This window comes from Cornus florida, unplaced genomic scaffold, assembly GCF_030987335.1.
Source record: "Cornus florida cultivar Cherokee Brave unplaced genomic scaffold, ASM3098733v1 CherokeeBrave_3.0.0_Hap2_Chr11, whole genome shotgun sequence".
NCBI classification, from domain to species: domain Eukaryota; kingdom Viridiplantae; phylum Streptophyta; class Magnoliopsida; order Cornales; family Cornaceae; genus Cornus; species Cornus florida.
The window spans coordinates 336,626-408,372 of NW_026775581.1; the positions used below are offsets into that span (position 1 = coordinate 336,626).

Genomic DNA, 71,747 nt, shown 5'->3' on the forward strand with positions numbered 1-71,747 from the left:
AGTAACCAAGTTATCAGAATGCCGTATCTATCACTTTGCAGAAACAATTTAAGAGATGATAAATAAAAAAAGAAAGCATACTTCAGAAAACATAAGGATACCAAGCTCGAGCTTGATTATGACGAAAACTTAGGTAAGTGAAAACTGCAACAAAAATTTTCATTTAAAAGAAAATAAAAAATCAAACGCTATCAATTAAGTTAAAAATTCCACTGCATGTTTTGGTACTCTATATCAAAAGGAAATATTAGTCAAAGTTTCACAGTTCTATTTCAATAACATAGAGTCTCCATGCTCACCCCTTTGGAATAAATCGCAGTATCTAGTTACACTTTATGAATTTCTCACGTGCTTCGGTCAATCGATTGTAAATTTTGACCAAACACCCAATTCTAGCCGTAATTTTTTTCATTTTTCTCAAAGTAAAGCTTCACCATTTACTCTATGTAGGGCTGCAAGTTGGGCTGGCCCAACCCAACCCAATCTCAACCCGAATCGGATTGGGATGGACTAACCCGAATTGTACTTAACATGGGTTGAGATCATAACCTGGATCGAATATTTTCGGGCGGGTTGGGTCGGGTAGGGTTGACGAGTTGAATTTTTATTTTTATTTTTTTAAAAATTTAATTTTATATATATATAATTTTTTTTAAAATTTATATATATATTTGATTATATTATTATTAAAAATATATTTTTTTTTAGGGCAATCATTTCTGCCTCCCCAATCGCCTCAATCTCTCCTCATTCTCTACTCTGAAATTGCCCCCCCCCCCTTCTCTCTCTCTCTCTCTCTGCAACTGCAAGCTACAAAATCAACCAAGAATCACAAGTTCAAAACCCATATATTTCTGTTTATCCATCTTTCTGCAAGAATCAAAAGTTCAAAACCTACGGACTTTCTCTCTCTCTGCAACTGCTAACTTGTATGTATGGGTTTTGTTTTAATTTATTTTTGGAAGTCACGGCGGCGGAGGGACGGCAGCTGTGGATCAGTGGCTGAGGCGAGGGACGCCGGCGGTGGACGTCCATAGACGGCGGCAGCGACAGAGAGAGAAAGAAAAGAGAGGAGAGAGAAGGAGAAAAAAAAAAAAAAAAAAAATTGGGTTTTGGGTTGGGTTCGGGTTGAGCCCGAGCCCAACCTGAATATGTCTGGGTTTTGATAAAACCCAACCCGAACATGAACCCGATTTGTGAATATAAGCCCCAATTTCAAATTTTCTAGGTTGGGCTTGGGTTAGGCTGGGTTAACCCGCCCAAGTTGCAGCCCTAACTCCATGTATAAAAGATACTCAAAACAAATGGAGATTTTTAGTGATTTCAGCCAAAGCAAGCAATACAGTTTCATTGAGTAGAATCAAGTCATACACAATTTTGCACAAATTATAGAAATACTAAAGAGTTCCAAAAAATATAGGAACTTTGGATCAAACTGTAGAAAATTCGATAGCATCTCAAATTGACACATTCATGATCTATTATATATTTTAAAAGAGTTATTGATGCAAAGTAAGTGGAAGTAGACTATTTTCAAATAGTTGAACACTCAAAGAAGACGCGACCGAGTTTCCATAAATAGGGGCAGTTGATGATCAGTCCGATTATGTGATTATTTTTTTAGTCTTGAGTCATTTATAAGTCTTTAATCTGTTTTCATGCTTAGGATTTTATTGTCAGTTGGTTTTATTTTATAAGAAATGTGCCTTTTAAGTGAGTCATGTGACTTCTTAAGGTATGTTTTGTAATTTTTAGATCTTTATTCTGCTAGAGAGAATACTAGCCATTAGATTACATTTATTTAAAGGGTTAGGATTATATCTTTGCTAGGGCACCCATTGTGTCTTATAAAAGGGTTGTTCCAAGTTGTATTCACCAGCTTTTGATGTATTATTAACGTTTTAGTCTGCTGTAGCAGCCTTTTACCTCTCCCTTTCTTTGGGATTGAGTTGCGGTTGTTTAAGCTAATTTTCTAGCTTGAATTAGCTCTTTGTTTTCCCTTAGGCTCCGTTTGGTTAGTTGGAATCAACTAGAAAAGAAAGGAAAGAGAATTTTATTTTTATTTTTTAGAGTTTGGATAAATGGAAAAAGAATCGTAATAGAAAATATAGTTTCCCGCATTAGACAATTTTCCCCCAAAACTTTTCTCACACAAAGCATACAAAAATTATATTTTCTCATGATTCTTTTTATTTGACGTTCCTATTTTATCCAACAACTTAAAACAACCAACTTCTTTCTTTTCTAACTAAGTTTCTTTTTTACTGAGTTTCAAATAGGCAAGTTCTCTAACAATTTATATTTTAGTGGAATTCTAAAAGACAGTTCTATCTAAACACGTTCTCTATATGGATGATTTTTTTTTTCCCCAAATATATACATTGCATCTTATATATATATATATATATACACACACACACACACACAGAGAATAATATACATTTTGCTCTTTTTGTGTTTTCTGGTTGAAAGCCAATGAGTCCATGAGCCTAATTTTATTTTATTTTTTTTTATTTTTATTTTTATTTTTTTTTTGTGTGTGTGTATTTTTAAGCTTCCTTGTTTCTATTAAATTAATAGTTAACTTCTACCTAAGAAGTCTTGACGTATTATTTTAATTTAAACAATATAAATGAATATAAATAATTATATTATTAAATTTAATAATTCATCATTTTACTAAAACTTTGCTAAAAATAGACATCATCAAGTACAAATTCATTTATTTTTTTAGTATTTGAAATTGGTATGCACAATCACTTTTTTTTCATTTTCATGCTATCCAAACTAACAAACTAATATTTTCGTACAATTCTCCTGAATAAATTTTCATGCTAACCGACTGCTTGCTAGAAAATAACTTTTCTTTTCATTCACTTCACTTTTCTTTCATTTGCCATTTCTTTTCTTTTCTTGCTTATTTCCATCCTATTGAAGATTTAATGGATAAATCAGTGGAGGAAAATCTTTCAATAATTGATGTTGTTTCCTATTATTGAAAATTTGGTGTTATAGAGGAATCAGTGGAGAAAAATCCTCCTTGTTTCCTATTTTCTAATTCTTTCCATTCTCGTAATTTCTTCTCCTATATAAAGGAGTCTCCACCATTGTATTGTATATGAATTAAGAAATAATGGAATAAAAGAGATGCAGCCGTTTAGGTTTTGTATGTCGTGGATGTAGGCCCTAGTGGCTGAACCACGTAATATCTATGTGTGTTCTACTGGTTTTATTTATCTCTTTACTTCCTTTTTTATGCTTTACAACATGGTATTAGAGCCTAATTTCTCTTCCTAGGTTCGGACCCCTGTTATGGGGTATTCCCTTAGCATCTGAAATGTTGCTAAGGGTTTCTCAGTGCTATTTGTGACTTGTTTGGGCTACCGATTTGTTCGGCAGTAATATTCTTCACCTTTGCCGTGTCTCCGACAGTTTTTATTGGCTTGTTTGGACTGCTGGTGTATTCGATAGCATTGTCTTCGTCTTTGCCGTGTCTCCGGCAGTTTTTGTTGACTTGTTTGGGCTGCCAGTGTGTTCAATAGCATCGTTCTTCGTCTTCTCTCTTCATCATTCACACTTGTTACTACTCGTCATCTCAATGGCAAGTTGGGCATTCATGCTCCAACTTGAGGGGGAGTATTGAAGATTTAATGGAGAAATCAGTGGAGGAAATCAGTGAAGATGTTGTTTCCTATTATTATGTTATAGAGGAATCAATGGAGAAAAATACTCTCTATTTTCTATTTTCTATTTTCTAATTCTTTCCATTAGCATAATTTATTCTCCTATATAAAGGAGTCTCCACCATTGTATTGTAAATGAATTGAGAGAGTATTATAAAAGTGATGTAGCCCCTTAGGCTCTTTGTGCCGTAGATGTAGGCTTTAGTGGCTGAACCACATAATATCTTTAATTTATCTTTGCTTTCGTTTTATGCTTTACAACACATCTAACCAAACGGAGCCTTATAGATTTTATTTTTCCTTTCATAGCTGATTGCATTAGTTGGTATCAGGTCCATTGGTTTTGTGTAGGTCTATCAGATTTCTCTCTTAGGTTTTGCAACATGCCACCAAGAAGAAGAAACCCACCTCGCAGACCAGCTGTTCGGTCTAATCAGGACGCAGCAGTTGATCAACAACAAGTGCTTGCAGTGATAAAAGATATAAAAAGGCAGATTAAAGCTTTAGCCCGGCGGGTTGCACAAACCCCAGCTCCTTCTCAAGATGGCGTCGAATCTGAGAACGACAATTTCGAAGAGGAATTTGTTAATCCTTTTCGCAGAAACGCAGCACCAAGACCATCACCTTTTCCATATGAAGAAAGGCGTTGGGATGGTGGTTTTAAGGTGTCAATTCCAGAATTTGCAGGAGATTTGAATGGAGAAGGTTTCATTGATTGGTTAACCACTGTGGAAAGAATCTCTGACCTAAGGGTGTACCTGAGGACAAAAAGGTAAAATTGGTTGCTGTGAAACTAAGAGGAAGAGCATCATCAACTTGGTGGGATCAATTCATTATGGCGCGACAAAGGCAAGGAAAGCCCAAGATTGTTGATTGGGAAAAGATGTGAAAGAAGCTAAAGGAGACTTTTCTTCCTTACAACTATACCCAGTCAATGTTTGAAAGGCTACACAATTGTCGTCAAGGAAGCAGGACTGTTGACGATTACGCTGAGAAATTCTTTAGACTTGTTCTCAAGAATGAGTTAAATGAAAGTGAGGAGCAAAAGGTTGCACGGTATATAGTGGGCTTACGAGTTAATCTGCAGGATATACTGATTCAACAAGATATTTGGAATGTTTCTTAAGCGTATCAACATGCCAAGGCCGCAGAAATTCCGCAAGCAAGACGGACACATAGAGCACCAAATAATCAGTTTAATTCTAATCGAGCTACAACTTCTAGGGGGCAATCTCAAAGTGGCAGCAATGCAGCCCCTCAATCAAGGTCAGGTGGTGGAGCAACTGGTGCTAAATTGCAGCCTAATGGAGCAGGAATTAAGTGCTTTAAATGTGGAGCACCTGGACACAAGTCGGCTGAATGTCGAAAAGCAAATAGTCGTGATAGAAAGCAACTTCTTATGGAAGAATGTGGTGAAGAAGAACCTATTTATGATGATGATGATGATGATGATGAGGATGCTGTTGTTAGAGGAGACACGGGGCTTTCTCTTGTGATGCGAAAGGCCTTTATAGCACCACAACACAAAGGTCCTGAGGATTGGTTGCGACATAATATTTTCCAAACTACTTGTACCATTGGTGGTAGTGTTTGCAAGCTGATCATAGATTGTGGAAGCTGTGAAAACATCATCTCTCAAGAGGCAGTAACGAAGTTAAAGCTATTGGTGGAAGCACATCCTCAATCTTACAAACTTTCCTCGTTTAAGAAAGGCAATGAGGTATCCGTCACTAAACGATACTTAGTTAATTTATCTATTGGTAGTAGGTACTTTGATAAAGTATGTGCGATGTTGTGGCAATGGAAGCATGCCATGTCTTGTTCGGTCGACCTTGGCAATTTGATATAAAGTACAACATAATGGCTGCAAAAACACTTATACTTTTAATAAAGATAAGAAAAAAATAATTTTGGTTCCATCTAAAGAGGAAGAAGTTACACCTAAATCTAAACTAGGGGAGGGTGTTAATTTACTCTCTATGGCCAATTTTGAGGAGGAATTGGAGGAGAGTGGCGTGGTATATGTTGTAATTGGTAAAGAGAAGTTTGCAGGAACAAATTGTCCAGCTGCGAGAGTAGAAGCAACGTCTTGGTGCCGCATAGGAGTAGCTAGAGTGGTGCTGAAACTCTAAGCCCCTGACATTATGCTCACCTCTTAAATGTTCTTGCACCAGAGCACAGTAATCCATCTACATTGGCTGTAAAAGATCCTTTAGAAAGAGTGAGGTTAATTCTTGAACATGCAGATAGGATGGGTTGCAAGAGATACCTAACTGCAAAAGATATTGTTGAAGGTTCTCCAAATCTTAACCTTGCTTTTGTGGCACATATCTTCCAGCATAGGTAAGAGTGGAGCCCACTGACCTTCTCTTTTCATGGGAAACAAAATCTATTTTGAAATGATTCTTTTTGGGTTTTGTTGTTATGTACTTTTGCTCAATCTTTTAATATAAAAACAAATAGTGGTTTTGGTGGATACAACCATCATGCATTTAGGCATTACTTCTTGGAATGTTGCAAGCCTCATCACATTCATGCGCATACAGAATAACTTTGTACCATTTACATAGCTATCCTAAATTATTTCATGGAATTAAGAGTTGTATATGTTCAAAATCCTTTCACCCACTCCCTCGAATAACTTTTTTCATTTGTTTGTTAAATGTTTAGCCTGTTCTTAGTATTTATGATTCATTTGTTATTTTCCAGTTATTTTACTTTAATTATCTAATAAGTGTTAAATGATAGACAAAGCTAACTTAGTTTTTACCTGCAGGAATGGCCTCTCAACCCAGACGAAACAAATATCTTTTCTAGAAACTTTACCAGATGACACCCAAATTTCTAGAGAAGAGATGTCATTTCGCTTTTGGATAAATAGTCTTGGAAATTCAACATACATCAACAATGTCTTTGAAGACCTTAGAAATGGGTGAATACAATCCTTATTTGACCCAAATTTACTCCTATTCTCATATATAATTAGTGTCAATGTATTTTTAGAATTCCTTAAAGAAATTTACAAAAATGATCACATTGTTTATTTTAATTTAAGTTTCATTATCAAATACCCTGTTTGAAAGGTTGAAATTCATCTAAGCTCTGAAATATTGGAAATTTTCTTATGATTAAAATTAAATGAAGGTCTTCCAAGTATAACAGTTGCTCCAGGTTGTATTTGCTTGATTATTATCTGTTGTATTCATTTTATTTATTGAAGCAAAATTTCTATTTGTCTGCAGGTGGATACTTTTACAGACCCTTGATAAGTTGTCTCCAGGAATAGATTGCAAGTAAGCCTCCAATTAAAATGCCATTCAGAGAAGTAGAAAACTGCAACCAAGTTGTCAAGATTGAGAAACAATTGAAGTTTTCCCTGGTTAACATTGCTGGGAATGACATTGTTCAGGGAAATAAGAAACTAATATTGGGTACGTTCTTTACTGTGGCTGTCACAAGTATAGTAGATATTATTGTGAAAGCTTTTGATGTATTGTAAATTTGTAATAAATGCTTTTGGTGGAATGCTTGGACTTCCTTTTTCAGCTTACTTGTGGCAATTGATGCGATACAACGTTCTGCAGCTTCTAAAGAACTTGAGATTTCATTCTCATGGGAAGGAAATCACTGATGCCAACATTTTACTAGTGTTGTAGTGGCCTTGCACACTCACACACACTAAGGCACTTAAGTTGGCAAGGAAAGAACACTTTTATTACTTCAAAGAATGCTTTGTACAAGACTAGCTCTCAAACTCTCTACAAAGCTCTCAAACTCACTTCTAGGACTTGTTGTCTACAAAATGAAATCCCACTCCTATTTATAGGCATCCCTATCCCTAATGGATGGCTAGGATGCACTTTAACCCATGGTGGGGATCGATTCTCTAGAATTTTCTCCCACCTTCTTCACACTTCCATACTTATCCACAAGTATCTATAACATTCTAGAACTCTCCATACTACTCCACACAATTCTGGAGAACTCCAGAACCTTCCACACACTTCTACACATTTCTACGCATATCTAGAATCTTCCACACAACTCTAGACTACTCTAGAAACTCCCATGCCATGCAGCGTCCAACTCAGCATCTGCGTGTCGCCTGCGTGGCGTAACCTCCATAGGCGGGGCGTGACAATAAGCTTCTCCATCCTGCAGGGTAAGCATTTTTATATGTTCAAATATTAGCATTATTTGAATAACACATTTAAACTTAACATAACTTGAAAAATATTGCACATACCATTACACCAATCCTTGTTTTTCATTGTAGGCATATATAATAAATAAGAAAAATTATATAGTTATTCAACTCCCATAAGCAAATGAAACTATATGGAAAATGTAAAACCAAACTCCTTCATACCAAGGGTGTTGAAGATGCAAGAAATTCATTTTATCTTTCTCTCTCTAGAACTCTTACACTTCAACAGAATTCCCCCTTTCTCTATCCATTACTTCTCATATTTATAGATACTTACAAACACTAATGGACTGCTAGATCTGGGCCCGTTCCTCTGTGAGTTTTGGTCATCTTTGATGGGCTATTCGCGTTCGGCCCATATAGCAGTATTTCTCTATGGGCTTGACCCATCTGCTCGGACCGGATGCCATGTTCGCGGGTCATATCCGGCCCATGTCACTCCTGGCCTCCTCAACTGCCCCCATAATTACTCCTTGTTTAATAAGGGGGTAATTATTAAAGGCGTCTCATCATGATGTTGACGGCTCGAGAAACCCTTATGGGGGAACGGACGGTCGGATCCGGAATCAATGTTCCGGGGTTCGATAAACTTCTTGCCTCCCTGACGCTTCGGCCCTCGGGTCCACTTCGCCTTTATAAGGCTCTAGAATGCCACTTCATGCCTTTTTACCGTCTCCATTTCTCTCCATCATCAGTCAAATCTCTCGCTCATCTTTTTAGAACAGTGCTAAATTTCATCCGGTGAAATTCTTCAAGAGTCATTCTTCCAGCGATTTTGCAATGCTCTTTGTTGCTTTCTACCCCAGAGGTTAGTCTTGTTCCTTTTTACTTTCGGCAGACTTCTTTTTACTCTTTTAGATCCTTCAATCGCTTCCACCATGGTTGTAGATCTAAATGTTCTTCGTATGAGACTTAGACTTCCTGACAACATCCAAGTTAGGGTTTGCCCTAAGGATGTTAATATTATGACCGGTGCCGGCCTTCTTCCTGGCGAGGTTTTATTTACTAACCTTCAACTGAATGTCGTTAGGTTCCCTCTGCATCCCTTCTTTAACTATGTTTTCAATAGACTGGGGATATCCCCCCTGCAGGTAAACCCCAATTTCTTTAGAATCATATCCGTTATGTTACTGTTGATTCGTGACAGAGGTCTGGATCTTGACCTCATAGATCTTCTTCTTTGCTATAAGGTCAGTAAGATCCGAACTGACGAGCCATTCTACCACCTCTACCCGATCGACAAGATGTCCATATGTACGGATACAATCAAATCTGAAAAGGGTTGGAGGGATAACATTGTGGGTGTTAGTAGGGCCTGGTCTTCGCCGGCTGCAGAGGATTACCCAATCTCGAGCGCCTTTGGCGTCTGTTCTGTCTCCTCGTATAAGAAATTCAAATCTCATAAAAACGATTGTCCCTGCGAAACATGTGTTCCTCGCTTTTGTACTTTCTTATGTCGCTCCTTAGGCATATCTTGTGATGACTTGAGCTACAGTGTTTGCAGGGATAGGAGTAATTACTTAAAGAAATACGTTCTGAACGATATTCCTTCTTGCTCAGACCTCCTCACTTCAGACAACCTTCTAGCGCTCTCATCCCTCGGCTATACAATGAGCAGGCTTCAGATTCCTTCCTTTGGTAGGAGGAAAAATCCTCCCACAGCCACTTCTGCTACTGGAGCAACCTCCTCTCCTGCATCAGCCTTTTCTTCAGCCACCATCTCTGACACCATCCCAAGTACGGTGGCTATTGATCCTGTTGTCAGCACCCCTGCTACCAACCTGAGCACATCTCCACAGATCACTACTACCCCTACTGCCGTTGGGGGTGCTCGGGACAAAGAACGAGGCAAAAGACCTCATCCTGACGGTGGAGTCAACCTTGAGGAAGAATCTCTTACAAGAAGGACCCGAGTCTCTGGGCCGAGCGCTCTCTTGCATCGCCCAGTTAGAGCTCCTGCCCCCTCCGGGCCTGTTGCAGCTGGTGCCTCTGCTTCTGCTTCAGCTTCTGCCTCTATTCCTGTTTTACCACCATGGGCTCCTCGATACACCCGAACGGATGGGACATTCGTGAAGCCGAACGAGACCATGTTGAAGGATGGCCAGACCGCCATGGCGTATTATAGGAGCATGTGGACTCCAAAAGACCTTGAGGCGGCGAAGGGTCTGTCACAAAAGGATGTGTTCAGCCGCTTTCCCCAATCTACCATGGAGGTGACTTTTATTTTCTAACTCATGAATCCTCTCATACTATTTGCTCTTGCCTTCTTCCGACCAGGCGATCGGTTTAACCAATATCCATGCATATCTATGCAGACTTTGTTCGGTATGATGGCTATGCAGAAACAGGTGGAAATGGGGAACGCCAGGGCCCGTAAGTTCTCTGATAGCCTGGATGTGGCTAATAAGGAAAACGACCTTCTTGCCAGCAAGAACACCGAGATATTGGCTCGGCTTGAAGAAACCGAAAAAGAAAGAGATGCTCTGAAGAAGGAAACCGACTCTCTTCAGGATGAAAAGGATGCCCTCCAGCTTGAGAAGAGTGTCTGGCAGACTGAACGTGATTCAATTAGAGATGAAAATGCAGAGCTCCAGCGCCTTCTGGCTGACGAGCAGTCTGCTGGGATGGCTTTTGAGAAAAGAGCTCTGGACGAGCGCAACACTCTGATTGATACCATTAGCAGAGTGAATGGTGGAATGCTGGCTCTTCATGCTCGGTTCTCAAGAGTTGGAGCTCTTAGATATGCTCAGGGATTCCGAGATGGTTTCTCCGACCGAGTTCCGACTGAGGGCCAGACCAGCTTAACTCCGGATGAAATTGATAAGGATCTAGGGATTGACCCTCTGGGGGTCTATGTTGACCCAGAACCCACCAAAGCCGAGCACATATTTGATGAATGTCAGGAGATTGCTTCCTCCAGGATCACTACATCTCCTCTTACTGTTCAGCCTCTAATCGCTCTTCCTTCGTCAACTGTGGTATCTCCCATAGTCACTGCTGACGTTGGGCCCCAGCAGAATGACTCTGTTATTCATCTCAATTCCCCACCTCATGAGGGTGAGATGGCTGACGGGAACGAGGAGGTGGATCAGCACAACCAGGAGGCTGTCGGTACTGAGGCAGCTAGCTAGGGCTCTTCCAGATTCTTCGATTCCATACTCTTTTGTAGTTATGTGACTTGAATACTTCACTTTTTGTAACCTCAATGCTTATTATGAATGAGATGATAAAACTCTTTTTTCTTTTTTTTCTTCTTCTTCTCTTTTTTTTTTTTTTTTGTGCTACGCTCTGTTCAAACCCACTTTCAATATTTTTTCATATTAACTTTGTCGTGTGCGTGTTTTTTAGCAAGTGTCCGGCGTTCGGCTTATGGTGCCAGCTGCCACTTATCTTGCTTAAGTGCATGGCGCTCGGCTAGAATGCCACTTGCCACTTGGCTTTTCATTTTTTAGCAAGTGTCTGGCGTTCGGCTTATGGTGCCAGCTGCCACTTATCTTGCTTAAGTGCCTGGCGCTCGGCTAGAATGCCACTTGCCACTTGGCTTTTTATTTTTTAGCAAGTGTCTGGCGTTCGGCTTATGGTGCTAGCTGCCACTTATCTTGCTTAAGTGCCTGGCGCTCGGCTAAAATGCCACTTGCCACTTGGCTTTTCATTTTTTAAAACCCTTTGAAAAAGAAAGCTATTTTTATAAATCTCAGGAATTTGCACATTCATACGTACTTGATTGAAAACAAACAACATCAAATAAAACTGAAACTTAGCTTTTATTGATAGTACCTCTTCAGAGACGAGCATTCCAGGGCTTGCTGACCAACCTTCCCGCCATGGTCTCTAATATATATGCCCCCTTCCCTATGGCTTCTGCAATTCTGTATGGGCCTTCCCAGGGTGGCATCATTTTTTTGACTATCCCCACCTTTCTTTTCAGAACCAGATCGCCAGGGGTAAAATCTCTGTGTTTCACTCTTTTGTTGTGACTATTCGCCAATACTTGCTGGTATGATGCTAACCTTATTGCTGCAGCGTCCCTCTTTTCGTTTATCATATCGAGGTTCAATCTTAACATTCTGTCGTTCTGATTTCGACTCCATGCTAAGCTTCTGATAGTTGGGACCAAGTGTTCAACCGGTATAACCGCCTCGGTACCATACGCCATTGCAAACGGGCTCTCCCCAGTCGGCCGCCTTGGGGTGGTTCTGTAAGCCCATAGGACGTTCGGGAGCTCATCCAACCACTTCCCTTTATGGTCCTCCAGCTTCTTCTTAATGCATGCGTAAATTGTTCTGTTTGTAATTTCTGCTTGTCCATTGGCCTGGGGATGACTTACTGCAGCCAACTTCTGATTAATTCCATACTCCTCCAGCAGTTCTCTTACTTGCTTGTTGTCGAGGTTCGTGCCATTATCCATGACTATTGACCTTGGAACGCCGAAATGGCAGATAATATGGCTCCAGATAAATCGTCTCACATGAGTCTGAGTCACGCTTGGATATGGTTCTGCTTCCACCCACTTAGTGAAGTAATCCGTGGCCAGTAGCACATACTTGTTCTGAGCTCTTGCAGTTGGCAGAGGACCGACCACATCCATCCCCCATTGCGCGAAAGGCCATGGCAAGGCCATTACGTGCAATTCCTCAGGTGGTTGGTGGATCAATGGTCCATACCGTTGGCATTTATCGCACCTTCGAGAGAACTCCTCCTCATCTCTTGACATGTTCGGCCAGAAATACCCTTGTGTCATTGCTTTGTGCGCTAACGATCTTCCCCCAGAATGGTTGCCACATACGCCTTCATGAATAGCTCGCAACACCTGCTGAGCCTCTGTGGGGGTGACACACTTTAAGTATGGGCCAGAGTAGGACCTTCTGTACAGCTGGTTATGCACGATGGCGTATTTTGCAGCATTCTTTTTGATTTTCCTAGCTTCATCCCTTTGCATAGGCAAAACGCCATCTCGAATATAAGTGATGATGGGGTCAATCCAACTCGGTTCATACGGTATGACATTGACTTGCCAAGGGTCAGAGTCCAAAGGTTCTTCAAAAATAGATGGCTGGGTCAGTATTCCTATTGGAATCACCCTCGCCAATGTCTCGCCAGAACTCGAAGCACTACATGCTAACCGGTCCGCATCTGCGTTCTGTTCCCTCGGTAACTGTATGAATTCAATCTTTGCAAAGTCCTTGGCTTTATGCTGAACGGCAGAACGATATGCCTCCATCGTGTCATCCTTGGTCGCGTACTCACCATTTACCTGCCGAACAATCAACTGTGAGTCACTATAAACAGTCAAACTTCTGACCTGTAGCTCTCTGGCCAACTTTAACCCATTCAGCAACGCCTCGTATTCCGCTTCATTATTGGTGGCTCGGAACTCAAGTCTGAGTGTTTGACTCAAAGAAGTACCCTCTGGGGTTTGCAGTTTGACCCCAATTCCTGCCCCCATCTGGTTAGAGGAGCCATCCACATAAAGTTTCCAAGAGCCGCATCTAAGGTCTTCTTCCGTATCCTCAGAGTCACATTCTAGCAGGAAATCGGCTACCGCTTGTCCTTTGACAGCTGTTTTCGGCTCATACGTTATGTCAAATGAGCTTAACTCTATGGCCCACTTTGTTATTCTGCCCGAGAGTTCTGGCTTGTGCATAAGCACTCTGATTGGAAAAGTTGTTAGAACAGCTATAGGGTGGGATTCGAAATAATGCCTCAACTTTCTTTTTGCATTTACGAGTGAAAGTATCACCCGTTCGGCCTTCGAGTACCTTCATTCTGCCTCGGTCATTGTCTTACTGACATAAAATACCGGGTGTTGCACCCCTTCCTTGCAACGAATCAGAACAGCACTTGTCGCAACACTAGATACTCCAAGATATAGATATAATTTTTCTTCTGAATCCGGGGCTGACAGGACTGGTGGATTTTGCATATATTCCTTCAAATGGGTCAATGCTTGTCGTTGTTCATCCCCCCAGACCTGTCTTCCATGACTCCGGATCGTGTCAAAGAACGGCTTGCAGCGGTCTGACAACTTAGAAATGAATCGACTTAATGCAACTATTCGTCCTGTGAGGGCTTGCACCTCTCTGATCGTCTTTGGCTCGGCATTCTTAATCAAAGCCTCTGCTTGAGCGGGGCTAACTTCGATACCTCTGCAGTTGACCACGTGTCCCAAAAACTGACCGGAACTCACACCGAACGAGCACTTGGTTGGATTGAGCCTCATCCCATATCGCCTCAGCATATCAAATATATCTTGTAGATGTTTCAGATGATCATCTTTTTTCCTACTATTTACCACCATATCATCAATATAGGCTTCCACAATCTTTCCTATTTGATCCTTGAAAATTTTGCTAACAAATCCTTGATAAGTTGCTCCCACGTTCTTCAGTCCGAAAGGCATAACTTTGTAGCAGTATGTCCCTCGCTCGGTTACAAAAGAAGTTTTTTCTTCATCTGCCGGGTCCATAGGGATCTGATTATAACCTGAATAAGCGTCCAGAAAGGTTAAACGCTCATACCCGGTGGTGGCATCCACCATTTGATCAATCTTTGGCAGCGGGAAGCTATCCTTCGGACAGGCTTTGTTTAAATTGGTGAAATCAATGCATACTCGCCATTTCCCATTCTTCTTCTGCACGACAACGACGTTGGACAACCAATCAGGATAGTGCACTTCTTTGATGAATCCCGCATCGAGCAGCCTATCAACTTCCTCGGCTATGATTTGGTTACATTCTGGAGCAAATCTTCGTTGTTTCTGCTTTACTGGTTTGAAATTGGGATTGACATTCAAGGAATGACAGGATACGGAGGGATTAATTCCAGGCATGTCTAGGTGACTCCATGCAAATACATCGGCATTGTGAGACAAGAAGTCAATTAGCTCCTGCTGCTCTTCCCTGGTCAGTCTTACTCCTACTCTGGTAGTTTGCTCTGGCTTGGACTGATCGATCTGCACATCCAGAAGGGGCTCTTCGGTCAAGTCAACTGACTCATCCACCCTATTCTACTTGGGCCGAGGTTCCTGTAATTGCTATCTGGGGCTCGCCGAACGGACGGGCGCCTTCCCTTTCCCAGCATATTTTAGTGTGACGGAATAACACTCTTTGGCTGCAACCTGATCCCCACGAATGTCTATCACTTTATTTCCATCGGGTCCGAGGCACCTCATGACCTGATGCAGAGTTGAGGATACACCTTGGACTCTGTGAATCCATCCTCTTCCCATCAGGAGATTGTACGAGGGGTGAATCTCCACAACCACAAAAGTTTCCATAATAGCTCGTTCTGCAGCTTGAACTTCTACTTCCACCATTCCGATGGGCTCCACCCTCTTGCCATCAAATCCTAACAGGGGATTTCCAGTGGGCTTGAGCCTCTTTGGTTTAATCTCGAGCCGATCAAATGTGTCCCTCGGTATGACATTCGCACTACTTCCGGGATCGATCAGAACTCTGCACACCAGGCAGTCCGCCACTGTCAAGCTGACTACCAACGGGTCTTCATGGGGGACTTGAACACGCTGCAGGTCTGTCCTGTCGAACTTTATCTGTATCGATGTGATCTGTTGGTGCAGAGTATTCACACTGCTGACCCTTTTCTTCATCTGCGCCTGTAGTAGGCGCGTTCGGAGTAGCTCATTTGAATCTTCGCTGGGCTCGGGTCGACCGTGAATAGCATTGATTATACGAACTGGCTGTGAATTGTGGGAGCTTTGTTTCTGACTCATTTTTACTTGCTCCATCGGTAGATTCTGCTCTATCGCCGGGCCTTGAACATAACTCGCGAACTCCCCTCTAGCTATCAACATCTCCACTTGCCTTCTCAAATTCCTGCATTCGTTAGTCTGATGACTGAAATCGGAATAGAAAGCACAATGTTTAGTCTGATCCCTCTGTTCGAGGGGTTGCCTAATTGGCAGTGGTGGATGAAACTTATCTTTGTTCTCCTGATATAGTCTCGCCAGAGTAACCTTCAGCGGAGTGATCAGCTCTTCCTCTCTAGACCTCTTTTCTGCCTTCCAGGAGGTCTGACGTTGCGGCTGAGCCTGCTTCTGCCTGATCTTTGCCTTAGACTTTTTCTCGGTCGACACGATCGACGCTGTCCGAGCATTGGCTGCCTCCTCTTCTTCTAGGCGCACAAAGCCATCGGCTCTTTCATTGAGTTCATCCATAGTCGTCGGTGTGTTCACTACCAGACTGGTATGGAACGGAGTGCCACGTGTCATGGCTAACTTGAAGGCTTGAACCACTGTAGAAGGGTGGCATTCGATCACCATACTCTTAGTGAGATTAAACCTGGTGAGAAAAGCCTGGAGACGTTCATCTTTGTGCTGTTTCATTGTGAATAGGCTCGAGATGTCCTTCGGCGGACGCTTGTTCCCATAGTACTGGCTTATGAACCAATCGCACAGGTTTCGGAAGCTATCAATGGAGCTCCTAGGCAAGTTCTTGAACCAGCTGAGCGCCGGTTCGGCTAGACTTGTAGGGAAACATTTGCACATTAAAGAGTCGTTCTCCGTATTCAGGGCCATCTTCAACTGGATATGGTACACATGATCGATCGGATCGGTTTTTCCGTCAAACAGAATAAAGACTGGCATAGCAAACTTCCTTGGATGCGGAGCATTCAGGATCTCGTCAGTGAATGGTGAATCAACTGTCCGAGCCGCGGATCGGAGTGCTTCATTCTCTCTCTGGAGCCCAGCGGTAGCTCTATGAGCTACAAATCTGCTCTCCGAACCGCGATGAGTGATTGTAGCTATGGAGGGTCGGTAAGACGGATCGAACGACCGTTCCTCAATGAGCTCTCTTTGCCAAGGCGATACAACTCGACGGCGATCAACCTCTATCACTTCCTCTCGGTTGAACCTTTCCCGATGCGGATCGAAGGTCATGGCTTCGTTCTGTCTGATCTGCTCATGTTGTGGATCAACGTGAGTCGATCCTTCGTGATCCTCAACTCGACGAACATTTGGCGGCAAATCGTCCATCCTCCTTTCATCACGGTGGAGAGCTGACTGATTGTTCTGGTCCTGCTCGCCTTGATGTGCGATATTAGATTAAATACCTCCTTCACCGGCCGGAAGTGGACGCGGAACCGCGGGTATTTGCTGATGTTGCATTCCAGCTTTCAATTCTGCATTCTCTTTTTTGAGAGCTTCGATCAAGTTCATCAACTCCTCAAGCTTCGTTTGCTGGACAGCCTCCATCGGATTGGAGCTTTCACCTATCATTATTCCTGAACGGAGTAAAGGCATTAATCTCAAGTTCGTGAGTAGATCTGAGCTTCGTGAGTGCGAATTTTTCAGATCTGGTTTCGAATATTCCGAATTATGCTTACGGTTGACGAGATCTGAATTGTCCGAATTCTAAATCTGTCAGATCCGGCCACAATCGAACAACTCGTTGTTGCGTAGATCTGAAGCTACTTCCGCCAAAGCAACAGGAACTAAAATTCCTCCAGAATAGGTCACAATCGCTCAGATCTGGATCCAACTCCCAAAGATCGAGTTTCGTCTCCACAAATTGGTCTGAATCCACGCAATATTGATCAATGATCAATCAATCTTCAACGATTCCCACAGACGGCGCCAATTGAAGATGCAAGAAATTCATTTTTTCTTTCTCTCTCTAGAACTCTTACACTTCAACAGAATTCCCCCTTTTTCTATCTATTACTTCTCATATTTATAGATACTTACAAACACTAATGGACTGCTAGATCTGGGCCCGTTCCTCTGTGAGTTTTGGTCATCTTTGATGGGCTATTCGCGTTCGGCCCATATGGCAGTATTTCTCTATGGGCTTGACCCATCTGCTTGGAACCGGATGCCATGTTCGCAGGTCATATCCGGCCCATGTCACTTCTGGCCTCCTTAGGTGCATAATGAATAAACAGATACTAACAGGGAAAATTAAAAAAGAACTTGATAGATAAAGACGTTAACACTAAAAGAAATAGTTTTTGGATTATCTAATGTTGTCAAAAGAAATAGTTATTGGAAATCTACCAAGAAAACAAAAATAACAAAAAGTTAACAAATTTACTTTCAACTAAACTAAAAGAACGGATAGACATTACATTAGCTAGTTCAATAACAGTTATAGGAAGAGAAAAAAAAGCAAATATAGATAGTCACCACTCACCAGCAGATCATGAAATATAGCATGCAAGAAACCCAGATGACAATAAGACTGGGAAGAGAGTAGGGAGGAGGGGGGCCTACAGTCGACCCACTTAACTACACCTATGTGAATTTAATTGAGAATTCATGTAAAACCATCCGCCAGGAGATGAAAAGCAAAAGTAACTAGCAATGTTTGTTTTCATTGAGTAAATTACCAAGCTATGTAAGTTGTTAATACACTAAGCACTAAAGTTAAGTTGTGGGTTCAGCGAGTCTATTAATAATTCCTGTAAATGCTAAAACACTTGGTAACTAAATTCTTGGGTAAACTCGTTTCCCCTCCAAATGCTTAGCTCTTTACAAGATAATAAACAAAATATACAAAAAGATGAGGATGTTGAAAATGATTGTATCTTTGTCACGGTATGGGAGATATCCATGCATCTCGAGGAATGGAATCACTGTGTTAATAGCACGAGGACCCAATACCCAGATGATATGGGGTGCAACACTAGTGAAAAGTAGTCTGGTGATAAATGTTTATCCCATAAGGAGAATATAAAGAAATAACATTGAAATCCGCTTTTCAAATTTCATGAACAATAAAATTAGAAAAAAGAATGAAGCCGAATAGCAAATCTTAACTGGTTTCCCTTGGATTATTGCATCTAGAACAGAGACAGTTAGCTTTTCACCAATGTTAGTAAAATGTTCACTTGACAATCAATCATCTTGAACAGCATAATTTTCTACTATTTGTTTTTTGTCTTTTTTCGGTTTTTGAAGTTTTTAGAAGATTTTATCCAATTACAGCATGCATGATAATAGATATTCTAAACTTATCGGTAGTTTGATTATACTCAAGGCTTGACTTGCCGTATTTTAAAATCCTTTTGATTGTTTTCCTTATTTTTTGAACTTTCTTAACCTGATTATTTTTAAGAATCTTTTCAGTTACACTCAAATGATAAACACATTATTACTTCTATCTCTAAGAATGTATTCAAGTACTGAAATGATATGATATATTGATATATAATATATTCTTAATCTTTTCTTCAGTCTAATATATACACAAGCCTACAGAGCCCTGCAAGTCATCAGACAAAAAAAAATTGTCATCAAACAAAAGGAACTATTCCAAAAGAATAAGAGAAACTGACAAATTTTAAGAAACATAAATTCACAATTCAACACTCAATAGTATACTGGTTCTGCCGTTCTGGAAAGAAGAATTGAGGTAAATAAGAATGAAAATGACATAACTATAAGAGAAAAAATCAATCAAAATCAATATACCTTTACATCAGAAGAAAAGTTTGAGACGGTTTTCTTGAATCCTGCTTTTTTCAGCTGAAAATTCATCCACCGAAGCAAGATCTTCTCTGGTGGTAGACTCATCAACTCCTCCACATCCTGATAGATTCATATATAATACAATATTTGTCGAATAAATTGTGAGACTAATATCGTTATACTATTACTAATCAATTCTGACAAAAGGGCACAATGACAATGCTGAAAAAAGGGCATAGCATCACCTTACTATATCATCAACCAACTCCACCAACTGAGGTGTTTTCTTTAAATTGAGGTCCGCCAATAGTTGTATCAGAAATAGCATACATTTTATAGGTCAAACTATTTGAAACACATGGTATAATGCTACATAGCAGTCTATATCAGCTCCAAGGATCTGAAATCTGATAGTGCTTTCATTCTATACTTGGATCTCTTATAGCATTTGTATAAAATTTACAAACCACAATTGCGAACCCAATGCAAGTGAGAAATTCAGTTAAGTGGATAAGTAAAGAATCTTACCTTAATGATTTGAGAAATCACCCCAAGCATGAGATGACGCTGAAATGCATACAAAATTGAAAAACATTACTATTGATAACAGAATTGCAAAAACTAATTGATTGAGAATAAATAACGTAGACAATCAAACTTGATATAATCCAGTGTGAGGTAGAAAAGGACAAAAATTAGAAGAATTAAAGACTGAAAAGGCTTTGGCTCAACACCTTTAGTAAAAACAGGTTGCAAATGAACGGATTATAATAATATAATGTAACTCACCCATATTTTTATATATTTGTTTTCTTAAAAATAGTTCTAGCAGTAATCAGGTTAGACAAATTGGTCAGGTTAATGACTAATAAAAGGGGCGAATCTTTTTGACCTGTTAATACAGGTTCTCTTCAGATTGGATAGCACACAGAGACACAGCTACCCAGTGAACAACCTGCACTAAACTAATGACTTTTACTAACTGATTAAATGTGTAACTAGTGAATAATTTATAACAAAATATAGAATCTGCAATCTATTACATCAAAAAAAACCTATATTGGAATTGAAAGAGTTGCAGCAATATTCGCCTTCTGGTTGACTAAAAACAACACTGAACCTTGCAGGCCTTCCCCTTTGGACCACATGCCATAGGATATCAGACAAATTGGTTTAATGCTCCAGAAGGAGGTTCTTGAGTATGAAAGTGAATTGAAAGTTGGCAGGTTCCCAAACAGAATATCAAGTAAACTAGTCCAAATATGAGCAAGATATAATGATTTTCTATCAATAGCAGAGCATTTATACTATACATACCCTTCCTTCAATGAAGTCTTGGGTGCCTATATCGACCACTGTACAGCCAATAGCCTTGGCAGAGTTGAGACATAAGGTATGGTTTTCATTTCTTTCCCAAGGATTGAGTACACTGTTAGTATTGATTGCCCGTTCGTCAATTGTCCCAGGAACTGCCACGTTGATAAGCTTAATGTATCCGATAAAAATTATTCTAAGAACTTAACCCAATAATATGAAAGAAATGTATATAAATATATACATACACACAAAGAGACAGCATTTATATTATATATATATATTTATAATAGGAAGAAAAAAAAATGCTTCTTTTAATAATTAAGCCACGTACCCTTGTTCTAACATTTCACTGGGAAAAACAAACAATAATTAGATATACACCCACTTGGGATACCTATGTAACACCATGCAATATGGGATCTGGTTATGCTTTAAATCTTGCAAGAGTTTCATTTGGAGTGGGCTCATTTTGTTGTGCCGTGCGTAATTATATCATGTCATATCGTATTGGACACTTGTAAAATTTGTAAGATGTTTACTAGATTGGAGATTTCCTCTAAGAAACTAAGAGTAGGATTAGAATTTATTTAATGAAGAATATGTAGAAGGGATCTTGGATGAAAAAAATAAAATAAAATAAAAAATAAAAATAAAAATTGAGCAGAATGATATGTTGCTGAGTATTGATATTCAACTATATTACTAGTGTAAAACTATAGCGGAACTTGAGATTTTTTCCTCAATGCAACATTTTATAATAAATCTTACCCAGATATTTACTGGGGTGCTGCTTGCAGGATGAGAAGGATCAAAGAATCCGAGAGCTGACACTTGAACTTAATAATGAGACACAACAATGAGTTGCGCACGGTATTGAAATATGTCGAGGAACACACCAATCACTTGTCAAAAAGTGTTCAAGACATAGTTCAGAGAATAAAAGAGCTTGAAAATGAACTTTCAGATTAGGGTTGTGTTAAAAAAATTTTATAAATTTTGTTTCTTTGGGTTTTTGTTTAATGCAAACTTTAGGACAGTGAGGTATGTTTGTTGAATGCCCTATATAGCCTGGAAATCATTTGTACAGGTGATTGTCTTTCGTTTCCTTTGGGCATGTGAATTTGTTAATGGTGTTTGCTAGTAAGATTGATTTGATTTGGTGTTATTACGTGAGAGTGGGTTGTGAAAGAGATACTGGGTAATCTAGATTAGTGTTGCTGCAGTTGTTCAGTTGAATTAAAGAAGAAATTAAGAGAACCAAGAGAATGTCTTTTTACAGCTTACTGCCTTTTAGGCTTTTAGCTTGTCTCAAACTCAAAACCAAAGTACTTGATTGGGAAGGTAAAAGATTTTCCATCAATTTTTACTTAATTTTTTTCAATTCACATAGTTCAGATCAATTTTTACTTTTCACTACTGTCATAATCAATGCCTTTAGTGAACGCTATTCAAGGGTGTCTTAAAGGGAAAATAGGTATTGCTTGGATTCTATTTTGGAGGGTCCTCTGAGAATAGAAGACTTGTTCACAGACCTTCCTTTCCACAGGGTTAAACCCTTGTCACTAATCACTATGGACAACTGGACGTGGCATGGTCATAAAAAAAATTTTGGGAGGAGGGAACTTGAAAATGCAAATCAATTGTGATGAAGAAGCTCCCATACTTGTCGAAGAACTTGCAACCTGGATAAAAAAACCAAAAAGCTACATGTAACATGCAGGTGCAACTGCAGTTGAAATCAATAAGCTTATCTCACTCGGGGCAATAGGGAGAACTACTTTTTTCACACTGAATCATGAATTTTGATCTTGGCTACCACATGAATCACAAAGAAGAAGAAAATCTATCAAGAAAATATGTGTTGATCCTACGTTTATGGGATACTGTTACTAAAGACGGTATTTGGTTAGGGGGTAGGGGGCATCCAATAGACAGACTGTGTTTATCATTCATGCACAAGGTAGACACGACCTCTTCAGTGATGAGTGCGCCAAGTTCTCAAGGAAGACAACACTGGAGACCGATCAGTTTTACACGAGTCAGATACAACCTGTCTGATAATCAGTTCCTTCGGAAATCTTGACAAACACTTGAAGAAAGAGGGAAAACAAGAAGGTGCTGGTTTTGTTTGAGAGCATATTTGATAACTGGTTCCGACTTAATCGCAACTTATGGGAATTATCAAAACTTTGACGTCAAACTGGAAGTTCCTCAACCTCATTAAGCCAGACAAAGACTGCCACAGATTTAATTGTTCTGAAATGACGAATGTTATTGATAATATGCACAAGAAGATGTTAGCAATTGTTGCCAAACATGACCTTAAAAAGGAAGATCGATCAATTCTATTAGTTTATGAATCTTCTATTTCCTCTTTTTCTTTAGAAGTGAAGCAGCTTGCAGAAACATCCGATCAACCTCATCAACGTCGGGTAACTCTGCATCCTTTTCCAATGATTTGGCCTTTTTCGAGTCTGCAGATATTTGACGCAGGTGCTCCTCAAAATCATGTGGTTTTGCATTGGTTTGTAGTGGAAACTTTTCGAACTCATTTAAGTAAAGGGGACGTTCTACCTTTTCAGTATCTGTCTCAGAATCTGTTTCAAAAATATCTGAAAGAGCTTTAGAATCTGAACCCATATCAGAATCCATCAAAGAATCGTCCTCCTCGGGGCATTCATCATTTCTATCCATTATCTCTCTCAACTTATCTGAATCCTCCAACTGTGGATTTATATTGCCTCCACAGTTAGCCCTGTCAATGTCAGTCAAGGGGGTTTCTTCAACAGCCTTGCTTTTGTTTTCAACTTTGCTTGCGGCCTTTGCCTGAAGCAGTTCAAGTTCCAGCCCAAGTCTCGGAATATATTTCCTAACAGCTCGGAGACCATCCCTGTATTTGGACTTATCCAAAGCCTGTATAAGAGGGAAATAAAGTGAACATAGGGAAAGTTCCACCCAAGTAGACACAATACAATCTAAAAGGTTTGTTTTCTTAACGTCCATAGACTAACAACACTCCACAGAAGAGGAATTTTGCTCTGTTGGCTGGGGATATCCCTTAGGATCCACCAAACAGAATGCCCAAAACCTAGGCCACTATATGCTCGACTGTGATAACATCTCTACACAATTCGTATGGAAGGGTGTTTACATCTAGAGTTTTCCATCACAGCAAGAAAAAAGAAAAAAGAAAAAAATTAATCCACTAAAATACTACGGTAACTCATATCAAACCCAATTAAGGCTTATGTCCCACCTACACGAGATCAGGAACGCATTGTTTTTCTCAATGTAGATGTAAATTGCATATGCGTCTACATGCCATAAAAACTAATAAGAATCATCATAGATTCAGTGCAAGAGAACATGAGCAAATTTTAAGAAATTGGAAGCAATTCCCGTCTTCAGTTTATAAGTATTGTAATGTACATATATTTATAGATATGTTCATGCATGCATAAAAGATGAAGAGATATATAGACATGAAGAGCAATAGAAAGACAACTTCGTCCTGGGAAGAATGATTCTAGGTGACATTATCTCTGTTGGTGGCTGAGAGTAATTCTTCCCCCTGTACATAATTATTGTGTTGTCTTCTTGAATGTCAAGCACAATCCCTCCACTCAATCTCACCAGTTCTGTAGCAATCTCCTTGACCTCCTCTGGTGAGAATGTCTTCACCACCACCTTCAAGGTCTGGTGTTTCTTCCAATGCAAGTGCATGTTAAGGATTACACCCTGGTATATTCCTCGTCTGCCAACTGGCACATAGTTCTTAGTCTGGATGCCCATTTTCAAAAAGTAGAAGTGCTCTTCAGGGGTCAAAATCTCCGGATCATGGGTTGTTTCTGAGGAATATTTAGGTTCGATCTTTTTTAGAGAATCAACAAGCCTTTCCTCTTTCTTTCGAGCCTGGAAAAAGATTACATGATCCATCATAAGACCTCCGACTATAGGTGCGGTCCACAAGGAAATGCATTTAGGAAAAAGAAAAGGAACTGGACTGTATAAATATACTAACTATTGAAAACATCAATAAATTTTTTTGTTCTGTCAAACATATCACAGCATGGTATAAATTTCAAAATTTTAAGCCAAAAGTCGGTCCTAATCTGAACTAAGAGCCGTTATAAGTGTAAGAAACACCGTTACCATTGTTCTCCACACTTCATTGAATAAAGCAGACAATTTACTAGTCAAGATTGCAAGTACCATCCTACCCTATCTAAGCTTTTAGATAGGATATAGAGATTTTCGGATCCAATCAATAGTATCCTAGCCTTTCATATCATACTGATTGTTTGTGAGCATAGCATATCATTTAAAACATTTTATTAATTTGATTATTGCAATAATTTCCAAGAAAGCCAAAGTCAATCTAATTTTAGCAAGAAACATTCTCTGCACAACCATCCATACTTATGTTTAAGTATGGACTCGATGGTTGAAAATTTATGAACAAAAGTGTAAATGCGATAAAATAGCTCATACTAATACAGTATAAATATGACTATCTAGTTCAAAGCAAATGGTAGCAGCGTACAAGTATATCAACCATTGCATGAGGCTTGTCTATAGAGCTCCTGGCAACTAAATTTGCATGCACTATGAGATCGGAATCTAAATCATGCTGGACGGTGATTGGGTAGACAGTTAGACACGCTTGATGGGCTATAAACAGAACTATCACGCTACACCAGGCATCAAAATGATTTGTAGCTCCCATATAAGAGAATGGCAATATTCAAAAGGGATGCAAGCAGTTGATTTCCAAGGTAGAAAATAAATAGTAGAAGCATTTGAAGTCCAACTGTCCTAAAAGCAAGTACCCATTGTGTATCTTAGATCCCATAGAAGAAAATATACAATAATCACAAAATAATAATAATAATAATAAATAAAGTAAAATAAAATAATAAAAAAAATTGGAAACTTACCTTTCTCAATTTGTACAAATATTTCTCTTCTAGGGTCATTCTTTCATACTCTTTCTTCTTCTTCCACCTAAAGAACTTTATCCACCTTACAACTGCTCGTTTTCCCTTCAATTTCTTCCTCTTGGGTTTAACATCACAAGCACCATTGGCGTCTGTGCTGCTTCCAGTGTGGCCTGCTTGCTCCACAACTTTGTCAACCTCATTCAGAAGCCGACCCGAATGAATCCATTTACCCGAAATAGAAAACCTTTGTAACCCATAAAGTGGCCCACTGGCACTTGGATCCTGACTGAAAACCTTGCATATAACATCAACGACACTACTGCAGAATCAGTTTTATCCTAATACATCATTTTTTCTAATTTAAAATTTTTAAAATATTATTTTAAACTACATTTATATTAACAGATGTACTACATGAAATTCCTCACTTTCAATTATACAAACATATTGGTTATTATCACAGTATAAGTCAAAAAAATTAATAATAATAAACTATAGTCTTAGAGAGAGTTCAAATTGAATCTTAAAAATGATTTCTAAAATTTCATCTAAATTTCTAAATGTCCATATGAATAAACTGTTCCTCAATAAGGATTCAATGTGCTGATCAGTTCCAAACAATGCAATTAAAGTGTACCTTATTATTTTCAAAGAAAACACTACTTAAGTCAATCAGAACTTATTGATGGTCAAAATATACATGTATTTGGGATATTCATATCATCATCTGACCTTAAAAGTACAAAACAAAACCACTTTAAAATTAAAATGAGTGCTTTGAGTGCACTTTTTGCGCGCCCCCCCTCCCCCTCTTCCTTCCTTCCCCCCTCTTCCTTGAGGTGGGTAAGTCTCACTTGTATTTTGTTATAGACAGAAAATAGGCATGACAAAAATAAACAAATAGAAAAACCACTGGAAGGAAGATAAACACAATAGCAGGCCCCAAACAAAAGGAGCCATCAAAAGCCAAAAAGCAAATAAGGCTTGCTATTTTATATGGAACGCCTAACTAATCTTAAGCATTCCCAACTTCACGATCCAGGTGCCAGTCATTTCCAGATAATGCAATTAAAGTGTCCTATTTTTAAAGAGAACACAACTTTAAATATATCTAAACTCATTGATGGTCTAACTAAATATATCTGTTATACACACACACACACGCGCGCGCGGCTCATCAAAATCGAGATAAGAAAATCAAAGAGAATGATTTTGGAAAGAAAAAAAGATCATTACTTTCATAAACAAATGCATCAGTGCAACTTGGATGACTACTTGGGAAAACATCAAATCCTTAAAGAGTAAATGTAAGATTTTTTTTTCTTGTTCCCCAGTAATTAAGAGTAAATGTAAGATCTTGATAGTATGATACCAATCCATACCTTCATTCAAATATATGGGGCACTGTCATCAAAAAGAATTTTATAGAACCGTCTCCTTTCTTCTGGATCAAAAATGCCACTTTGATCACCTCCCCGATCATCTTGTTCAGAAATTTCATTGTTTTGGATTTTATTCTTCTCTGGTCTTACAGCAATCATGCCTGCCTTCTTCTTTTCTAAATTCATTAAATAATGTCTTCGATTATATTCATGAAGCCCCTCTTGCATCAATTCCCCAAATTTGTCCTTTACAACAACGAGTGGATCCTTGTCAACAAGTTCTGACCCGTTATAACCTTCTCTAAGAAGAACTGTGTAAATTTGGTACTTATTTGAAACATAGAATATGCCAGGATGCTTAAGCAGCAAAACGTTCAACTTTTCTGGTAAACAAAACTCTCTTCTAAAATGACATAACTTCATAATTGACACTTTCTTCCATACGGTCAGTGACAGTACTTCATGCACCAAACCCACTATTCTCTTCTTCATTTCTTGCGATCCCTCTACTAAACTTCTTGGATCCAAGTACGGTGAAATATATGGATTTGAATTAAAGTCACGAAATCGCTCCCACGATTTTACCCAAGTTGAAGGCAATGAACAGGAAAAACAAGGCTCGGCATCTTGGTCTCGTGCAATCTTTCCAATTGCACAAATTGCCAAATCAGGGTCCCAGGAGATGAGCTCAATCTCCATCGAACTCCGTCTGCCACTGTAATTAACAATTCGAAACATTTCTGGGTACTTAGGTACAATTCTAATCAAATAATCATCTGGAAATCCAAAATTTCTCTTCAACTCATTAAGCTTCACAACATTGAGCCTCTGATTCAAGCTCATCATTAACAACTTAGCTAACCGCTCCACAAATAGCGGTTCCTGCATATCTTTCACAGATTCTTCCTCTTCTACTAGATACATCATTCGTTTCGTTAATCAACAGTAGTGCTCATCATTCTCGAAATAGACTTCGAAGCAACCGGGATACTTTTTAAGCCAATTGAGAGCTTTCCCTTGGAGATCAAGAGTCTTGAACTTTTTCTGGAGGAACTTTACAGGTGCCACCTGGTCGGGGTATCGAAGAATTATGTTTTTGATCTGATTGTTGACTATCCATCTACGGTTTTGAGATAGAGCTGATTCAAGATCAGGGTCTTTCTTCATTGACCAGAGAGAGAAGTTTCGAAAAAGATCAAGACATGGCAGCGAAGAAAAGATACCATGGTTCCAATAACTTCGGTTTAGTAGACACAGGTTTAACAGCATTTTATGATTATCTCCGTGTATCCTTTCAGTATTCTATTGAAATCATGGCCCTGTATAAGGGCAAACGAAATAATGAATAACTGAAGATAACGTAACAACTGAAAATATGATTTGAAAAAAATAAACAAATAAATAAAAATACAGGAAAGAGCTATATGTTGCTGAGTAATCATTAATTTGCAATTGTTTGCTGCAGAATTACTGAAAATAGTTTTTCAAATGATGGGATTACTAAAGTGAAAAAAAAAATACACATATATCTGCAATGATATTCATAATCACAACGGGTTAACTTAGCAACATTCAAGAACCTAATACATAAATGTTTCAAAAGCCATATGCATAACATAAAGCAAATGAGTGCAGATAAAAAAAAACAACGAATTTTCCCCAGAATTAAGGACTAAGAATTATGAAATGCCCAGCTGAGCCAATAGAATCGAAGCTATACCTAACCAAAAGTAAGAACAAAAAAACCATAACATGGTCTCTTAGTTCCAGTCCGGCCTATCGAACCAGAAAAGCGGGTAATAGTGGTAACTTTATAATTATCCCCTGTCGTTGTTGACTCAGGGTCTTCTACGACGGTTCCAACCCATTGTAGAAAGGGGACTTTCTAGAACAGGCAGCACCCCTTGTAGAAAGATTGCTTTCTACGACGGTTTGCGCCCCTTGTAGAAAGCAATTTTAAAAAATAAAAAAAAAAAAATTCAATGGAATTTCCCGGTAGTTCACTCCAAATTCTTTCAGGGAACTAGCACATGAGTCTTTGATACCAATAACTTCCTCTTGTATCATAAGGAGCACCAGCAACAACCAACATCTGAAAAGCAAATCAGTCCTAAACTATAGTAACAATTTAAGAAAGAGCATAACAGGATATAGATTCTCAAATCTCATCATTTGTATATGATTTTTTAACATCTATCTTTTCGAGAGGTAAAATATAATCCATTAAGAATGCCAAGAAGGATACACATATTTTAACAATGTATAGCACTATAGTATTTTAATAAATTTTACTAATATCTTCATCATCATATTTATGCTAGACAGAAACACACATTGAACATGTGAGCCTATCACAGAAAGGAGACTACGTGAACCTAGCAACTGTGGAAGCGATTTCAAAATGAAGCCTAATGTCACTTTAGAAAATTCTACAAGCAAAAGACAAGACTAAAGCAAAGATTGGCTTCATATAGCAGTAAAGATTTTCAGATGGAAAAAGAAAAAAAAATTATGACCTCTTCAAACAGGTTTCACTGCCTTACCATCAATATGTGCAATTTAACTTCCTTAAACACCCTAATCAATTTTCTAACTCAAATCACATCAAAGCCCTTTTGTTTCATGGAGCAAACAACATTTTCACAGTGGAAGTAAATGATGCTAACATGCTATATCCAGATGAGCTTTATGTAAAAAGAAGTATGAAGAAGCATGCCTCATGCTGCAATCTCATTGCTTACAGTGTAGGACAAGATGTTCATGCAGAAAATAAGGAAATAAATAAAGAGGAATAGAAAGAGAGAAAACAAAACCTAATATTTAAAATAACAAAAGCAACGAAAGGAAAAAATAAAAAAAAGGTGTTGATTGTTGAAAAAAAAAAAAAAAAAAAAAAAAAGAGAGAGAAAACACCATTCTCAGTTTTGTTATAACACCGTACCGGGTTGTAAGATTCAGAGCTCTGAATAGTGCAACAGATAATGCAGCCACCTGCACCCCAAAATAAAAAATAAAAAGAAAAGAAAAAGGAATGTAAGTTTTCCTCGGAATCCAAAACATCATGTACATTACAACAGACTAAATCGCTTTGTGCAGCAAGCAGCAACTAGACTCTTTTCCAAAAAGGCAAATACATAATCAAATAACCACAGGAAGGAAAGCTGTTCGCAAGCGCTGCGAAAAGAACGAATGATTTTGCACAATTTCTACAAGTAGGGAGACATTAAGGAAAATATTGTTTCTACAAGTTGAGGAACACTTAAAAACAAATGGTAGAGCAGACATAACAAGCTGAAAGCCCAACAAAAAAATAAAAAAATAAATAAAAAAGAATTTGTAAAGCTGACATAACAAGCTGAAAGTCCAACACCAGCCAGATGATTTATAGTTTACATCCCTTACAGTTTGTATGCATCCTTCAATGTTTAATTTACATTCTACAGCAAGGAAATGCAAAAAATAAATTACATTTTAGGAATTATACCTCATTTGGAGTCCCTTCATGAGTCTCAAGAGCAAATGCCAGGGCTGAATGAAATGATCTCTTTGTACTTCTTGGAGTTCTAATATGAAAATTATTATGAAACTGCAAGTGATGCAAAAAAGCACAGCAAATAATAAATAGAGAAAAACAGTGAAAGACATGGTCTCTACATGGAAAACAAAAAATAGCAAAAGGAGAAGAGAAAAGGTAAAATTTATAACAAAATAGAACAAAAGAATATAAAATATTAACAAAAACACCATACACAATTGACAAGCGGAGCCAAAGCATTTGCAGTCAGTTTTGTGACATCTGATATTTTCAGCAGGTGCATTGGTAGAAGTGAAAGTAAGGACGTCTGCCATGACAATTAAATTTTATAAGGATTATCAAACTATGCTTGTCTTCTTCTATTTAAATAAGTTGAAAGAATAAAGAACAACAAAAAATGAACCAGTAATTCTCTCATCAATTGAAGATAACATTTTGAAACTGTACGGCGTGCGTTCACACAAGATAGAATCATAAGACACTAAAATAAATATCGAGAAAAGGCACCAAAATTAAATCCAGAATTAGTTGGGGCAGAAACAGAATACTACAACGAAGATCCCCCTCAAGTTGTGATAAAAAGAAGGAAGAAGAAAAAGAAAAAGAAAACAAGAAGTATGCTAACTCATATCTTTACTTATCACACTCTCTAAAGGAATGGATTATGGTTATGGTTATCCTGGCCTATGGCCACCCATTCTTGGCCAGTCTTGTTCCTAAAGAGCATTTGAAATCCCTGGCCAAGGGATATTTTATGGAAAGCACCCAAATATACATCAGAGGAATGCAACTTCATAGATAGGAACTTCAAACTACATAACCATCTTTAAAACCCATTTCCATAACCTTACCATTCACCTTCCTACTGGCCTTTAGCCTATAGCCTAAAAAATGAGATAGTGTATATATGATTAGAAGCCTAAAGCTAATGCAATGCCAATCATGGGGTGGTGGTGGTGGTGGTGATGGTGGTGGTAATAATAATAACAGAGAGTAATACAATCATACAATGTATTTCATCAAATTTCAAGAAAAAAAAAAAAGAGAGAGAGTAAATGGCAATAGAGTAAGACTACAATCATACCAATCGGATCAGTTATAAACTGTTATAGTACTTCCTTGGATGGGTTGTTCTCTTCTATGCGTTGTTTTGTTATATGCCGACAACAATGCTCTTGAGGAGGCACCTAAAAGTGTAATTTAGATGGATCAATGGAAATTCAAACCTGAATAAAAGATGCCTTTATCATAATTAAGTACTCACTGATATAACGATAATAATTTTAGAAATAATATTACTTGTCTGTGGCAGTATACACAATAATTTCAGCTTTCAATTGCAGTTTCATACAACCCATTAACAGAGTACTTAGAACACAATGAGAACCCTAAAATTTTCTGATGCTATATGTGGAAAAACAACAGTAATATAATTAGTAAAAAGGAACAATCACCGATGGAGAGCTCACAGTTTTAAAATAAAAACTCCATTATATAAATGTGCAAATATATAATAATATTTGGGTTCACAAAATGTATTCAAATGGAAAGAATCAGACAACTTGTTTCATATAGAATGTAAATATACCATATAATCTCTCTCACACACACACTCACACAAGATACATATATAAATATATTCTTGGATTATAGATGTAGATTTACAACAATTTGAAGGCGGCGAAACAACTGAACTCACCTGGCCGCCAACTTGCTGGCTTTCTAAATTCTCTGAACACAAACAGAATAGGTACGAAGAAGACAAAGAACGATTCGAACTCTATTGAAGGTTATGAGGATCAAAATTAGATGAGGAAATTGAAGTAAAAACAGAAGAGGATGAAGGCTTTCAAAATCCTCTGTTCATCAGCTTCTTCATTTTCTAGGTCATATTTAAGCAAAAATTCACAAATTTCGAACATAGTGTAGTGAAGAGGATGAAGATTGTGCGTGTTACGGCAGATTGTAGATGCCTATTCAATTTTTGATTGCTAGGTTTGCAGAGAAATCTATTATTTAGGATTATTTAGATTATCCCCAACATAATGTAGTGAAGAGGATGAAGATTGTGAATCTGAACAATTTAATTTAAGCAAAAAAATATATGTTTCAGTATAAAATAAATAATTTTTAAGCAACAATATATCTATTTCAATCTAAATTAAATAATTCTTGAATAATCCTCAAAGGTTTTGGATGCTAATGGGAGGTAATTTATATTGGATGTTCATTTAAACTTCTCATAGACTCTGGTCTAGGCAGAGGGTGCTGGAAATGGCCTAGTATCAATACTGTGGACCTTATGGAAATTAGAGAGAATATGTCCTATACTGTTCCACCTGACTAATAACACGGGTCAACTTATATGGCGTATTTAAAACATATAAATGGCGAATCACCATTTTCAATACACTTAATCTCTAACTCTTCATATTGCATTAACCTCCTTCAAGAAAAAAAGAATAATAATAGTAACTAAATAAATAAAACTTAACTACACATGATCATCTTATAGGAGTAATTTCAAGCCATGACAAGATATCCCGTTTCTCCTATTTCAAGTAATTGCCATTCAAAATTCAATTACATATATTACCCACCACACTACCACTAAACAACACAAGAATTATATACAACTATAAAAATATTAAAATCAAATAAGCATGATTTGTTGAAGCACAAATTATAGTCGTACCAGTTTATTCAATAACAAAATAATGTTCAACAAATGTTTCACATCCCAATTTCATTGAAGGGCCGATAAAAAATTTAACAAACACAATTTGACGATAACTAATCTCCCAAAATAAATGAATTAACAAACAGTTCAATACTAATCCATTGCTTTAGCAATAATAAAAAAATAAAATAAAATAAAAAATTTGTGGCTTATCTATCGATAAACATAACATGAAGGTAATCCAAGTTCACACTATAGCTGAAATTTAAAATTATCTAGAACAATATTATAGTCATTTTTTTTTCCCCTCCCACGGGTCCTAAAGATGACATTTTCCCTTATATTTCAGTTTTAACTTTCACCCGTCTAACAGAATGCTAAAAATTACTAAGATTCCCTGTTTTTTCTTTAAATTGTGCCAAGTAATTATTAAGGGTGCCATCTAAACTGGTCAAAAAGTATAATCAGCACATACATATTCAAATAATATCATAATCTATCATCGTATATATCATCTACGCACTTGAATGTAATATACTTTGAGACAATAAAAAAAAAATTAAATGAGTATCCATAACAAAACATATTTTCATGAAATATTCCTCAGTAAAATCTCAAGCTCAGACACTCTCAAAATAAAATTTTATATATGATCGTCCACTCTAAAGAAACAAGAACAAATCAGTCAACATCAAGTTTCTTGCCAATATATTATATCTGAAGAAACTTTCACTAAGAATATAAGGAATTCGATGATGTTATATCTGCTCTACAAAATAATAATTCTCTAGTTCAATGAAAACATTTACATTTCAAAGGTTATAATAAAATAACTAACTTGTAAATTTATATCCATTTTAAGAGAGATACATGGAAAGAAAGAAAAAAATATATATGTATATAGTTTATACTTTGTCTAGCTAGAGGTCCATAATCACACAATCTTTGAGCAATAGTATGTTAATAAGTGTACATAAGTCCAAAAGACGATGAATCTGATTTCCTCAATAATGTCATTTCTAACCCTTATAAAATTAAAAATACTATTAAAACTTAATTATAATAACTAAAAAATTCACCATAGAAATTCTAATATATATTCTTAATTTAAAAGAAGATCTAAGATATCTTAGATGGCTTATAAATACACATCTAGTCAGACTTTTACACAGACATCTACAAAATGGACCACCTCTGTTATATATCCCTTTTATCGAATCAAGTAGGACTTGGATAAGGATATGCACAAAAAAGGGAGCAAAAGAAAGTATCTATTATCAAAGTTATGCCCAGGGAAAAAAAAATTCGCAGAAGAAAAAAAAAAAAAAATTACACATAATCATCTTATATAAGGACAAGGCACAATATTATAATTCCATTTCTTCTTTCCTATGCTCTACACTCTACTTGCCAGCATAGAAAAGTTCAATATACAATAAATTTGAGGATCCAAGGTCTGCAAACTGTTCTGAAGACAGTTAATGGCACTCTCGAACAGATATATTTGGAGGAAGAAGGAATTGGTTAGTTTTAGGTTTGGTTGGCCTAAGGGGCGACACAAAGGCCCCCAAAAGAGAGGTTGGGGTCGCTAAAACCCCAACAAGTCGAGTCGTGCAAAGAGAGCACCCTGAAAACACCATATTCACAGAGGGCAAATTGAAAGACTAACCCCAATTTCATGATACACTGTCAAAGACTATCCCAATTTCATAATACACGTCAAAGATTGTTTATTATTCAATCTTGATTTATGGAAGTTCTGAAGGGTTTCATCAATCCGACTATACTATAGGTAAAGAGAAGAGGGGACAGACAGAAATCAGATTAAAATCACATACATAGGCGACTTTCACTGGTAGAACTGGTCGCTGGTCTTCGTCGCTGATCGCCAGTCGCTGGTCTTCGTCAGACGCCGGTCTTCGTCGGATTAAAATTCTCAATTCTGGTCAGCCTACAGATGATGGTATCTTCTTCGGGTGATAGATGAGAGTTCAGAGAAGGAAGAGATCGATCGAGGAGAAGAATAGAGAGAGTTCAGAGATGAATAGAGACGAGAGTTCAGAGATCAACAGAGACGCACCTGGGCAATTTTCCTCTGAAGGTGAAACTCGCCAAAACGAAGCTCCCGAAAAATTCTTGCTTGGACTTAGAGAGGATTAGGGTTTCATATGGATTCAAGAGAGAGGGGTGTTTTGGTTCATTGATGTGTACGGGAGGAGAAATGAATTTTTTCGGCGCCTGATGGAAACAATTGCCGGGAAAATGAAAATTTCACAAAAAGACACTCAACCCATTCTTAAAAGGGGCCATGCGGGCCTGTTGTATAAAGTCCATTCAACAATGGGCTATGCGGGCCTGTTGTAGATGAAACACCTTTCTACAATGGGCCATGCGGGCCTGTTGTAAAAAACTCTGTCTACAATGGATCTGTGGGCCTGTTGTTGAAAATGTGTATTTTCTTGTAGTGCGGACACAAATAAAAGTAGCAGTATGGGTGTAGTGAAGGGCAATATCGGATTTTTATGCTCTAAACAAACACTATAGAACAAGGGTAGTTCCTCACGTAAGGGATTCGGAGGGAGAACCCTTGCGCGCTCTGTCTACTGGTGAGTTTTCGCTTTACATTCCACATGCAACTTAATGAATCCTTGAGCATTTTTTTTTTTCCTTTCCTGAATTGTCTTCTTCATTTTTCATTCACTATTTATTGGCATGCATGGCCTCATACGCATATAAAAGAAAATGCTACTATTTGGTCACCTAAGTTGATTTGGCTCCTTTTGCCAAGGAAAGAAAATTGTTTTGAATTCTATCTCATTTTCATAAACCTACCATTTTCTTTCCAGACTGATATGTTTGAACTTAAAAGCCAAAGTTCATGCTTGAAATTGGGGGCTTTTACCATGACATTAAATAATCAAGTAAATTGCTTCCCTTGCCAATGCAGCTCTTGATCTTTTGGAGAATAACAAGGTGCAAGCAATCATAGGTCCAGGAACATCACCTGAAATGAAGTTCTTGGCTGCACTGGGGGACAAGGCCAACGTTCCTATCCTTTCTTTTACTGGGAGTCCTACGTCGTCAACGGAATATCCATACCTCGTTCAAATTACACAAGACCAAACCCTTGAATTTGATGGTGTTGCTTCCATTGTAGAATCATTTCAATGGACAAATGTCATCCTTATTTATGAGCAGGGAGAAATCATATCAAATTTGGCCGATTCATTCCAAGAGAAAAACATACGTATCGCTTATAAGAGTGCCATTTCTCCCTCAGCTACTGATGAATAAATCTTTGTAGAGCTCCATAATCTCACGAGTAGTACTTTACAAACAACAATATTTGTTGTGCATGTTTCACCTTCTCTAGTGTCTTGTCTTTTCTTAAACGTCAAAAGGTTAGGAATGATGAGTGAGGGATATGCTTGGATTATAACTGACAAGACAATGGACCTCTTACATCCAATGGATTCTTCTGTACTCATTGAGTCAATACAAGACGCACTAGGTTTCAAGTCTTATATTCCCCATCAAGCAAGCTCCACAACTTCCCTGTAAGATGGAGAAGGAAAATGCGTATGAAAACCCCAATATGGAAATGATGGAGTTAAATGTGTTTGGCATTTGGGCATATGATTCAATTTGGGCCCTAGCAAGGGCAGTGGAGAAGGTAGTGGATAAGATTTTTAAAACTAAGGAACAAAATGCAGCATTGAACATGATAGACTTAGCTAACATTGGAGCTTCTCAAAGTGGCTCAATAATTCTAAACGAGTTATTGCAAATTAGATTTAGGGGTTTAAGTGGTGAGTTCCAATTTATGCACGGGAAACTAATCTCTAGAGCATTTGAAATAGTGAATGTATTAGGCAAATGGGAGAGAAAAGTTGGATTTTGGACAGTGACTGATGGAATCACTAATGAAATGAATCCATCTGTTAGTGAAAAATATCCGAGGTATTCAAGTACCAATACAGGTCTTGAAACCATTATCTGGCCGGGAGGATCTACAACTACTCCAAAAGGTTGGTTGATGCGAATGAATGGTAAAAAGCTAAGAATTGGTGTACCAATGAATCAAGGGTTCGAAGAGTTGATAAAGGTGCAGCGTAATCCTCAAACAAATGCAACAACTGCCACTGGTTTCTGCATTGATGTATTCAATGCTGCCATTGATGGCTTACTAAATACTGAATCATACAAGTTTATTCCATTTGAGGATTCCAATGGGGAGCCGGCAGGAAACTATAATGATCTTGTATATCAGGTATATCTTCAGGTACGTCAATTCAAATTGTAGAACAATGTCACAACTGAGAGATTCACAAATATTTAGTACGAGAAACATTTTTCACATTGCCCACACGCATTCACACGACACAAAACATGCAGCTAGACATGAATGCTAGCTTATTTATATATATCTGCATAGTGGTCTTTTTTATGTATGTTGCATTTTTGAATGGCTCAGCATTATGATGTTGTTGTAGGGGATACTACAATAACGGCCAATAGATCTCTATATGTTGACTTTACAGTGCCATATACCGACTTGGCTCTTGGAACAATAGCAAAGGTTGACAATAAGAACATGTGGATCTTCTTGAAGCCACTTGATTCAAATCTATGGCTGAGAAGTGCTGCTTTCTTTATCCTAACCGGCTTTGTTGTTTGGGTTATTGAGCATCCGGTAAATGAAAAATTCCAAGGTTCGGCAGCTTAGCGAATGGGAATGATCTTCTGGTGTTTGACATTGCAGGAGAAAAGTTATTAAGTAATTTGTCAAGGTTTACAGTAATTGTTTGGGTGTTCGTTGTGCTTATATTGACTTCAATCTACACTGTAACTTTATCTTCAATGCTGACGGTCTAACAGATATAACTAACATCAAAAGAGAATTATATAGGATACCAAAGTGGGTCTCTCGTAAAAGGAGATATTGTCAGCAACCTGAATTTTGAAGACACTAAGCTTATGCAATATTCATCGCCTAAGGAATATGCAGATGCTTTATCAAGGGGAACTAAAAATGGTGGTGTTGTCGCTATTATTGATGAGATCCCATACATCAAGATCTTCCTTGCAAAATATTCCCAAGACTATACCATGATCGCATATGAATCTAAGACCAATGCCCTGGCATAGCAAATTCCTATCTGGATTAAAGTGACAGATGTTCCTGACGTTTCTGAAATATTTATGCTTCATATAATTGGTGAATTCAATGTATTATATTTCGATTCATTATAGAATTGATAATGTCCACTTGATTACAAGAGATATTTATATATGTATGTGATGGCGATCAATACATGAATGTAAATAGTAATCATAAATTGTTCATAGTCGGTAATTATGGATGGACTCATAATTAATTAAGACTTGAACTGGATCCGCGTTAGGTTGAGATATATTGCGAGAGCCATTGTATGCAATTACTCCTTATCACTGTCATGACATTTGACTCTTAAGCATGAGAAAAATATAAACTCTTTTATTAATTAATAATTACTTTGATTTGTTCGGCGGATACTTCGGGATCCTTAGACCGACACTTTGGGTGGTTATGTAATTAATAGTTAGAAGGTTATATTTTCAATATTTGCATCATTGCTACTTGTATTTATTTTGTATTGATTATGTTTGATCACAAAGTAAATTCGAAGGCCTTCGTGTACTTTTAGACAAAATGATTTATTATATATTTATTTATTTAAATTGTTATTTTTGTCAAACAAATATTTTATTGTGATCGAGCCAGAAATAGTTAATGGTACCAAAATAAATATATTAATTAAGTAGTCGGATTGATGGCTTTATTTATCCGATAACTAATTATGCATAGAGGGGTCAAAGTGCAATATTGACTTAGAGGTTATTTATTATTTAATTGGAGTTCAATTAATTTATTTTAGTGGAGTAGAAATTAATTTATGAATTAATTGAATTGGGTCCATGGACCGGGCCAATTATTAATTCATTATAGCAAATAAAATAATAAGCCTAAAGGATTCTCACTCATAGCCCAACTTGATATTGGAATCCTATTAGATTTGAGACTTGTGAATTAAAGATTGAGAAGGAGTTATTGTTTCATTTTCTTTGTCTTTATATTGCCTATAAATATACATGGTCTATATATATTTTAGGTATGATTTTTAGAAGAAGGAAAAAGGAATTTATTTTCTCTCTCTAGAAAATTAGGGTTTATGTTCTCATCTAATGGAGGCTCCCACAAACCTAGTTTTCCAAAGTCATTCATGGAGGCTTATGAGTGATTCCTAAAGGCAAAACAATTACCAAGAAGATGGAGATCCAAGGAGAAGGCATCTTGTTAAGGGATTTACAATAAGTGAGAACATTCACTTTAGAGGAAAGGTTTAAAGGTTTACTCAGACCTTTGATATAAGTATTCAATCTTTAATTGAATGATACATCATATTTTATTTTTGCATAAAACTTGTCTCTATGTGATGAATCAAGATCTATGAATCAAAATCCCTCAAAAAGTTTTAAAACTTGCACGTTTCCTAACAGTGGTATCAGAGTATGGTTTGATTCATCACTAGAGATCATGATTTTATGAAAATCATCATTCATGGATCCAAATATATATATGCATATATATATATATATATATATATATATATATATATATATATTTTTATATGATCATGATGTATGTATATTTGTGATTGGATGAATGTTGATTTATGATTGGGCCATTGATGAAGCTTATAGGTTAATTGAATGTAATTTTATCTTTGGATGAATGTAATTAAGGCTTTAATTTAGCCGTTTGAAAATTCAATGATGTAATTTTATTTTTTTTTCATTGTATTTCAAATTGTAAATTTATTTAAAGTCATGTAATCTTCATTAAAGGATCCTATGAAGCTTCAAGAAGGTCCAAAAGGGTTAAATTAGGCTTCAGGGATTTTCTGGAATTATTCTGGAATTTTTCTTGAATTTTTTGGACTTAATTAATATTTTCTGGAATTTTTTAAATATTTTTCTGGAATTATCGGCGATTTTCCGACCACCGAAGCATCATTGGCAGCGAAAAGAAGTACTGGAGGAGGATGGGATCTGGTGCAGCGCACCAATAATACATCTGGCCCGTGAGGAACACGGGCCAGAATTGGCAGTAGGAAATTTCTTGTCACGCGCCAGACAAGTAATCAATTCAGGCGCGTGTTCCTCACGCGCCGAACAAGGGCCACTACTACCAGAAGCGCGTGCAGGCGCGTGGCACACGCGCCTGCTGACCTCCCCAGTGCGTGCGAGCGTGTGGAGTCTCCTTGCTCACTCTCCAAGCACGTGGGACGCGCGTAGGGGTGCGTGGGACATGCTACTTTGTTTTGGCTTCTCCAGGCGCGTAACTGCTCCTTTCAGGTGTTATTAAGCCGTTGGTAGACGCCCGTACAGCAAGAATAGTATTTAAATGTTAAAAGCTGAATCCATTGGCCATTTAAATTACTCTTGTCTATTATTTATTTATTTATGTGATGCATGGAATAGATAATTGTTGATTAATTATTATTTATGCATTGGATCCATGATATTTAATTAAATGACTTGATTTATATTAATTAAATTATGAAAATTAATTAGATTTGATTACTAATTAATTTGAGGGCACTTATTGGGAAATGAAAATTTATTTTTGTAAATTATTTTTAAAGAGTGCTTCAAATTAAACATTAGTGAATCATTTAAGTGTCCAAATATTTTCTAAATTTAATGGATTAAAATCAAGACGTTTTGCATGCATTATATCATGTAAATGAATAAATTCAAAACCCTAATTATTAATGATTAAAAATTGAGTGGGAACGGAGATTTTTATACATTGCCCCATGGCCTTCGTTATTATAACCATTGTAATTAGATCTTCAAAAATAAGGCCCCACGCATGATTTGAAGAGTCTTAATATTACAAGAATGGTTGTCTCATGAAAATAATAATATTAAATGTTTATTATAATTAGATCTTTAAAAATAAGGCCCTACGCATGATTTAAAGAGTCTAAATTATAATGACAAGATATTTAATGTTTTTTTTTTTTCATTAGAGCTTTAACAACGTTATACACTCAATCTAAAATCAATAGTGTTAGCTCCCCAACAGAGTGGTTTATACTAGGTGATTTTAGAAAGGCTAAACATAATCGGGAATCATTTCATATAAATAGACAAGGCATTGTCTTAAGAGATATGGAGATGATGTGATTTGTCCGCCAATAGCAATAATGAACTTCGCCAACCGAATAAGTTATTGGCGTATTGATTATCCGATTTTTCATACAATGGTTAAAGGACCCACATACTATTTTAATGGAAGTGTTCGCCTAATAGCAAATGAATCTCAACAATAGTAATAATGAACTCCTCTAACAGGATAAGTTATTGACATATTGATTGGTTGATTTATTATGCTACAGGGTTGAGGAACCCGCATTAATTAAAAGGGATTGTTTACCAATAATGATAATGATCTCTTATTCAATTGAGATTTATTATATTATGTAGTTAACAAACTCATTTTAATTTTAAATATGCATGATAGTATTAATAATTTACATTGCATATTGTATGAATGCATTTATATTCAGATTAATTATGTCTAATCCATGTTATCTGCTTGCTAACATATTCAATGTATGTGGACCTCTTTTATAATGACTGGAAAAGGAACTTAGATATTTTATTCACAACGTAAGGGTACAAAATGTATATAATACTCCTATACCTAATTCCTTTACTTTAAGATATTTAATGAGATGTTTTAGTGAGATTAGATAGGGTGTATGCCTACATACTATGTCAGACTTGAACACCATCAAGATAGCCTAAGGAACTCCAGTATGAAATTGTATTTTGAAAATGATTGTTTATTATTTAAAAATTAGCTGGAGATCAATAGGGCTGACTTGGGTGGTAAGTTTCAAGTTGACATGATTATTGCCTTGTTACCATATGTTACTGTGAATTAATGCTAGATATATTAATTACAATGGGCTCAAATTAATATTTGCTTCCACATCTCTTGTATTATGAATTGAGTTATTCATGTTTAGGTTCATGTTAAGTCAGTCATATTAACATGTCATAACCTTTCATGTGTCACACATCACATAACTCAATCATTTAAGCAAATAATTATCTTATTATTTAAGCTTTGGATACAATCTCCACAGAGTGAGCACTCACTTCTCAGCTATCATTACTAATTAAAAGTGAGTTCTTAGCTATCATTACTAACTTAGATTAAGTACACTCTTCTCATATCTCACTACTAGGTTATGATGAGCACCCATTTTTTAGCTATTGCCGCTAGCTTGAAGTTAAGTTTGTTTAGCTATCAATTCTAATAGTTCATAGCTTTAGTACACACTTATCTAAATAGCCTACCTTGGTAGTTGAGTAATTTGTTTTGAAGAATATTTTTCAAAAACTACTACTTTATAAGTAATATTATTCCCTTCTACTTGAGCAGATATGATGTATAGCTCAAATAACTAATGGCTAAAATGGCTACTCATCACCCTCATGTTTTTTACTATCAAGTTGAGAGCTAGAATCAACTAACAGTGTTTCATCTTCCTCTTAGGTTCTATGCACCTCATTAATCATTTTAACTTATAGCTAAGCTAACTAGTTTGCAACTCAATAACATTTTAGCTTTTAGCTAAATTGTACATTAGAGCTAACTAATTTGATTTAGCTTGTCTCGGTGTATTTACTTAGTGCATCCATAACATTTTCCAATAAAATTTTTAGAGTTATTGGAAAATCTTCTCTTAGTCAGCCCATTCACAACTATACGTGTCTTAAACACTAGTATAGATCTTTTTCCTTTGACTATCGAGAGAATTGACATAGTTGAACTAGTCAATTTTAGTTTGTTGTATTAATACACAAACTAATCATGAACTCATATATAAAGTTAATAATATCACACATTAACTATATTATAAAATTAAATTATTATATACACTAAGTAATTCAACTACATAGTTCAATATTATAATATCAAATAAAAGTAAACATTTATAAAAATAATATTGAACTTGCATAACAATATAGTTTCATATTATATTACATGATTAATTATATCACATAATTAATATAAGAAATAATAATAATTAAGAGAAGAATTTGCTTCCTAAAAGTTTTGTGGCTTATTCTCCAATAAACATGCTAGAAAATCAGGAATAAAAGATTTAGACGTTCTAGCCTTTTTACTACCTCTAAACTCATCTTTATTTTCATTGTATGATTTATACACAAGAAAATGATATGCAATACTGTTATGAGCATAACCTATCAAAGGTTTTATGTGTGGGACTGTGCACTTGTAGCTCACCTAGTGTGGTTACCTATTAGTGCCTCTTGCACCCGTCCATGACACACTCACCTATAAGGTTATCACATTTTAGGTCCACTCTAACTTTTTTAGGAGTAGGAACTGCAACCTTAGCTAGACACCCCCACATATTTAAAAATTTATAGGAAGGTTTTCGACCTTTCTATAATTCACATGGTGTCACATTAGTTTTCTTTTGAAGTATTTTATTGAGAATATAATTTGCGGAAAACAAAACTTACCCCCCACAAATTCTGATTTAAATCAGAACTTATCAACATAGCATTCATCATTTCTTCGTGAAAGATACCATGTTCTAAACAATTATAAGAGTATGGTGTTTTGTATTCACCACTTCTATCATTTCTTAACACCTTGATCTTTTTGCCAAGTTGATTCTCAACCTCATTTTTTGTAATGTTTAAACATTTCTAAAGTTTCATCTTTGCTTTGTAGCAAATATACATAACAGTATCTTATGCAACCATTGATAAAAGTAGCAAAGTACCTTTTTCACCTCTAGTTGGTACATGTTTAAGGTAATGTCATATATTTCATAATATCATATTACAAAATTAAAATAATTTAACCAATATTGAATTATATAAATAATTCAATAGTCTACTTATATAACATGCTTTAATCTCATATAATACTGAACACATCAATATTTAGCATATTATCATATAATAATATATAAAACATTATTTTATTATATCTCAACTATTAGTATAATATCTACTTTTTTATATCTTAAATAGAAGCATATAATAAAATCTACGTAAGGAATGAATCTGTCTTAAGATTGTTGGTAAATATATATGCTTCATGTGACATTTAAGATATAACAAACATTATACTAATATGTCATGAGATAATTAACAATATACTAAGAAATCATTAATTAAATATGCAAAATAAAGTAATAAAATAATAATAATAAATAAAGAACCTAGACCGAGGCTAGTATTGGATACTATGTCCTTAAGACAGATTCGCCACGCTATGGTGCTTACGGATTCAGTGGCGTCTATCTCCCAGGATATAACGGTCTACATCCATCAGTAGCAGTTTTATAAACTCGTGGATACGGCGAACCTTCTCCGTGTAATACTCTCTTTGACTCAAAATTGCATCTATACTATATAAATGCTGATTTGGGTGCAATCCGAACCAAATGGCTCGGACCAATCTTAATATGGCTCGATGAAATTGGATTAAGGTCTAAGTGGTTCGGACCACTTAACCTATGGTTTGAACCCACTTAGGTTGGGTTCAAGCCTAGAGAGAGAGATAGAAGAAAATGAAATGAACGATTTGCAAATGATCCAAAGGGGGGTATTTATAGGCAACAAGGTACCTTTTTAGGTGGGTGCAACCCTTTGGAAAAAACTAAAAAGTAGTTTTTAAGTAAGGTGCCTTTTCGGATTGGGTGTAACTCTTTGGAAAAAACTAAAAAGTAGTTTTTAAGTAAGGTGCCTTTTCGGATTGGGTGTGCCTCTTCATCATTGGACATAACCATTTATATGTGTTTCTTCATCATTGGACACAACCATTTATATGTGTCTCTTCACATTGAACACACCCACTCCAATTGGTTGCACTAGTTCACATGGGGTCTGTTCATCAATAGACACATTCATTCCAATAGGTTGCAATGGTTCACATAGTGTCTGTTCACCAATAGACACATACATTCCAATATGTTGCAACCCTTTAGAAACAGATACAACTCTTTGGAAAACAAATGCAACCCTTTGGAAATAGATACAACCTTTTTTAAAAATAATTAAAAAAAACTTTTAATTTAAATTCAAAAACCAACCATCCATTTAAATAAGCCCAACCCATAATTAAAAGCCCGATCCAAGATTCCATTTAGTAAAAAGAATAATTGGACTTTACAATTAGGCCCAAGCCCAAGCCCAAGCCCAAGCCCAAATCTGGCTTATTTAAATTTCAATTGGTTTCAACATTTTTTTCCATGTGAGACAAACACTTCCCACATTTTGCATACTCATTTAGGCTTATCAAAACACCACACTTTGGAGTTAATTTCTCATTCACCCGAAAACTGATTTGAGAAAGTAAATATACCACGTTCATTTTCTTGCGGAGAAAAACGCGCTCGTCTAGAAATCCGCAAAAAATTATTTGCGGAATCTATTCCAAATCTCATCCAAAGTTTATATTTTTAATGCCCCCATTTCCAACACTATATTGGCGACGCCCCTGAACTAAAGATCTCACCCACCGCCATCCTCATCACGAGTTCATCGGGCTTTGTCACCGCCCTCCCCGTCGTCGATCGGCAAGCTCTGCGGCTACCTATCCAGTGCCGTAGCTTAGTTTTCCGAATCACCTGAATTAGGAACTCTCTGTTGGAGTCTCCATGATCAGATCTTTGGATTATATGGGTCTTATTTCCAAGGTTTTTTTTTTTTTTTTCTCTAGCAGCGACGATGTGAGAGGAAGACAATGATATATATATATATATATATATATATATATATATATATATATATAAGGGAATGATTCAAGGGAAGGGTATTATTGTCCTTTTGATTTTATAAGTGAATGATAGGTTTGTAAATTTGTGTTGGTCAATGAGGTTAAAGATGTCATTTTAGACATTAAAAGGGCAAAATTAACCTTGCATCAATTTTTTTTTATGACATTACCACACACATCGTGAGTTTCTTAACGGCAGGGGGGGATTTGTTTACCCAGATCAAAACCTTAAGGGGGCAGCTGGAATTATGAAACGTAGAGAGGGTGTAAGTGGGATATTGACAAATGTAAAGGAGTGTAGATGAAATTAACCCCAATATATATATATATATCATATTTGTGTGTGAAAAAAAAACAAAAAAAACAAAAACAAAGACTCACAACAAATGTGGTAAGTTCAAAAAGAGATATTCGGGACATAAATGTGATTTTAAAAAAGAAAGGGGTCATAATAGTAAAAGGGAAGGGTTTAAGGCGGAAGCAAGCAAGTGCCGCTTTTCTATTTCTAGGGTTTTTTGTGCTTTTTGGTAGGCGTCGAGGAGAACCAGAGAAGACACAGGAAGAAAATATATATATCGATAACCTATAGAGAGAGAGATATGGATTCGTTTTCAGCGCCATCCACCGGATCGTCCCCGAAGCTCTCAGCGGAGGATTTCATGGACCAGCTCAAGACTCAGCTTGCCCAGGCTTACGCCGAGGAGTTCCTCGAGGTACTGTTTCTCTACAAAGAAGATTGGAATTTCATAAATTTGTTTTTAGTATTTAAAGTGACTTTATTTTTTTTGTTTTCTTTTTTCTTTTTTCCTTGTGTAATTATATATATATATATATATATATATATATATATCCGTGTCAAAACACAGTAGCATCTAATAAAAAATTTGAAATCGACTTAGGTTCCACGTTCATTGTTCTAATGTAATTGCCAGTGATGGACGATTTGGTTTCTTGATTCTATGCATTAATATGTTTGTTCTCATGAGAAAGCTTAATTTTTCGCTCTCCTTGTGAGTGTTGGCAAAGGAGGAATGAATGGTTTTCGTTTTCGGTGAATCCACTGGTTGTTACAGATGGTTCGTGAGTTTATTTCATTGGTGCCAAGGTTTGCCAATGAGTTATTCAATGAAACCTGAATAAACAGATACTCCCAATTATATGATGATGATACCATTAGTATAGTGGCCTTATTTATAATTCTTTCCTCCTCCTTCTAAGAGGAACATTACTATCAGTGTTTTCAAGATGACAAAACCCAACAAAACTTTTGTAAACTAATGTGACCAACAAATCTTCTAAGAGGGTCAAGATGATGAAACCCAACAAAGCTTTTGTAAACTAATGAGACCAACAAATCTTTCCAGACCATTCACTGTTAATATTTTTTCCCTAGGTGAGCTGTGGTGACTAAATGCCTCTAAGCAATGAAGTATTAGTTGCCCTGCATCAACTTTACTATTTATGTTTTAAATTCACGAACTAGACACAAGTTAAGCATGTAGAAGTGTGACACTGCAGAAGTCTATTCAAGTAGCAAACATTTAGTAACAGTTAATATGGTACTTTGATTACTGCTATTAATCTGTCTTATTCATATAGTTCATTAATTATTGGGAATGCCTAGCAAGTTGTCTACAGACAGCTTCTAAGCATGAATGTACTTTAGAATAAATGGGAACTAGAATCAGAAATTGAAGATTGAAGAGGAGAGATGTGTAGATGAGGTAGAGAATCAAAAACAAAGAGAAGAGTGGGAGCATCTATTGTATCCCACCTACCCCCTTAAAGATTCACGTACAGGGATATAAAGAAAAAGTATCTTTAGATTCTGGCTGTTGGTTTTATGTTCTAGCTGTCAAAATCTTATACAATCCTATATCCCAGTCTTTAGTTGTCTGTGTTGCATGTGACTGCAAAAGTAAGCATTGTCATCTCTGCGTCATAATGTTATAGATACACTGAATTAAAATAACTAAAAAATTAACGTATTCAAGAAACAGAAACTTCAACCAATTTACAAGTTTCAATTTTTTTTAGACGTGTTGCTTCGGTACAGAATTTATAATTGTTGGCTGTGTTTGAAGCATGAAATGTAAACCATATGAAAGCTGCAACCTTCTAACTTTCTAAGACACATGGTTATTAAAGGCTCAAGACACACTAAGTAGGGATGGCAACGGGGCGGAGTTGGGGTGGGTTTGGGAATAGTATACAACTCAAACTTGTCAAAATCAAAATCAAGAAAACTTTAAGCATATTAATCAAGTGGCTTTACTAAATCTGTGTACATATCACCTTTCAATTTGCATATAAACTCAGTTAAATCAATACCACAATTTTAACAAAAGTAATTAAAAATTTTAAAGTTTGTATTTGTTGACATATCAGCTTAGACTTAGAGGGTACCGCGTATGGATGAAGTAAATCAAATTCATTATAAATGTGTGACAATAAAAAACTATAATAATGTTTGGATATGTATATTATTATAAATATTTAGAATCTAATAGTAGACACAATTAATGACTGTAATCAACCATGAACTCATGAGTTCACACCAAATTTTTTGATAAGATTAAACAATACAATTCATCAATATTTATTAATGTGATATGGAGTATGTCAATCGTGTTATTGAATGATTAAGTAAAAAAGTTGTGTGTGCGCGTGTGTTTTTATTTATTTATTATATATATTTATTTATATGGCTTGGAGACTACATAAAACTGTGAAGGTGAGGATTTTATGTGAGCCTGACCGAAGGGGCCTGACACTCCTATTGAGACTTGACAAGCCTAAGGTTCTTTTTGGAGCATAGTCGCACCTTTGATAGCTGTGTGAATTTATGTATATATATATATATATTCAATATTTGGAATTTGTAGTATAAAACTCCTAGGGAAAGCAGATTTGTTCACTTTGACTAACATGGTTGGAGGCATGCCAAAGTCCTTAACTTTTGCTTGTATAAATATAAATAGTGTACTCCTATTAGATTGGCAGCACATGCAAATAGTTGTTATTTTTATTTGATTTACTCAATTATTATTTACATATATATGTGTGTTTTTTGGATTGTCAGACGGTAAGGGGGAAGTGCTTCGAGAAGTGTATTACCAAACCTGGAAGTAGCCTGAGTGGGAGCGAGAGCAGTTGCATATCCAGGTGTGTTGATCGCTACATCGAGGCCAGTGGTATAATTAGCAGAGCTCTTTTTAGCTCATCACGCTAAAATCTTAAGCCTAGCAGCATATCATGCAGAACATCAAGCTGTGGAATTTCAGAAAGAACGTAAATGGGAGAGGCTATTGATTATGTAGTTGGTATTGCTTTCCCATTCTTTTGTTATTTATGAGGATAATAGTCTGTTTCACTTATTACTTGAAAGCCAGCCATATAAACTTTTGCACCTTTAAGATTTGGACATGTTATTGGGTTATTCTTGTGTTCTTGGACAATTATTGTTAGTATTATTTTGATCTTACTAGGCATTATGCTCAACTTGGAAGTGGGAACATATCGATTTTTCAATTAGAAGCTTTGGTATACAAATGATTTAAGAAATTGTAGTACAAGGACAGTTCAAAAATCAGATCTTAATAATGATTCACTATGTTCTAGTTAAGAATGTAGTAGATGTTTTGATCTATGCCTTGCTCAAAAAACAAAATTTGATAAATAGCTTTGCTGTAAGAATGCTAAAAAGTTAATAGTGCAAAGTAATAGATGGGTAGAAGTACTGCAATTTGGATTGATGAACAAAACTCATGGGTCAATGATTCTGTGTCTCCCTCCCCTTCATTTATTATTTATTTGTTGTATATTATTATTTATTATTTGTTTTCCATCCCAAAATGTTTTGTACTTCACATGCAGTACACAGCAAGATGCAAAACCACGTGTGCTAAATACTAGTGTGGACATCTTCGTTTTCTCAATCAACTTGGATCTTGGTAATGTTGAGCCATACGATCGATCACAATTACGGAGGTTGGTTGTTGTGCATCAGCAAATCTTTTGCAAGCTTACCTAACAAATCTCCTGGCTATTACTGATGTGATATGCTGTTATCATTTTTGACCATGATCGGTTCATACCAATTTCAATTGCTTATGTAGAGTTGTCATCTTCCATGAAATGTTTTATTTCCTTTCTTTCTCTTCTTTCTTTTTGATCCCTTCGACGAATTTCGGCTATGACCAATGCAATGCCCCACTAGCTGAATAGGCGTAAGAAAGCTACATGAGAAAAGGCAAGGTGCACCTTGGATTTCCATCGAGGAATTGCGTTTTGCCAGAGAGATTTATTTGAGAAAGATTCTCCATTGGTAATTCCAAAATAGAAAGAATCTAAATAAAGGAGCATACGCGAGAAGGGGGGCAACACTACTTCTACATTCAGGGGGGAGACTAGCCTCATTACTTCCCACTTGATCAGTTGGGCCTTCAATGGAAACAATAATATTGGATCTTCCAGCTCCATCTTAAAAATTTTAATTATTGCCAAACTTTTTTCTTTTTTCTATCCCACTGGAGGCAGAGGCAGAGGCAGAGGCAGAGGTACCATCCTCTCTCTAAAATTAGTGATAGGATAAAGAGAGGGAGCCACATCTGTCTGTGAAAGTGATCCTAGATTATATGATAATATGTTTATTTTCTTTTTTCCTAGTAAGGTAAGTAATTTTGATAGATCGAACTCTGAAATCAAGCACTAGAGGATTTGATTGAGGAAGACGAAGAGTTAATAATGCTCAGCTATTGGATCATGTTGTGTGGAGGCTTCCTAATGAAGGGTTCCATGTAGCAGCAAAATATGTGGAGCACCCTAACCGTCCTTGAGGGACCATTAACTGAGACTTGACCTTATGGCCGGTTTCAGTGATAGATTTGATCAGAGCCTGAGGAGAGAAGGAAATTGTGCTTGGACTTCTAAACCATACAATGTAGAGGCTGGTTGAAATTGGGGAGGAGAGATGGAAAACGAGGAGAAGAGTCGAAGGAAGGAGTCAGAGTTGAGTGGATTGATGGATGGAAGGAGAAAGATGTCTCTCAACTCTGGAATGGTCTTGGAGAGGGAAGAAGGAATGCATCATCACTGATTGTGTTGAATGAGAGAGCTCACAGTTTCATATCTGCCTCTAGAAGATCGGATTGGATATCCTAGCATACAAGGGAAAAGTTTGAAGCCAAGAAGAGGTGTTAAGGCCATTCCAATTCTGAAAGTGGTCATAAGTGGTTAAAGGTCTTAGTTGCAGGCAGCAGCTTCCTCCATGACCAACAGCAATTGCTTTAACATTTGATATCCTATATATTTCTTCCTCAAAAGAGTTAAGTTTTTGAAAATTTAAAGAGGCTCCAAATGCATTCAAGCATAAATGAGTTTGGCTTTGTTTTTGTGGAGACAAAGTGGAGTACTCCAAGCAACTTTAGTTCCACCTCTTCCTGCTTCCTTTGTTCTCAGCTTAATTCTGATCCAGTCCCCAAGAAGCTTCTGATTAAGAATTGATCTGAGCTATGATTCTTTTAGCGAGTACGTATGTGCATACGGTAAAAACCAACTAATGGAAAAAGAATGCCTTTCTTGTACAGGGCAAGAATAATGAATGCTTACATCCTATAGAGCTGAAGACTAAAGAGAACGGATTTGGATATAGCTTTAACCTTCCTGCATAAGACAAGTTTACTTCATCAGTAATGGATTAAAACATGTGATCTTTTCTACCAGATTTTTGCAGTCTGAAAACTCTCCTTTGTTGATTTGCAACAGATTTAGTTTGATACTTGCAGCAGGAACTCGAGATAACATTTTGATCCAGCATTTGAATGGAGTGGAGTGATTGCTACTTGCCAATGAGTAGTAGATGACATAATGCCTGAACCTACGGAGTAGTTCTGCTCTGCTGAAATGAAATCGAAGGCCTGCTGACTCAGGACTTATTATTGATTCATGGAAAGATGCTCCTCTAACATATACATCACATGTATAATTTATTTGGTTGGCTTGAGTTTCATCAACTAGAGACTACATTTGAAAATACAGAACGGGACAACAATTTTAGAATTAGAATCCCAGAACACACACACATTGTTTTTCTCATTTGTTTAACATACAATTTTTACCACACAAATACTACTAAATCAGCACAAGATGATAACGTTCTAATGTCTTATGTTTTTCAAAGTATATCGGATATATTTAGGAACCAGAGAGGGAACTGCTGTTTTATTTAAGCAGTGGTAAGATCTGAGACTTGACAATTTTTAAGGAACATATACCACCAATTCATCTTCTATCTTCTCAAGGTCTGTAAAATGTACTCACCATAAAGGTCCCTGCACCGTTATAAATATAAATATATATTAATTAATTTACAGTTCAGGAGATGAACACTTAAGCAAGCAATTAGAATTTCCACCACCACAGAGATTCAGTTAGTATGTAAAAATAGGATTTAAACTAAGAATGATAACAAAAGCAGGCCTTTAGGTCCATCAAACGACGTCTTCAATCTTAGGATCTGAAGACAACCATGTTACTCAAAGTGTATGAACGTACTGACTCATAAAGTTAATTTACTTTGACTGTACGTGTTTACAGGTTCAGAGATAGAACGATGGGTGGAAATGGAAAAGAGTTTCTCTTAACTACCAGTTTCGTTTGTCAAATTAATTTAAAGCTTACATGGAGTGCTGGATAGCTTCATGAGCAGTGGCTGAAGGCAGAAACTCGTTAACTGCAACCTCTTTGTTCTCGTTCTTCTTGTCTGAATTATTTGTCAAGAAACTTGAATGTCGTCTTCCTCAAAATTTTTATAAACCTCAAATACATACAACTAATTATATATATGTTTTAACAAAATTAAGGATACAGTCTTCGAAGAAACGACGGATCTCAGCTAGACGATGAGGGGGAAGCTGATTGATATCAGTGTAGTGGCGATATTCTGGATCATCAGCACACACAGCAATGATTTTATCATCCTTCTCTCCCTATTTTAAACAAACAACAATGAAATCATCATCATCACTCTCCAATCTCCAATCACTATGAAAAAATAACTCCAAATAAGTTAATTTGGGGGGTATCAGTTGCACCTGATCAATCATAGGCATCAGTCCAATGGCCTTGGCTCTTAGAAAACAACCAGGAAGGATAGGTTCCTGTTCAAAATGTGGATGAATTTAAGTTTAAATAGATCCTATTTATGAACTCTGAGCTCAAAGTTTGGGAAAAAATATTTACGAGTTTCTCTGGGTAATTTTGTGGGTGTATTTCTCCACCATTTCATGGTTAGGTTATATATAGCAGAAAGAAGCATGCATCTAATTCTAATTATTTATGTACGTTTGTTTTTTGTATGTGATGTAGGTTGACCTACCTGCATGAGAACTAAAACGTCCATTGGATCGTTATCTTCACACAATGTTCGAGGAATGAAACCATAGTTATGAGGATAGACCATTGATGAATACAAGACCCGATCAACCTAGGATTAATCCATTGAAGCAAATGCATCCAAGTGATCGACATGATGGATCGTATATCATAGGAAATCAAAAGCAACAAAAATACTAGTATAAATGGGAATTTGGTACTTATTCAAATCTGTCAAAAAATTATACCTTAATCAGACCGGTCTTCTTGTCAAGTTCATATTTTACTTTACTTCCTTTTGATATCTCAATAACCTGCACCACAACACTATAAAAATATAATACAGCAGCAATACACCAAATGGGCTCAGGTTCACTGATAGTAATCTGACCTAGTTAATGAAGCATATAATCAAACAACCAACATTCCATTTATACAAAAAATATATATATATATATATATATATATATGAGACTGTGAGATGGAAGTTTCAATTTTAGGCCTTCATTGATTGAACTGTAATAGATGCTTAAAAATAAAATAGCTGAATGATTACTTACGCAGTTGAAAATCTGGGGAGCTCCGGGTCCTGGACACGTACAATACTCAGATATGAGTATTAATGAATTACTTGTGTGCGCTTAATTAAGTTAGTTGTAATGGAAATGATGGAGCAGGGTACGTACCTATCTCCAGATCATGCCAAGGATGAGCAGCAACGGATCTCCTTGACAATGATGATAGGATCCTCTGATTCAAGCGGAGTGCACGTTTTTGTTCACTACTTTCATTACCATTTCCTTCATTACTACTACTCATCATGGATCGACTTTCCCACCAAATTAAGAAGAAATAAAAAGATGTATTAATTCTGCTAATTAATTACACTCAACAACGATTACATACACAATTCACTTTGTGATAATGAAAATCATAAATACCTGCAACAAACATACAACATTTCTATAATCATATGCCTCTATATATAACTATGAGTCTTTTAGAGGAACAAATGCAATTAATATATAGCTTTTTTAATTACATAAATTAATTCAATGCTAATATATCATTCTACTGTCAGATTGTGAAAGTAATTATGTGAGTCAGTCTTAAAGGAAGGAAGGAATTAATAATGGTTAAATTTAATGCTCAATTCAGGAATCTTGAAATTGTACTTACATGATAATTGCATATATATATATATATATATGAAAGAGGCTGCTATAGTATATCGTTACTTTGGTAAGGAAAAAACACAAATTAAAACTCAAAGAAGAGATTCTTTCAGAAATAGTATCGACTGTAGATTTATTAGTGAGTAATTAAGCCCATTAATGGACATGATGATCAACTAGTGATCTGATCATATGACATTGAAAACCATAAATTAAAACAAACAAAAGATAATCCAAAGATGCGATGTGTATACACACAGTATATATATATATTAAAAAAATGAAGCAGCAATTAAACTCAGAAGAGGGAGATCAGAACCTACCTAAGATTGGATGAAAAAAGAAGCAGGATCAGGTCAGGGGTGAAGGAAAAATTGGCGTAGATGACCAACAGGACGATTCAGCTCTTCAGTTGGTTGGTTGGTTGGTCGGCCTGATCGTACTAATACGTATTTAATAAATAAAATATAGGAATAGTTTATTTTATATGAGGGGAGTGGTGAAGTTTGCAAGGCCACCACCAACACTCGGATCCTACGCATTTTCAAGTATTATGCTCCACTGTTAGCCTACCCAACAAAGTCCTTTGCATTGTAAATTGTAATTTAAAATTACACATATAACTCTTCTATCTATTTATTTATTTATTATTTTTATATACTCTTTTTAAAATTGTACTCACGTTCCCCACCTTTGGTAAACGGGCTCAAAGCCTCAAACACCAAATATAGGCAAAACACCTGGCGGAACTATAAATAGTTGCAAAATACAATTCTAAGGTAATTTTTGGATAGGGTTAAGGGCAGAAAATCCCCTTTTACTATTTACAAAACAATTTATGTGTGATATAAAATCTCCTTATACTATTAATTTGGTGTAATTATCCCCTTGTTTGCATAAAAAGGCATTAATACCCTCTCTAATATAAATTTCTGGGTTTAGTGCAAAAAACCCCCTAATATATAAGGTTTGTGCAGAAATAGTCTCTACTTTTTGAAAATGTGCATTTCAGTCTTTAAAATTCAAAAAAGGTGCAAATAATCCCCTTTAATTACTTTTTGGTCAAAATTGACATAAAATAAATAAAGAAAAGACATGATATTTTATCCTCATTTGAAAAAACATACACTATATATATATATATATACAATACCATAATTTCCTTTTAAAAGAATCCATATTAGACCACGTCGATGAGTGTATGTATGAAAAAAGTAATTTCACTATCCTCGAGTTGAAGAAAGTAGGATCCACAACACCCTTTTGGGTCCCCTGAAAACATAAAGTGAGCAAATGTATGTAATTTTAAAATTAAATGATTGTAATTTTAAAAAATAAAGAATAGTGATCATCCTTGAGATTTATCATAATTAGTATATAAACCAAATGCATTATTTGTTAGAAAATTATTAGTTAGTTTACCTTTACAGTGGGTTAAAAAAATAAAATCCACTTTACTGTAATAATCAAGAGGAATAAAGTTCTATTTTTTAATATATCTTTAATTTAGTTCAAAATTCATTAGTGACTAATTTTTTTATAGTTTTATCATTACTTATTAAATATCTTAAATATATTTATTTTAAGGTTAATGATCTTAATTAGATAATATTGAATATGTAACTATTAGTATAAAATCTATGTGAAAAAAAAAAATCAAAAATAAAAGTTAATGGTCTTAAATTAATCAGAATTTTTGAAATTTTTGGGTTCGGTCTGGTTAGATGAAAATTATTAGTGGTTATATTCTATATTTGTTTAGCATGAATTTTTTACATTGTCTAAATCTTAGTATATTGTTTCTTTTATATTAGAGAGGGTATTAATGTCTTTTTATGCGAACAGTGAGGTAATTGTACCAAATTGATAGTATATGGGGTTTTATACTACAAAGGGACTGTTTTGCACTATATAGATAATAGAGGGTTTTTTTTTTTTTTTTTTTTTTTGGCACTTAACCCATGGGCAAAATAGGGTTTTTGAATTTAGGGATAATTTCACTTACACCCCCTCAGGTTCAGCCAAATATCACACTAAAATAACTTTCGAAAATTACTATCACCCATATTGTAAATGTTTGTTCCGTTTTTCAATCACACCCCAACCGTTATATGTAGAACTCTGACACCCTGTAAATTAACTAAAATACCCTTTGACTTTGACAAAAGAATTCTTTAACCTACAAAACTAGATTAAAAGACTAAATTATCCCTATATATTTTGTAATTTACAATTATATTATATTATATATATATATAGGAAAGCAATTGTACAAAAGTACCCTCACTAAAATCTGTCACCTCTTAAAAATTCTAAATATTTATGTAATTTTACAAACCAAACCACTCAACTTCTCTCAAGCACATTTCTCTTTTTCTATCACATTGTTAGCAAATCCTCTTAATCACGTCGGCGGTGGAGGCCATTATTCCCTACCACATTCCTCGTATGCACTCACTATCTAATATATTTTTGTTTCACATTTTATCTGATATTTTTCACTCAAATTATTGGGGAACATCCCCGTGAACATAGTTGTCAGATCCTTGCTTGGAATTGGCGAATGAATCAATGGTCAAGAGTTCTTGTTGGTGTAGTCGCGGGGTCCTCTGACCGTCCCCTTCTGTCTGGCTTTCTGGGCTTGTTTCCCGACCTTATCTGTCGTAGTTTCTAGAATGCAAAATATTGGTTATTCCCCTTCCACCTTAATTGGGTCGGTCAAACAACTGTGGCTAGAAAAGAGGTGGTGGAGATCAGATGAACCCAATTGTGAATTTATAACAAAAAAAAAAACTAATTGAGAAATTTTCTCAATTACAAACCAATCAATCACAAACTAATTCAAGAGAAGAAGAAATTGAGACCATTCATGAACAAAATTTAAACCATAACAAACCTTGATGGTCTAGAGCCTATCGCTTCCTTGTCATCATTGCGTCTAAAATTCCACTCCGATTGTGGCCTTAGAGTGCACGTTGAACTCGTTCCGAGCATAACGTGACAAGAGATTCGTTTGGCCGGTGGTGTCCCAAATCTGTGCCTTGACCTCCTCTCCTTCTTCATCTGAATCCATATATATATATATATATATATATATATATATATATATATATATATATAACTGTGCGTATGTATATATAGATAAAGGGGAGTTTGTGGAGATTGCACGGTGGGGCACGACGTCGTGAAGAGAGAAGAAGGTGAAGGCGTCACCGTTAGGGATCCGCCGTTACCGTTGCCGTTGCCATTGCTGGAAGGCCACCGAGCCTATTTGTGTGTGTATATATATATATATATATATATATATAATATGCACACATATATTTTAGACAGAGAAACTATTGGGGGCAATGTTGTCTTTTTTAATTTGTGGATATTTTAGTTTAAAATGAATTTTAAAAATAAGGGTAGATTTGTCTTTTCGCACGTTTTTAACGGTATTATTGATGGAAAAGTAAAATTGGACCTAAGTGATAATTTTCGAAAATTGTTTTAGAGTGATATTTAACCAAACTTGAGGGAGTCTCAGTGAAATTAACTCTTGAATTTATTTTATGTTAATTTTGGTTAAAAAGTGGTCAAAGGGGCTTATTTGTACTTTTTTTGAATTTTATAGACTGAAATGCATATTTTCAAAAAATAGGAACTATTTTTGCACAAACTTTTTATATCATAATGTCATAGATCTCCGGATAAAGTGCATTAAACCCGCCCTAAACTTTGTTCTCTTTCTCAATAAACCCTTCTGAACTTTAAATAATACACTTAACCTCCTAAACTATTTACTCCTAAACTATTTATTTGTTGCAAATAGTCAAACTATGTTAGGTTGCCGTCTGATAATTAACGGTGATTTGAGGCACGTGACCCATGTGTGTTAGTCAAAATTTAAAATACCATATATGCCCGTATGACTATTATATATTGACCTTTTATATGTATTCATCAGATATACGCATTCGAACCAGAGAACCCCCAAAATACAAAGCCCTAACATTCAGTCTCAACAAATCCTCTCTCGTTCGTCATTGATTTTCAGCAATTCCCTCTCATTCGCTCTCAAATCTGTATTTCCAGGCGACTTTCGTTGAACCAACAGACCCAACCCGCGAAGAGAGAGTTTCAGTGACCCAATCGGCATCCATGAACTTCGGTGAGAAGCTCTAATCATCACTGGGCAAACTGAAGATGAATTCAATTGAAGATCTACAACGACCCATCCGTTCCAGCAAGCTCCGAGCGGCAATGTCCATTGAAACCAGCGAGCCCCAAGTTGCAGCGTAATTAAGGCAGCAAAGTTGTGTTGATCCAAATCCATTGAAGTCGGCCAACATCATAACCGGTGAGAAGCTCAAGTTTGAACAGACCCAAGGACAAGCTCCAAGCTACTATAACCTACTTTGGCGAAGCCCAGCAGTCTGGTGAGCTCCAGCAAGGAGTAAAGGTTTCAGAGCAGTTCCGGTGAGCTTCACAGTTCTCCCTTCCGAGACCCAACTGAGTGTGAGCCATGTTTCTCTATTAAATACCAAGACGAGACCCAAACCGCAAAAGCAACCGCTGAGCTTAATTCTTGTACACATCAACTGGTGAGCTTCATTGATATATCAGCTACCCAACAAGTGAGAGCCTCAACTTCACACACACACACACACACACATATACAGTGAGTTACAAATACGGAGTACATAAATAAATAAATATATATATACCGTGAGCGATATATATATGGAATGAGCTTAACAGAATCTCTCTCTCTGTAAATATATATATTTTAGATATTGTTGGCACCAAAAACTGGCAGCCACCTCAGTGGTGACGTGAACCAGCAATGGGCCGACACTTGTTTAGTATGGTTTCAAGAAAAGTCGGCCAATTGAGAAACAGGAGGAGAAAATCTAGGAATTTAGCCACCTTATCCAATAAGGTTGTTGCTGAAATTTGGTAATTAATATTTGAGTTAATTCAAATATATTATTTCAGTTTGGATAGAAGAGATTTAGTTGGAATGAGATTCCTATGAAATAGGAATTTCGTTGCAAAGGAATAAGGAATTCAAAGGAGAGGCCGTCATGTGAGGGATAATTTGGGCAAAAGTTATGAATGGTCTTCCAGCCATTTAAGGGAAGTTTTCAGCCTAACTTAAGGAAAGGAGTTGCTAAAAGTTAGCAACTTTCCAGCAACTTTTCAGCATATTTCTCGACAACTTGCATTTGACTGGATCAAGGAGAGATTTCAGCAAGGACTTTCCTATTGAAGCAAGAAGAAAAGAGACGTAAAAGACTACTGGAACGTGGTTTAGTTTGAGTAATAAAGTGAAGAAAATCAAGGAGCAAAGAGATTTTCTAGCAATTAATTAGGAAAATAAGTTGAGATAGAATTTCTATAAATAGAAGTATTGTATTCCATTTCCAATTCGTCCAGCACCACCACAAAACATGCATTTCAACTAAAAATGTTTTCAATTAACTCTACATCATTTTCCTATCAATTTCTTTATTTCAATTTAATGGCAATTGATTAGATCCTCGTCAACTATTTCGATTCAGCCATTTACTTTCTTTCAATTTCAATTATGCCAATTTTAATTACGCAATTTTAGTTAGGCTTTCAATTCAATGGCAATTGATTAAATTCTTGCCATTGAATCGTAGTGACAATTGATTAAATTCTTGTCATTACTTGGCTGATGGCAATTGATTAAATTTTTGCTATCACGTTTCAGTGGCAATCGATTAAATTCTTGCCATTGTGTTTGGCTGATGGCAATTGATTAAGTTCTCGCCATCACGTTCGGCCGGCGATCGATTAAGTTCTTGCCGCCTGTCTTCATTCGGCCATTCCATCCATTCAAACATTCATCAGCCGTTGCATTTCTTTAGACACTCTAAAAAGTCCTTGCTACAAACAAGGCATAAAAGAACCTTGCTGGGAGTTCTTACTAGTCTCTCTCCCACACAATCGCCTGAGAGCCAGCCATCGGAAAAAGGGATAGGCTGGTGTTCAATTACATATTTTGGGTATTTTATACAAATACTCTGGCACGCCCGCGAAGAGTCCATCGACCGGCGTAGGGAACAAAAATCGCGCGAACACGTTTTGGCACGCCCGGTGGGACCACTACTAGAGTGTTATAAAAGAGGCAAATATGCCGCGGCCCACAAAAAATTCTAAGGCCGTGGCTACTGATGAAGATTTGGAGGAAGGCGATCAGCTAGTACAGGCTGAGAACTCTGCAGCAGGTCCTACTGATGAGTTAGCCGTACTTCAAGCACAGGTTAGCTCCTTGGTAGATGCAATGGGAAGGATGGGAGCATGCTACAACGACTTGCATGAAAATATGTCCCAACTCTCAGCCTTTATTTTGAACAAGCCGACTCAAGCTAGCAGCTCCAACAATCAGGAATCGGCTTCTCAGCCGAATCTATCACAAGCTGCTCGGCCAGAGAGGGCCGTTGAAACATCACAGCCATGGCCGCCAGTAGTGACACTCCAACCAGGTGCAACATCAAGTCGGCCGGTTCATACGCTACTCACCTGCGCAGAAAGCTATCCTCAGCCTACGTTGGCAGGTTCTAATCAGCCACCAGTAGTAGGTTCGCAGCCACAGGTAATTCTACCAAACCCTCCTCGGATGCCTTTGAACTCGGGGGGCAATCAGATCAGGTGGAGGCCACCGAACCCACTGTATACTCATGTGCTGCCACAGGTAGGGCTCGGGGGGCAGAATATGGCTAATCAGCCACATGATTGGCCGAATTGCTATCAACCAGCGGCTAATCAGCCGCCAGTCTTTAATCAGGTACCACCAATATTAAATCAGCCACCTCAAGTCATGTTAGATAGAAGACAATTAGCTGATTTACTCACAGAAGAATATGGCCTGGAACTTAGAGGTGCCGGCCGACCAATTTATAGAACTCCTTATCCAGAAGTGGTAGACCAAGTTGAGTTCCCTAGAGGATATAAAGTCCCTGACTTTGTAACCTTTAGTGGAGAGGGGAATCAATCGACCGTGGAACACATTGGCCGATTCACGGTTCAATGTGGAGAGGCCAGTGTTAGTCCGTAGTTGAAATTGAGACTTTTTCCTAACTCTTTGACAGTGGCAGCTTTTTCATGGTATATTCGTTTACCTCCTAACTCTGTTTTTAATTGGCCACAGATGGAGGAATTATTCCACAATCAGTTCTACGGTACGGAGACAGAACCTACTCTGGCCGATTTATCCAGGCTAAGTCAATTGCCTAGTGAATCGGTCGAGACATTCATTGCAAGATTCAGGAGAGCAAGATTAAGATGTCGTGTACCTCTTCCAGAACAGGAGTACATTCGTTTGGCTTTGAACGGCCTTGATTTTGAACTTCGGAAGAGGTTTGAAGGAGTTCCATTTCGTGACATGTATGACCTGGCCGAGAAAGCTACCAGGTATGAGTTGGTTCTCAAAGAGGAGAAAGAACGAAAAAATTCCTCTAAAGGTACGTACTATAGGGACCCCAACTATGAAGTTTATTCAACTGATGTGGTTGAAGAGGAAGATTTTGAAGCTAATTTAGCCGAAGTCATTCTAAAGAAACCTTATGTATGTGACACTTTAACAAAACCAAATGTATCCACCAGTGGTACTCAGCCATCGACTTCATCGGCCAGGAAGGGTACGGCTGATACTGGTAAGGTTTATACGTTTGATATGTCCAAAACAGAACAAATTTTTGATCATTTGTTGGCCGACAAACAAATCGTTTTGCCAAAAGGACACAATATACCATCGACCAATGATTTAAAAGGAAGAGAGTTCTGTAAATTTCATAATTCATGGAATCATACTACTAATTGTTATGTATTTAGAAATGTATTGCAGAAATCTATCGATGAAGGTGTATTGAAATTCCCTGAAAAGAAGCCAGATGTAATGGGGGTCGATGGCGATCCATTTCCTAATATTGTCAGTACCAATGTAATCAGCCTGGCAACTGAAAAAGCCGCTGATAATGGTAAACAGGAAAGATTACCAAAAGTTCTTGGTAGTTCATCGGCCAGTAATGATGAGCAGAAAGTTAAGGACTTGGAAATTCAGTTAAGAGAAGCTTAAATTGCCCTCATCAACCATGGTTGTTGTCCAAATTGCAAAGGCCGAAGGAATGACTCAAACAAGAAGGGCTATTTCCAATCAACCAGAAAGCGCAGTGTCCATGAAAGGTTAGGCCATCAGCCTAGACAGAATCACGAAGAAATCAATCGATCAATATTTAGAGAAAATGGACCGAGGGCAGTGAGAATCATTCGGTCATCGGTGGCCGATAGAGTCCTGCCAGAACAACATTTTTATCCTAGTTTCAAAAGGAAACCAACAATTTAGTCAGAAATATGGGTTCAAAAAGGAGAAGAATCTAGCCGTGTAAGAACGGTTAGACCTCCTTTGGTTGACCATGGCAGATGGACTCGAGTAATTCACCCAAAGTTTCCTAAGCAGCCTCCCACACGTACCCAAAAAAGGAGGATGCAAAGGAAAAATGCAGAACTCAAAAGGAAAGAAGACAAGATCGACCATGATCAACTAGAAAGAAAAAATGAACCAGTGGTGGCTGAAGACATGGAGGTCGCTACATCCTTTGAGAATAAGGCATGCTTTTATGAAGAAAAAGATGATCAGCCCGACCAGGATCCAAAGCATGCGGCCAAGTACAGAATTCATTTTGGTTCTCTCCCGGATAAGGTAAATTGTAACATGGTATTTGTTTTGCCTTCTGTGTTTGAAGCAAGGATAGAACCAACGATGAACAGGGATGTTGAGTCAGCCAAGCAAGAATAAAAGGCTGAATCTTCAGAAATTAAGAATGATTCGACAGGTTCATCGGCCGGAATAGGATTGATCTCTCAGGATCAGCCATCTAAGGCCGATAAAATCATTTTCGAAAAACCACCTTTGTCCATGACACAACAGTTGAGGCCGTTGTATGTTAAAGTATGGGTTGAGGGTCAGCTAATCAACAGGGTTTTGGTTGACAATGGTTCGGTGGTGAATGTCATTCCAGCAACTACTTTAAAGAAATTGGGTAAAACCATGGACGATGTAGTTCCAATCGACGTGGCCATCAGTGGTTTTAATGGAAGATCTAGTAACACCAAAGGTATTCTACCTTTGGAAATTACTATTGGCGATAAGACATCCTTTACGGCTTTCTTTATCATTGATTCAACCGCGGCCTATAATCTCCTTTTAGGCCGAGATTGGATTCATCCTAACATGTGCATCCCATCAACCTTGCATCAAATGTTGATTTTTTGGGATGAAAATGAGGTAAAAATTGTTGAGGCCGATAACAAACCCTTTATAGCTAGGGTGTATTCGGCTGAGGCTGCACTTTATGATGAAACTGTTGTACCTATCAAATTTGTTGGCATTAACAGGATGGGACGACCAGCAGCGGCAACAATGAAGAAGAATTTAATTAATGCTGATATTAAAGAATTATTGTCAGAAGCAGCTCGGCCGAAAATTGATATTTTCAGGTCGACCATCAAGGACATTGAAGATGTTACTGATGGATCAAAAAACCAATGAAGAAAAGAAGCGGCAAGCTTTCAGGGCCGCTTGCATAAGATTGAAAGCATATCTGGCTGAGAAGAGACTGGCCAGAGAAGAACAGCTATATGAAGAGGTATCGGCCAGCACGGCCGATATAATTGAAGAAGGTTTCGAAAAGCTGAATGCAATCCAACTTGAAGATTTGGAGTCAGCCCCTTCCAGGATGGAAGATAATAAAGCAGAGGTGCAAGATCCTTTATTGGAAATAAATGTTGGTACTAAAAAAGATAATCGGCCATTATTTGTTAGTGCTTTGCTTGAGCCTAAATTCCAGGCCGATTTGATTAAATTATTAAATGAATATAAGGATTGCTTTGCTTGGAGTTATGAAGATATGCCTGGCCTGTCTAGAAAATTGGTAGAACATAGATTACCGATCAAGAAAGATTTTCAGCCATATAAACAACCACCAAGAAGGATGTCTTAGGAAGTAATGCTCAAAATTAAAGAAGAAATTGAGAGACTTCTTAAGGCAGGATTTATTCGAACAGTTAGGTATGTTGAATGGCTGTCTAATGTTGTTCCGGTAATGAAGAAGAATGGCAAACTTAGAGTTTGTGTGGATTTTCGCAATTTAAATAATGCCACTCCAAAATATGAATATCCAATGCCTGTGGCCGATCAACTTATTGATTCGGCCGCTAAGCATGAAATATTGTCTTTTATGGACGGCCATTCAGGTTATAATCAAATCTATTTAGCCGAGGAAGATGTTCATAAAACGGCTTTTAGATGTCCTGGGTCAATTGGTACTTTTGAGTGGATTGTGATGCCATTTGGCCTAAAAAATGCTGGGGCTACTTATCAAAGGGCAATGAATTCTATCTTTCATGATATGATTGGCCGATTCATGGAAATTTATATAGATGATGTAGTTGTGAAATCATCGGCCAAGAGACAGCATTTGGAACACTTGAAAAGGGCCTTTGAAAGGATGAGGGTTCACAAATTGAAAATGAACCCATTGAAGTGTGCATTTGGAGTTTCAGCCGGGAATTTCTTGGGGTTCTTGGTACATAAACGAGGTATTGAAGTTGATCAGAACAAGGTCAAAGCTATTATAAATGCTAGGGCCCCAGCCAACAAAAAACAAGTACAAAGGTTCCTCGGCCAGGTAGGTTTTCTTAGAAGATTTATTTCTAACCATGCTGGCCGAGTGCATGTCTTTTCGACTTTAGTGAAATTAAAGTCACATGAGAAATTTCATTGGGACGAATCCCATCAGAAGGCCTTTGACAAAATAAAAGAGTATTTGGCAAACCCCCCGGTTGTAATGCCTCCAAGAAAGAAGTGGCCGTTAAAGCTTTATTTATCGGCCGCAGAAGAATCAATTGGTAGTATGCTCGCACAAGACAATGAACATGGAAAGGACCAGGCTATCTACTACCTGAGTAGAGTACTAACTGATGTAGAATGCAGATATTCCTCAATTGAGAAGCTTTGTTTATCTTTGTACTATTCGGCCATGAAGATGAGAGTATTCATGCGGCCTGTTGATGTTTACATTCTTTGTCAGACTAACGTGATCAAGTATATGCTATCAAGGCCATTGATCACTGGCCGAATAGGTAAGTGGGCTTTGGCTTTGATGGAATTCAAATTTATCTACGTCCCACAAAAATCAGTAAAAGGAAGGGTTCTGGCTGATTTTTTGGCCGATCATCCTTCAACTGATATTGATCCATGGGTTTATGATGAATTGGAGTCATCAGCTATATTCTTAACTCCTTGGATCTTGATGTTTGATGGATCAAGCACGGCTGATGGAGCAGGAGCAGGTATTGTTATTATTTCGCCAGCTGGCAGAAAGGCTTCATTCTCTTTCTTTTTAGATTTTAAATGTTCGAATAATCAGGCCGAATATGAAGCGCTTATAATCGGCCTGGAGATTTTAATTGAATTGGCTGTTAGAGATGTAAAGATTTTGGGAGATTCAAACTTAGTCCTTAGCCAAATTTCTGAAGATTTTAAGTGCCTAAGTTGGCAATTAAGGCCGTTTCATTCTCTGGCCACTTCATTAATTAATCAATTTGATAATGTTCAACTTAAGTTCTGGCCGAGAGGGCAGAATAAGGAGGCCAACAGCATGGCCCAAGCAGCCTCTGGAATAAGAGTACCAGCCGGAATAGAAGATCAGTTGATAAAGATAACACGAAGATCTTTGCCATCAGCCGAATTGAGAAATACTATGTTGTTTGCTACTTGGACAATTGATGTAGAAGATTTGGCCGACGATGACTGGAGGATACCATTTATAATGTTTCTTCGAAATCCAAACATCAAGGCTGATAGGAGTATTAAAAGAAAAGCGATCAACTTTGTGCTTCTAAATGGGGATCTATACAGAAAAGGGTTAGAAGATGGTCTCTTACTACAATGTATAAGCAAGGAGGAATCACTTCAGGTTATGGCCAAGGTACATGAGGGCAGCTGTGGGGCTCACCAAGCTGGGATTAAAATGAGATGGCTGATTCGCAGGTATGGATATTATTGGCCGAGAATGAGAAAAGATTGCATAGATTACTCAAAAGGTTGTCAAGCTTGTCAAAGACACGGGCCGATTCAAAATGTACCAGCAAAAGAATTACAGCCAATAATCAAACTTTGGCCATTCAGAGGTTGGGGCCTTGACCTTATTGGTAAAATTAATCCACCATCAAGCGAAGGCCATCACTGGGTGATTGTTGCCACAGATTATTTTACTAAATGGGTTGAGGCCAAGGCTTGCAAAGCGGTTGTTCAGCAAACAGTGATTAATTTCATGGAACAAAACATCATCCACAAATTTGGGATTCCAGAAACACTTGTTTCAGACAATGCAACAGTATTTAGGGCAACTGATGTACTACAATTCGGCCACAACATGAATATTCATATGTCAGCCTCTACGCCATACTATGCTCAAGCAAATGGCCAGGCCGAATCTTCAAACAAAATTTTAATAGAGATCATTGAAAAAATGATCAAAGATAAGCCAAAATCAGCCACATCCGGCACTCAAACATCTACCGTATCGGCTAAAAAAGGAGCGGATGATGAAGTCATTGGGGTCGACAATGATCTTTTCGTCGCAGGTAGTAATGTGATCGGCCAGGCTCCCAAAGGGAAGGTTGGTGAAGGGAATCAGCCTAAGGTTGCCGAGAAGACACCATCAGCCATTCCAAATGTCAAGGCTCTCATAGAACATGGTTGCTGCCCTGAATGGAAACATATTAACCGAGGATCAAATCGGCCACATTACCAGAATTCTTGGCCGAGAGTGGTATCTAATCCTCAGCCAGAACCATTATTGGCCTGAGAGAATTCTTTTAGCTCTTCAACCTCAACCAAATTTCAAGAAAAGAAAGCGGGGATGGAAACTAAAAAAGGTTAAGTTGAAGAGAAATTTGCGGAAGAAAATAAATCGGCCATTTAATGTAAAATTTTATGTGGCCGATGCAGTGCTACATGAAGAAAATAAAATGGGGCGACCAATATCGGCCATAATGAAAAGAAGTCTAGCTGATATTAACTCTAAAAGGTTAGTCAGAAAGGTATTTTGGCTGAAGATAATGTTTCATCGGCCAGCTGTTGAGGTGTCAAATAAAAAATCAAGGACGAGACAGGCCATAGCCGCTGGCATTCTAAAAGCTTACCCTGGCAGATAAAAAATCAGCCACAAAAGAAATACTATTCTTGGTATTTTTGGCTGATATAGCTGAAGTCATCAAAGAAGAAGCTCCATGGGAGTATAAAAATTCAAGAAGATCAGCCATCAAAAAAGCTCTATACTGGCAGAATTTTGTTCTTTCAAAACAGAAGCCAGTTAGATCGGCCCAAATGACATTACATAACTGCTTGATCCCGGCCGATCACGATCATGCCTTACTAGTAGAGTTGGGAAACTTCAATGGTGAGGTCTATCATGGGTTTATAAATAGCCAATATTTTGAGGGGTATCAACCGGCTTTAAGGGAATAATGGAAGAACCAGGATCGGCCAGTTCTGGCTGACGCAAAATAAAGACCAACTTGAGGTGGCCCGGAAGAAATAAAGTTTAGAAACTCGTAAGCTGCCAGTTTCTTTTCAATACATTTTAAAATTCCAAAAATCTTATCGGCCTGAGTGGTCGATAAGACATTGAAATTCAGGGGGCATTTGTTGGCACCAAAAACTGGCAGCCACCTCAGTGGTGACGTGGACCAGCGATGGGCCGACATTTGTTTAGTATGGTTTCAAGAAAAGTCGGCCAATTGAGAAACAGGAGGAGAAAATCTAGGAATTTAGCCACCTTATCCAATAAGGTTGTTGCTAAAATTTGGTAATCAATATTTGAGTTAATTCAAATATATTATTTCAGTTTGGATAGAAGAGATTTAGTTGGAATGAGATTCCTATGAAATAGGAATTTCGTTGCAAAGGAATAAGGAATTCAAAGGAGAGGCCGTCACGTGAGGGATAATTTGGCCAAAAGTTATGAATGGTCTTCCAGCCATTTAAGGGAAGTTTTTAGCCTAACTTAAGGAAAGGAGTTGCTAAAAGTTAGCAACTTTCCAGCAACTTTTCAGCATATTTCTCGACAACTTGCATTTGACTGGATCAAGGAGAGATTTCAGCAAGGACTTTCCTATTGAAGTAAGAAGAAAAGAGACGCAAAAGACTACTGGAACGTGGTTTAGTTTGAGTAATAAAGTGAAGAAAATCAAGGAGCAAAGAGATTTTCCAGCAATTAATTAGGAAAATAAGTTGAGATAGAACTTCTATAAATAGAAGTATTGTATTCCATTTCCAATTCGTCCAGCACCACCACAAAACATGCATTTCAACTAAAAATGTTTTCAATTAACTCTACGTCATTTTCCTATCAATTTCTTTATTTCAATTTAATGGCAATTGATTAGATCCTCGTCAACTATTTCGATTCAGCCATTTACTTTCTTTCAATTTCAATTATGCCAATTTTAATTACGCAATTTTAGTTAGGCTTTCAATTCAATGGCAATTGATTAAATTCTTACCATTGAATCGTAGTGACAATTGATTAAATTCTTGTCATTACTTGGCTGATGGCAATTGATTAAATTCTTGCTATCACGTTTCAGTGACGATCGATTAAATTCTTGCCATTGTGTTTGGCTGATGGCGATTGATTAAGTTCTCGCCATCACGTTCGGCCGGCGATCGATTAAGTTCTTGCCGCCTGTCTTCACTCGGTCATTCCATCCATTCAAACATTCATCAGCCGTTGCATTTCTTTAGACACTCTAAAAAGTCCTTGCTACAAACAAGGCATAAAAGAACCTTGTTGGGAGTTCTTATTAGTCTCTCTCCCACACAATCGCCTGAGAGTTAGCCATCGGAAAAAGGGATAGGCTGGTGTTCAATTACATATTTTGGGTATTTTATACAAATACTCTGGCACGCCCGCGAAGAGTCCATCGACAGGCGTAGGGAGCAAAAACCGCGCGAACAGATATAAACATACATTGTTAAACTACTGGCATGATTGGGGTGAGACTTGTTTGTTGGGTGGACATATTTGGCGCTCTAAATTGTTGCTTAGTCATTGTTTGGCGCCATTTTGATACACCAAAGTTCACAAGGTTACTTTGGCTAAGAGCATCCGCAGCGGGCTCTTTAGAGCCCAATTTCAACGAGCAAATGGACTGTTTGAAGTCTAGCGGGCTAGCTATAAGTCTTGGGGCCCATTAATGATCGCAGGCCTGCTCATGGTCTGCAGTGAGCCGGCCTGCGATTGCTGAATTTTTTTTTTGTTTTTTGTTGCATCAAAACGGCGCCGTTTTGGGCTGTCGCTATTTTGTCTTATTAGCCAGTTGTGCACAGTGCTCCAAACAGTGCCTTAATTTTTATTTTTTTTAAAACCTAAAAATAGGTTATTTTTAGGTCCTTTAAGGAAAAAAAAATTAAAATAAAATTAACTAAAAAATATATATATTGTTTAGGCACTATTTATCGGAAAAAAAATTTATTTGGGCCAAAAATAAATTCAAAAAACTTTTGTTTTATTTGTTTTTTTTCCTTAAAATTTGTTTTTTTTTTTTTTTTTTGTTTTAAATTGTAATCCTTATTTTCTTATTCCAATTCATTATTTTTAATCCTTAAAAAATAATTTATTTGAGCCAAAAATAAATTGAAAAAGCTTTTGTTTTTTTGGTTTTTTTTTTTTCCTTAAAATTTGTTTTTTTTTTTCGGTTCCTTTTTTTTTTTTTTTTTGCTTTAAATTGTAATCCTTATTTTCTTATTCCAATTCATTATTTTTGAATCATTAAAAAAAATTATTTGGGCCAAAAATAAATTGAAAAAGCTTTTGTTTTTTTTCCTTAAAATTTGTTTTTTTGTTTTTGCTTTAAATTGTAATCCTTATTTTCTTATTCCAATTCATTATTTTTAATCCTTATTTTGTAATTCTTATTTATTTTTAATCAAATTTTAAAAATATAGTCATTTTTTTCTTTCAAATTTTAAAAATATAGCCTTTACAAATATAGCCGTTAAAAATTCAAATTTTAAAAATATAGCCGTTTAGGAAAAGTTAAAAAAAAAAAAATTAATTTTAATTTTTTATTATTATTTTTTTTGGAGAGCGAAAATTTGGAGAGCCTGATGGAGTGCATGTTTCTGGAGAGCGAAAACTGCTGACGTGACTCTTGAAATTGCTGATGTGGCTCTTGGAAAAGCTAAGGCTGCAAGTTGGGTTGGCCCAACCCAGCTTAACTCTAACCCAACCTCAACCCGAATCGGGTTGGGTTGGGCCAACCCGAATTGTACTCAACATGGGTTATGGTCATAACCCGGACCGAATATTTTAGGACGAGTTGGTTCGGGTTGACGGGTTGATTTTTTATTTTTATTTTTATTTTTATTTTTTCAGAAATTTATATATATTATATATATTTAATTATATTATTATTAAAAATATATATATAATCAAATTAACAAGGCAAGTCGTGGGCATTAAAAGAAAAAAAATGCAATCTTTATGCTAAGAATTGGGAGAATAAAACAATTCTCAAAATGTTTAATCAGCTAGGTATCATTAACGTACAGTAAAGCACTTTAAAGAAAATGCATATGCAAATTACATCCAAACACGGCTCCATCGGAAAATACCTTAGCGGCGAAGACGGCCGGAACCACCATTCCCTAAAAATGTCACCAATTTTGTGGATTTATGATGTGTAGGAGGGGCATCGGTCTCTGATGATGCGACCATGGTCAGAGCTCGAGCCCTCATTCGATTTGTTCTGGTATGCGTTCGAATCATGAAACTGAAATTTGGGTTTGGTGGGTTGATTGAAGAAGAAGATGGCTATAGGAGGAATGTCAAAGCGTTGGAAGTCATCTCTTGACAGTCAATAGCAAGTGAAACAACAAGGATATTGAAGATGCAAGGAATTCTCTTTTTCTTTTCTCTCTCTAGAATTCTTATACTTCAACAGAATAAAAAATCCCCCCTCTCTATCCATTACTTCTCATACTTATAGATACTTACAAATACTAATGGACTGCTAGATCTGGGCCCGTTCCTCTGTGGGTTTTGGTCATCCTTGATGGGCTATT

At 36.9% G+C, this 71,747-nt stretch overlaps 6 protein-coding genes and 1 pseudogene across 7 annotated transcripts; 3 read left to right on the top strand and 4 right to left on the bottom strand.

Annotated features, from left to right (window-relative positions):
- The first annotated feature begins 5,831 nt into the window (after positions 1-5,831).
- On the top strand, positions 5,832-7,357 carry LOC132283867 (fimbrin-2-like). Its single transcript, XM_059785902.1, has 4 exons — positions 5,832-6,026; positions 6,460-6,615; positions 6,926-7,114; positions 7,230-7,357. The coding sequence occupies exons 1-3, from the start codon at positions 5,935-5,937 to the stop codon at positions 6,978-6,980; spliced, it is 303 nt and encodes a 100-aa protein (XP_059641885.1). The 5' UTR covers positions 5,832-5,934; the 3' UTR covers positions 6,981-7,114; positions 7,230-7,357.
- On the bottom strand, positions 7,319-20,977 carry LOC132286098 (fimbrin-2-like). The gene is made up of 5 exons (XM_059788365.1): positions 20,964-20,977; positions 20,633-20,825; positions 19,844-19,882; positions 19,319-19,435; positions 7,319-7,838 (listed from the first exon to the last, which is right to left on the bottom strand). Exons 1-5 carry the CDS (start codon positions 20,975-20,977, stop codon positions 7,740-7,742), a joined length of 462 nt encoding a protein of 153 aa, XP_059644348.1. The 3' UTR covers positions 7,319-7,739.
- Positions 20,978-22,868: 1,891 nt separating this feature from the next.
- Positions 22,869-27,093, bottom strand: LOC132283032 (uncharacterized CRM domain-containing protein At3g25440, chloroplastic-like). Its single transcript, XM_059784902.1, has 4 exons — positions 26,955-27,093; positions 25,570-25,866; positions 24,139-24,544; positions 22,869-23,547 (listed from the first exon to the last, which is right to left on the bottom strand). The coding sequence occupies exons 1-4, from the start codon at positions 26,958-26,960 to the stop codon at positions 22,997-22,999; spliced, it is 1,260 nt and encodes a 419-aa protein (XP_059640885.1). The 5' UTR covers positions 26,961-27,093; the 3' UTR covers positions 22,869-22,996.
- LOC132283031 (protein WHAT'S THIS FACTOR 1 homolog, chloroplastic-like) lies at positions 26,961-28,223 on the bottom strand (annotated as a pseudogene).
- An 8,508-nt stretch (positions 28,224-36,731) lies between these two features.
- LOC132286130 (glutamate receptor 2.1-like) lies at positions 36,732-38,317 on the top strand. The gene is made up of 3 exons (XM_059788396.1): positions 36,732-37,451; positions 37,644-37,881; positions 38,079-38,317. Exons 1-3 carry the CDS (start codon positions 36,732-36,734, stop codon positions 38,315-38,317), a joined length of 1,197 nt encoding a protein of 398 aa, XP_059644379.1.
- An 8,230-nt stretch (positions 38,318-46,547) lies between these two features.
- LOC132284887 (mitochondrial import inner membrane translocase subunit Tim13) lies at positions 46,548-49,553 on the top strand. Its single transcript, XM_059787026.1, has 2 exons — positions 46,548-46,765; positions 49,135-49,553. The coding sequence occupies exons 1-2, from the start codon at positions 46,652-46,654 to the stop codon at positions 49,282-49,284; spliced, it is 264 nt and encodes an 87-aa protein (XP_059643009.1). The 5' UTR covers positions 46,548-46,651; the 3' UTR covers positions 49,285-49,553.
- Positions 49,554-52,078: 2,525 nt separating this feature from the next.
- Positions 52,079-55,093, bottom strand: LOC132284889 (soluble inorganic pyrophosphatase 1-like). 2 transcript variants are annotated; one of them, XM_059787027.1, is made up of 9 exons: positions 54,925-55,092; positions 54,113-54,255; positions 53,987-54,015; positions 53,675-53,740; positions 53,431-53,538; positions 53,147-53,212; positions 52,921-53,041; positions 52,734-52,815; positions 52,079-52,384 (listed from the first exon to the last, which is right to left on the bottom strand). In XM_059787027.1, exons 2-9 carry the CDS (start codon positions 54,246-54,248, stop codon positions 52,342-52,344), a joined length of 651 nt encoding a protein of 216 aa, XP_059643010.1. In that variant the 5' UTR covers positions 54,249-54,255; positions 54,925-55,092; the 3' UTR covers positions 52,079-52,341. The 2 variants fall into 2 exon arrangements, with proteins under 2 accessions (XP_059643010.1, XP_059643011.1); XM_059787028.1 differs by lacking the exon at positions 53,431-53,538 and having other exon boundaries at positions 54,925-55,093.
- Positions 55,094-71,747: the final 16,654 nt, after the last annotated feature.

Coding starts and splice junctions, on each gene's coding strand:
- LOC132283867 (XM_059785902.1), top strand. CDS start 5,935: ATGGGTTGCAAGAGATACCTAACTGCAAAAGATATTGTTGAAGGTTCT. Junction 6,027..6,459: donor GCACATATCTTCCAGCATAG/GTAAGAGTGGAG, acceptor TTTTACCTGCAG/GAATGGCCTCTCAACCCAGA. Junction 6,616..6,925: donor TTTGAAGACCTTAGAAATGG/GTGAATACAATC, acceptor ATTTGTCTGCAG/GTGGATACTTTTACAGACCC.
- LOC132286098 (XM_059788365.1), bottom strand. Junction 19,883..20,632: donor AAGACTTCATTGAAGGAAGG/GTATGTATAGTA, acceptor TATGCATTTCAG/CGTCATCTCATGCTTGGGGT. Junction 19,436..19,843: donor TGATTTCTCAAATCATTAAG/GTAAGATTCTTT, acceptor TGAATCTATCAG/GATGTGGAGGAGTTGATGAG.
- LOC132283032 (XM_059784902.1), bottom strand. Junction 24,545..25,569: donor ATTTGTACAAATTGAGAAAG/GTAAGTTTCCAA, acceptor ATCTTTTTCCAG/GCTCGAAAGAAAGAGGAAAG. Junction 23,548..24,138: donor AATCATTCTTCCCAGGACGA/AGTTGTCTTTCT, acceptor TCCCTCTTATAC/AGGCTTTGGATAAGTCCAAA.
- LOC132286130 (XM_059788396.1), top strand. CDS start 36,732: ATGGAGAAGGAAAATGCGTATGAAAACCCCAATATGGAAATGATGGAG. Junction 37,452..37,643: donor TATATCAGGTATATCTTCAG/GTACGTCAATTC, acceptor TGAATGGCTCAG/CATTATGATGTTGTTGTAGG. Junction 37,882..38,078: donor GGTAAATGAAAAATTCCAAG/GTTCGGCAGCTT, acceptor AGAATTATATAG/GATACCAAAGTGGGTCTCTC.
- LOC132284887 (XM_059787026.1), top strand. CDS start 46,652: ATGGATTCGTTTTCAGCGCCATCCACCGGATCGTCCCCGAAGCTCTCA. Junction 46,766..49,134: donor ACGCCGAGGAGTTCCTCGAG/GTACTGTTTCTC, acceptor TTGGATTGTCAG/ACGGTAAGGGGGAAGTGCTT.
- LOC132284889 (XM_059787027.1), bottom strand. CDS start 54,248: ATGATGAGTAGTAGTAATGAAGGAAATGGTAATGAAAGTAGTGAACAA. Junction 53,539..53,674: donor AGAAGACCGGTCTGATTAAG/GTATAATTTTTT, acceptor GATTAATCCTAG/GTTGATCGGGTCTTGTATTC. Junction 52,816..52,920: donor CCGTCGTTTCTTCGAAGACT/GTATCCTTAATT, acceptor CAAATAATTCAG/ACAAGAAGAACGAGAACAAA.